Below are 72,089 nucleotides of genomic sequence, written 5' to 3'. Positions count from 1 at the left end.
CAACAAAGAACCAGACTATGACACCTTTAAGCATCATTTTCTACAGGCTCAGTAATACTCTACAGGAGAGCTTTAAAAGTCAGTAAAACCTGAACAATATTCCAACTTTGGCACATTGTAATAGCAAAGAAGAGATCATTTAGGCACAAACATAAGAAATTGAAACTCTAGGTAGGATTTTGATAAGCAATATCTTTAAATATTTTATTCTTCCACCCTATGGCAATGCCCTTACTTGGGCTTTTACATCTTTTACAAGTCTGACTACAACAGAGGGGTATCCTTGCACATGTTTGTAATCTCAACACTAGAAAGGTGGAGGCAGGGGGATCAAAGCTTTAAGACCAGCCTGGGCTATATAGGACAATGTGATAAACAACCTCAAAGGAAAAAGGAAAAAAAAAAGAAAAGGAAGGATAAAATGAAAGGAGAAGAAAGGACTGTGGCTGTTTCAGTGAGTAACTGAGAAATGACTTCAGAATGACTAAATCACAAAATGTATTTAAACAGGATAAACAGAATGTGGAAATTTGGCTTATCAATATTGAAAGAGCTCAGAGTTCAAGCTGATGAGAAGATGTAGACACAGGAAGCATCAGAGAGTTGACACCTTCCTCAGACTTCAGGGACCTAGGGATTGATGTCAGTGTTGGAGTCTGGAATCTAGAACCATCCGGTAATGCAGATGCATTTTATAAGAGGAGGTTATGGGGAAGAAAGAAAGCAGGAAGGAGAGAGATTGGAAGGCACAGAGAGACAGAGAGACAGACACAGACAGAAAGAGAGGAGAAAAAAAGAGACAGAAAAACAAAGTGTGTATGTGTGTATGCGTGCATGTGCGTGCGTGTGTGTGTGTGAGAGAGAGAGAGAGAGAGAGAGAGAGAGAGAGAGACAGAGACAGAGACAGAGACAGAGACACAGAAACAGAGAGAGACAAAGAGGGGAGGGGGAATCCACATACCCCTGAAACTGGAGAACAAAGATCAAAGGAAACTCAACCTAGTTCCTAACCTGTTTCATGGCCCCTCTTTGTCCCTTGTGTTATCCAAAGTACAAGTCCAAGATTGTCATTTTCTCCTTTATAATCTCCTTTAATGCTCACTATAGTGCCGGGAAACACTCACTTCCAGTACAACATACAAATTTCATCTCTAGCTCCATGAATTTAAACCAGATCCAAGCTACTAATAAGATTCCGCCTCTGAAAAGGGCTATCTATTGACCTCATGGGGGAGGTGATGTGTTATCTAGCTGTACTAAGCTGGTCTGTGACCAAGAAGGCCTATCCTTAGTGAATAGAGGCCCTCCGGCTCAAGGAAAGCAGAAAGGAGAACACATATGTGGGGCTCAGAGAAAGCTAGAGGTGACCATTAGGCTACAGCTGCCCTGGTTCCAAAGATCACCAGTGATTGAAGTGGGTAAGTTGCATTTCAAGAGGAAAAAATATATAATACCTCCCATGTGAATATACCAAGATTCCATTCCAGGCAAATGACAGAGATGGTATGAGACCCTAATTGAAATTAGAGCAGAAGCAAAGGATCTTGGGTACCATATGAAGCACCATGGTACTGCTTCCAACGGTATTTAACTCCACCAAGGTAACTTAAGCCCAACTGCAGAAAGAGAGACTGCTCTCATCCCATTGTAAACAGTATCTGAGAGAGAAGGAGCTGGAAAAAAATAAGACATTGTGGTATCTGCTACTGTTCCCTAGTCCCCAGCCTTGTGGCACAGGCCACTCCAGGCTCTAACCCAGCTGTGCCTACACTATATCACCCCCAACACCAACACCTGTACTTTATCCTTTTTGGAGGCAGAAAAGTCAATAAACTCATTTTCTCACAGAAAGACTCTGTCCTCTGCAAGGCCCTGGGGAGTTTGGCAGCAAAGTTTAATTTTCTGTTGAAGGATCCTGAGTAGGCAAAGAATCTGCGAGGAAAGGGAACATGAGGAAAAATTGAAGGCACTGACATCTGTTTATGGAGAATTTATGCCACAGCAGGAATTTCAAGGCTGTGATTCCAGCCAATTCTTGCAGCCTGTTCCCAAAGAAAGGGTACGAGTAAGAAGTAGAAGGGACCAGAGATGTCCATTCATCTCTTTATTGAATGGACACTTCAATACTTTATTCATTCAATAAATAATCATCAAGGAGTTGGAGAAATAGCTCAATCCATGAAGTCCTTGCCATTTCTAGAATAAGGACCTGAGTTTGATCCTCAGAACCCTTATTTTAAAAAAGAAAGAAAGAAAAGCCAGAAAGGGGGTGAATATTGAGGAAGCTACCCTCCCAGAGGTGAACAGAATGGGGATGGGGGGAAGGATCTCTGTGAAAGGAGATCAGAGGGGAACAGTATCCAAAATGTAAATGAATGAATGAATGAATGAATGAGTAAATAAATAAATAAGTAAAAAAATATTTTTTTAAAAAGGCAGACATAATTCTGTGCTGGGAGGCAAAGACACATAGATTCCTGATCCCTGGGGCTAATTAGCTACCCAGTCTAGTGACTCAGCAAGCTCCAATCTGATGGAGATTCTGTCGCAGCAAAACAAGGTAGACTCTTGGGATGCAGCCTAGTGAACAAGAACGCTTGCTGAGTGCTTAAGTACCTGAGTTTGACTCTCTAGTACAAAAGTGAAATAGTGAGTATGAATGTGAGCACTTGAAACTCCAGTATTGGAAGATCAAGTGCCAGGCCAATCCAGGGAACCAACCAGGCTAACTGAAATAGTCAGCTTTTGGTTCAATTCAGTGACAAACAATGTGTCCGGGGAATAAAGCAGAAAGTGACAGAGAAAGACACCCAAATGCAACACAGACACAGACACACAGACACACAGACACACACACACACACACACACACACACACACACACACACACACACATGAAAAGAAAGGAAAAAGAACTGTAACAATGGCTCGGTGGCTAAGAACACTGGTTGCTCTTCCAAAAGTCATGAGTTGGATTTTCACAACCCACATGGCAGCTCACAACTGCCTTGGACTCCAGTTCCAGGGGATCACATGCCCTCTTCTGGACTCTTCAGGCACCAGACACTTAGTGCAGACAGACATGCAGCCAAAACACAAATACACATAAAATAGATAAAAATAGAAACATTTTAAAGGAAAAAAGACAGACAGTACTGAGGAACATCTTGTCCTGTGGCCGCCCGGTGATTACATTTGCACGCATGCCCACACACATGTGCCCACAGAGACACACCTGCATATAGGTAAACAGGCTATAATAATTATAATAGTTACCATCTCCTAGTAATTATCATTAACAAAGTCCAGGTGCTAGGTATGGAGATAAGACTGGAGTCCCAACACAAACCCAGCACCATCCCTTTCTCTATGATGTCTGGGTCTTGTATGTTGGAAGTGGTAATGCAGGTAAGCCCTAAAGCCTCTTCCCAGAGCACTGACCTCCATTATGAGCTCCACCTAATCTCATCCAGGAACAAAGTGCTGGATTTGTACCCTGCCTGGGGCTTGCCAAGTATTTTTCACACACAGCAAACTTTTCTTTTTCAAGTCCATGATGTGTTGAAATTCTGGGTGCATCTCACAATTGATGCAGATGTCATGTTTCATTTGTTCTGTTTCTGATTTTTGTTTGTTTGTCCTCTTAACAACCAAGTAAGAGATAGCAAAACAGCTAAATCTCTGGTGTCAATCAATCAATCAATCAGTGGTATGGATTGATAGAGTCTTAAATTTGAGAAGTACGGACATTGTTTATAATCAAGATATTACTACCTCCCATTGCAGACTATTTGGGGAAGGATCTTGGGGATAAAGCTTGTACCCCATCTCTCACAGGATGCATTAGTATTTGGCTGGTTTGTAACTCTGGCCTTCTTCTTTACCACATACTTACCATTCTATGTAAGTCAATCAATGTCTCTATGAAAAACAAACAGAAAGAAAGAAAAACTCTGCTGCATCTTATTTAATATGACACTAATTAATATAAAATAATTCATATAATATAATATAAAATGCAACAATCTTTTCATGTTGTTGAAGGTAGGAACCATGAGAATTAATCTCAACTAGAGTCTATCCTATGGCTCCATCAGAGTAGGGACACAGATGTATGTGCGTGAGGGAAAGGGATCAATTAGGATCATTGAAGACAGTGCGTCTTCTGCTGTGTTAAACCAAGACATGCTCTAAAACATTTCAACTGCTGAACCCAAACTACATCATACATGAATTCAGCAAATCCCCTAGGGCCTGGGGATTGAAAAGAACATGTAGGTTTTTAAATACAGTACCCAGTGTGCTAAAGCTAGTCTTGGAAGTTTTTCCATGTTAAGAACATCAAAAGGAACTCTCTATGATGGATCTAATGTACGTCTCTAAAAGACCACTCGAGTGTGGGGAGCAGACAAGGCCACTTTAGAAACACAGGGGTTCACCATAAAGTGGAGGCACCCAGGCTACTGAGCTGGGGCCTGGGGGTGAGTCTCCAGGGCTAACTTTCCTCTCTTCTCTTAAATGAAATAGGAGAGAAGTTTTTCTAATCACTCCATCATCAAGGTTCTCTGGGGTATGTTTGTTTTGATGAGATTTCAGGCCTGATTTCCAAGAATAAGGAGGGGCCAACTGTTTGTAAAGCTCCTAAGACAGCACGTTTTCTGGCCCTGAGGAGATTTATCTTTTATTTATACAGAACATTTTTAAAAGCCTGTTACTGAGACAAAGAAGAGATGGAGTGATTTCACATAAAAGGCAGCTCCGTGTGTGGAAAGTCCGCACGTAAAGGACAACTGTGCAGGCAGTTAAAGAACAGGGAACGGAGACATTGATTTTAGTCAGCCACTTAAATGCGAACTTAGCTCAGCACTGTTAGGCTTCCTCAGGTTCACCTGCACACAGACACTGTTATCAGGGAACCCACAGAAGGAAGCTAACTTGCAGCAAACACAGGCTTGAGTTTTGAGTGGCAGGTGGTGCAGCAAAGGAACCAGGGTGTCTGAGGAAAGACTGTGAACTTTCTGCTGCGTGAGGGCTTTCCAGAAGAGGTGGCCTGAGTTTGATATATTAAAAACACATCATCTCACATCATCTCGAGACTTCCATGCTACCTTATAAACAAGGAGGAGACTTCGTGGCATGAAATAAAAATGGGCATTTATTCTCTTATCGTGGTCTAACTCAGGGATCCTACAGTTGTGTTCAAGAACGGGCTGAGGCTGCACCTCTCTAAGGATTGATTGGGCAGGGGCAAGGGGTGTTATGCTTCCAAAACAGCTTGTTCATGTGGTTGGCAAGTTACTATGGCAAATTCACTGAGGCCTGGAATCTTCACTCTGTAGAACTCTCCACATAGGGCTGTTGAAAGCACAGCACCTACCCTCCCCACAGAAAATGACCCAAGGTGGGAAAATGCACTGTCTTATGAGACTTAGCCTCTTCCACCATATCCTCTATATCATCCTTCTTGAGAGTGGCAGGGAGTTGCCTGACTAGAGATAGGAGACAATTTTCATCAGGAGCCATCTTGGACTATGGCTACCATAAGTCATAATGGTAAAAAAGACAAGAGAAAGTCATATGTCCTTCTGTTGGGAGTTGGAGCGATGGGGCAGGTCAGTTCAATGGTTAGTGACCATCACATTTGAGATTTGCCTAAACTTTTTTTTAAATCCTAGCTTGATTATTTAGTAGATCGTTCACTGCTCTGGGAAGTGGGTCATGCTATAATTTAGAAATTCCACAGTGTATATAAAGATGGAAGCAGGGCCACCTATACCAAGATGTCCCCAATAACCTTCCCCTAGACAAATATGTGAGAAAGTTAGAGTCATTATATTTGGGGATCTTCTTGTTAGAAGGTTCTCCCTTGTACTCTAATACATTAGTTGATACAGAAAGTTAAATCTGAATCTAATTCTTCATATCTGTAGAGCTAGAAATAGCAACTTCACAGGAGTCTAGTGCAGAATGAAATAATGCATGAAAATGTTTTTCCAGTGTCTGGCCTCAGAGTTCACACACTTGTCATTGTCACGAGTGTCCTGCTTTGAATTTATGAGCAGTATTGCCACAATGTTTGAAATAGAAACAGTCAGTAGACTCAGCAAATGGTGGTCATCTACCAATGGTGTCACTACGGGGAAAGATTTTAAACAACTTTTTTTGGAGAGCTCTTTCATAAGACCCTTGGGGATTTTAATAAATATAGTAATGTTTTGCATGAAGATTGTATACTGGGCTGCTCCAGGGCCAGGTTCTATCATGAATATCTTGGCCTTGCTAGTTCTCACTTTCCAATTTTGGAAAATAAAAGGGAAAAAGAAGGAAGAATGAAGAGAAAAATAAGAAGGGGGAAAGAAGGGTGGAAGAAGGTAGGCAGACCAGTGTTTCTTGCTTCCCTAGGGCTACACAAAACAGCCACAGTAATCCTGCTGTTTATCCACATTGCATATTTTGATCTGCATAACATTTTGTAGTGGAAGGTATTTTATTGCTTCAAACAAGTCTGCAAACTCTGAGATGAACAAATGATCTACAAGTCACTGTCTAGCTCCATGAATCTTCCCTAACCCAGTTGCAGACATTCCATGCCCAGCAATAACTCCTGTTGCAGAGTTCTCTCCCTCCTTATATTTTTAGAGATCTGCGTTTGTCCCGTATGAATTAACAAAGACAGCTGGTACTTGACAGGAGTCAGAGAAGACTTTCTCAGCCCAGTGAGTCTTCATATCTGTCTGGCCTTGTACCCAGTGAAGGAAGCAGGCAGTGAAGCATCCCGCAGCTCACATGTGGTCAGCAATGGGCAAAGAGTCCTCCTCCTGAGTGCAATGAGAATGTTTGCCGAGAGGATCAAAATGATGAAATGAGTTAGAACCTAAAATTCCATCACTGTCCAATGCCCTGACCCCAAGATGGCTGAAATAATTAAAACTGCTGGTTTATTTTCTCCTCTCTTAAAATGACTAATTTTTTATTTAATTTTCCTCTTTAAGTTTCCCCAGCTAAGCCATAGAACTTTTCTTCTTGTGTAGTCACAGACATCTGGCCCACAGGACTGTGGGATGGATGGAGGGTCACATTGCATGTCACTACGTAGGACCCACGTCTGGGGAGAGCTACTTCTTTGAAGCTGTTCATTTTCACCACATAAGGAAAGTCATCTTTTAAAAATCATGTGCCATTTAGCATTTTCTACTAAAGAAAGGAAGGAAAGGTGGAAGGAAGGAAGAAAGGAGGGAGAGAGAGGGAAAGAAAGGAGGGAAGGAAAAAGGAAGGAAAGGAAGGAAAGGAAGAAGGGAGAGAAGAAAGAAAGGAAGTAGGGAGGAAGGAAGGACAGAAGGGAGGGAAGGAGGGAAGGAAGGGCAGAAGAGAGAGAGAGAGAGAGGGGGAGAGAGAGAGAGAGAGAGAGAGAGAGAGAGAGAGAGAGAGAGAGAGGAAAGAAAGCCAACCCAGGGTTTAACTTACTTTGCCACTGCCCAGCTTCACTCCAGTTGGTTCTCATTTGTGGCAATGTGTACTTTGGAAGCAGAGCACTCTGCCTTCCCGTTAACTCCCACCACCTGGGATATGTTATTTTGATGGGGGCAGGAATGCTGATTCTCCCACTCTGCACTGGGAAAACAGACTGTAAAAGAGGTGATCGTTTTGGGGGTGTGTGGGAGTGGGGGTTTGTCTTGCTTGAACCCTTCCTGTCAGACTGTGCTAGGGAGCCAAGGCCTTGGGGTCCCGATCCACATACTCATCCAAGAATTGCAAACCCCAGACTCACTCGGGTGGGGTGATGGCTCTCTGAAGCTGTCTCCTCTGTTTGCATCACTTAGGGGGTGAGTCTAATCAAGATGGGCTGTGTGAGTTCAAAACAGCTGGAAAGCATTACAGGTCAAAAGTTGAAATCAAGTTAAGAACAATTGGAATGTGCAAGCCTGTTGTTTCTAATCTGTGCTTCTTCCTCTTAAACTGTTCAGTTCTCCTGGAATGGAATGTTTTGGTGAAGGCTGGTGGTGTTGACTTGTGGGCCAGTGAAGGTATAATCATGAAGCCAGTATTGAAGAAATTCAGAGGACACCTTATATTCTTTAGGAAAACAAAGAAGGGGCAGACTCCAGGTGAAACTAGAAAGAAGGAACATGAGAGAGAAAGAGAGAGGAGAGAGAGAAGAGAGAGAGAGAGAGAGAGAGAGAGAGAGAGAGAGAGAGAGAGAGAGAGAGAGATTGATTGATGCTGGAAAGATTACTGCAAACTGTCCAAACCCCTTCCCTACCTACAACTATGAGAAATAGAACCAGAGACATCCATGACCAAAATCACACAGCATTTAATGGCTAAACCACTTGAGAGCTTAGCATAGGTAGGATGCACCATGACTTAGTACCAAGAGATGAAATTTCCTAGTCTATTGACCTTTGGCTGATAGAGCTTCCACTGCTCTTTAGTCATTGGTCCACATCTCCTCTTTGCCACACCCTCTTGGTGCAATCTCCTTTCCCGCTTCTGAGTCAGGAAACTTGCTCTCCTTGTGCTATTCTTTATTTTTTTTTAAACTTTTTAATGACTCTGTGAATTTCACATCATGTACCACAATCTCATCATCTCCCCATCCCTTCATACCCACCAAATAAGATAGAAAGAAAATCTCATCGTGGAAGCTTTAGTGTGTCACAGTGTGCCCCACACTACACCCTTTTGTCCACACATCTTTTACTTGCAAATGCTAATTGCAGTAAATTTGAAGCCTCTAGATTCTGTTACACTATCAATACTGGATCTCATGGGGACTCCTCTCAGATACTCTGCTGTTGTCCTGTGTCACAAAGATCTTGCAGCTCTGGATCTGCAGGGCCAGCCCTTTTACCCACGCCAGCAGATCATAGATAGGTAGATTTTAGGGTGTATCAACTGGAAGCCCTGGATCTGGGGCCTGGGAGGTAGCTGAATTTGTCAGGAGCTTTCCACTTCCAGGACAAGCTCTCTAGCACTACCCAGGCTAGCTCACCCAATGCCACAGCAGGCAAGAGGCAGACTGAGCTCTCCTGCTCTCTCATGTCCTCAGGGACTATGTTCCTGAACTCCACCATCAAGATCAGCTCTATTGTGATGCTTAGGTGAGCGTTCAGGGCCTGTTTTCACTCATCTGAGTGCTGCAACCCATGAGGAACACAGCCAGCTTTGACACTCTCATGACCTTGGAGCCAGCTCACCTGCATGGCACAGGCCGAGCAAGGGTCACAGGAAGGAGGGCATCGCTCTCCCTTGTCCAAGCTACCTCACTGGCAGATGGCAGACTCTGGACAGGGCCAGCTCTCCTGTGCTCACAATCTCAGACTAGCTCCCTTGTTCCCCTGCCGTCAGGGGCAGCTTTATTATACTACCAGGCAAGGGGTAGAGCCAACTCAGCACAGTCACAGGTCCTCAGTTCAGACCAGGGACATCTACATGACTTTTGGTGGTAACACATGCCTGGGACATCAACATAGATCACAGCTGCCATAGAATCACAGACCCAGACATGGCCCCCAGCAGCAGCATGAGCCCAGATCTCCCTATGGCCTAGGGTGGCAGCACAGGGCACTCAGATCAGCAATTTTCACCAGGGTAGCACCACCCTAAGATATTCACATGGTCTTCAGTGGCATTTGCTTGGCCTTTGGTGGTAACTCAGATCAAAGATATCAACACAAACCGTACCTGCAGCATAATCACCAGTGGCCAAGTCATGGCCCTTAGTGGCAAGCCAGGATCTCACCATGGCCTTCTCCTCATAGCTGCCTATTTCTCTGGCTGCTACTGGCCACTGAGGGAAGGGAGGTGTTGGATCTTCCTTATGCTATTCTTATATTGGATAAATGTCTTCTTCCTCATAGTGTTTTCATACATGAAACTATCCAGAATAGCCTCATCATTGGGTTTCTCTCTCATCCCCCTGCCCAAGAACCCAGCATCCAGTGATCTCCCCACTCCCTACCCCTATTTACTCTTCCACTACCACCCCTTCTTAATACACAGATCCTTGGAAACCTCTAGATTATAAGTGTTTTTTTAAATATACACATACACATATGCATACACATATACATATACCTATACATGCACTAAAGAGTCAACTGGTGGCTAGAATGCCTGTTCATCAGAAAAGTCAAAATACATTTAAGAGTAGGGATCTGTTGGCCAATCTGCCATGAATTCATGGATTTGCTTGCCTGCAACAATCATAAACCTTCAAACACAACTTGGGTCTTAAACCACAGCCCTGTGTTCCCTGTTTGGAGCATTCCATTTTGGTATCTGTCTCTCCTCCTGTATTACACTTCTTCAAACCCCAACCAGAGCTCTTTTGAGCATTCAGAGATTGATTAACAGTGATAGTGGCATTACGCAATGATTAAGAGGCCTTTGATGACTGTTGCTGTTCTAGACTGTATCCTGTCGATGAAGCCTAGTTCCTCTCTCATGTGAGTGATGAGGGAAAAGAAAAAGAAGAGTCTGAAGATTGGAACTGCCCCACTCGCTGACCTTCAGATTCATTCATATACCCTAATCAGCAGAGGGAAAATACCAGCTCAGGGAAAATTCCCTTGTCCCTGCTTATGTTGGGCCTATTATCCCCCACCCTCCTTTCCCTCAGATCCTGTTCTCAGCCTTGCATGCCCACCCACAGTCACGCACACTCCCAAAAAAATGACAGGAAGGAAATGGATGAATATTCCCACTGTGACTATTTCTGGGGAGGCAAGATCATTGCGTATCTGCTTCCTCCTTGTGAATTGCTTTTGTACTTTCCAGATCTTCTTCAGCAAGTGCTTTAGCCTCACAAAATGTAGAAAAAAAAATAACAATCAATACATGCGAGAGTGCAAATTTCTTCTACGTGAAAACTAACACATTATTTCCTTTGTTATTCTCATTAGGCTGTACCTGAACGTCTCTGGTGTTCTAGGTAAGTGAATGAGCGGTGCTCGTTCCGAGTGTGTGAACAGACAGCCTCCGTTTATCTGCTGACTGTGTCAGTAAAAAATAGTTTTGACATTCTGCTTCTGCTTTGCTTTCACATTATGTTTTACGTTTTGTTTCTTTGTTTGTTTAAAGATCTTTGTGCTGAACTCTCCCCCCTCCCCTTTTTTTTAAAGTAAAGAAATTCTTTTCAGCGTGAATAACTGTCCTGTTGCTTGTCTTTTTTACGGTCCAAATGCCAGCGTGTTTAAAAGGAGTTTCTCCTTCTGCATCTATGCTTATAAACTAATGGCAGCCACTTAAACATTCATTTAGCAACTGAAAATTTCCAAGGCAGTGTGTTACACTCTGGTTAGAATTCAGTTTAACGGAGTGCACATGAATTGTTCATATACAAGAGAGATGAAGTCTCCAGGAACATGAATTATCACGTGCAGATTTGTAACCACAAACATTTCTTCTGTTAGGGGCAGCAAGGGAGTGTATGGGTGTCATGGCCCCTTGCTACTCTGCAGGGCACAGTGAGCAAGCACCTTTTTTTCCACAGAAGTCTCTCTCTCTGCCTCTGTCTTCCTTTCCCTGGCTGGCTTGCCAGACTCTAGGGCCTGATGCTTTCACAACTTTTCTAAATAGGTTACTAGTTCATGTGTCTGATTTTTTTCTGTACTCTTGTCGATTTGCCAGCTCACTGTAACCCAAATCAGTTCAGCTTGTGTGAGATGAATTCAATGAGCGTGGAAAATGGGCCTCCAAGTCCTCCATGGCTCCTCTGTAGTATACAGCCCCACCTCCACCCCAGAGCTCCTGTTTTGGATTCTTTCTGCATTAGCAGTTTGAAGTGAGCCTCTCTAACAGGCTAGAGCCCCTTATCTCTGGAGATTTTCAGCCCCCTAAGCTGTCCCAACAGGCTTCTTGGTCATTTCTCATCACTTAGATCTATAAATATTAATTGCAAGCCTCATATTTTAAAACCCCTTTGAGCATATTAAGTATTTAGCCACATAAATCAATCCTAAACTAATCTTAGTGGTTTGGTCATAGTTTCACAAGTTCCAGAACTTTTCACTTTAAGCTACCACTGCTCATTAGCTTTTCAGGGAAAGGGGTGGGGGAAAGCGGGCCAGTATTTACTGGCTGTTTGATCAGCTGGTTCTTCCTTTAAAATGAAGCAGGATGAAAAAGGGGTAGAAAAGAGGAAGAACAGCAGGGAGAAGGTGACTGAAGAAAAGGAAAAGCTGGGGTAAGGAGGTAGAAACAGGAGAAGAAGGCTGAACTCCTCTGGGACCTGAGATCAGAGACCTACTTTGATTCTCTAGTTCTCCCCGGGGGTTCTGAGCTAGTCACTTGACCTCTCTGGGGTTGGCCAAGTTGAGGGGGTTTCCCCAGCATCTTCCTTATGAGTTCTTTTTTCTATAGTGTTTCTTTACTAGAACATGCTTGTAAAGGAATTCCAGGTAGCACAGGAAGCTTTGGCTTCTTGTCTAAGAGAGTCATCAAAGCAGATGGAGGGACCTCAGCATTAATAGCCAAGGTGGGAGCTCCAATACTGGGTTCAAACTTACTAGAGAAGACCAGCTAGACAGCAGTGTTTCTCAACCTGTGGTCTCAAAACTGACCCCCACAGGGGTAGTATGTCAGATATCCTGCATATCAGATATTAACATTACGATTCTCAACAGTAGCAAAATTAGAGTTATAACATAACAACAAAACGATTTTATGGTTGGGGGTCACCACAACGTGAGGAACTGTATTAGAGGGTTGCAGCATTAGGAAGCTTGAGAGCCTCTGTTCTACAGCTATTGCTGTGTGTCCATCTCTAGCAGCACTAGATCTTGGATTATATCTATTAGGTGTAATCCAAAGTAAAAGCCAAGGATTATGCCTCCTTTTTATCATGGGCCTTGCTGATGAAATCCTGACATCATTGAGTGTTTTTTTCCAGACTACCTTATAGGGCACCAAGGCATGGAGGACTAGGTAGCAGAGTAGCCCGAAGAGAATCATTCAGACCAGGGTAGAAATATTGACTCCTCCAATTTTGTAACAATAAACCAGGCACCTCACCTCCCTGAGACGCATCTCCCTCAGCTATAAAGGAATGATGCTCCTATGTGTTTCTTGAGTTTGTTATTCAGAATAAAAGAGATCGCGCTGCAATGCCAACTGCTCAGGGCCTGACTCATAGTTAGTGTTCAATAAATGTGAGCTTTTATTATTTCCATATTTCCTGCATCCAGAGACACCATCGATCGGAAGTCAAAGCATTAATTTAATAACTTCTCTGGGGGAAAAACAATATATTAAGCACACATTCCCATCTTAACACATCACAATTTCAGCAATATTAAAAGGCAAAAAGAAATGTGTCTTGAAAAATCAATGATATATGGTCTTATTGTCACATTCTGGAAGCTTTTAAGTCATTTGCTGGTTACCTTGCCTTCCCCTGCTTATCCTGGCATTCCCCAGGAGACAAATATGAACCTGGAAAATAGAGAAATCATTAGTTCACCAATGCACCCTGGGTGACTAGCCCAGGTGCCAAGTGAGTTATCAGATACAATGTTTGAATGCTATATTAATTCAAGGGGCTATTTACAAAATCACCACCACTTCATATCATGACACTTCCTCTTGTGTCTTTATAAATTCTCATGGCTTGGTTTCACACCTGCCTTGACTGGGGGGTTTGCTTATATATTTGAGTACACATGTGCTAAGGATTCAATTTTCCTTGATCCATGCACAGGGGATATGGGGATTAATTGGAAAAGACATGCAGAACACATACCACAATGTTTACACAAAATTATGATAAATTACACTTAAAATGGAATAAAAACATGGTAGTGTTTTGAACATGACAATCTTAAAAAGCACTGTCAGTTTAAACATCCTTTACTGGTACAGATATGCACTAGACAGGCATAAATACCTGCTCATAAAATCAACTTAAATTCCTCCTTTCTGTTTGTACACCAAAAACATCAACACACAAGTCATGTCCAAGTTCAAAATAATTTTAGGCACCCATTCAGCAACCAAAAGAGTTGCTTAGTCACTCAGTAGGCATTTGTTATGAACCACTCTGTGGTTGGTGTATGCAGATGCTGCACATAAAAAGCCATGTGGAATAGCCTGCAGGATAGGACTTGCACATGAAAGAAAATTCCCTCATAAATAGATAGTGCCCCACGTTAGTTAGTAAGCAACATTGATTCAGGGAAGATAGCGCATCAGTCCTGTTGCTGCTAGTCCTATTGACTGTCTACCACCAAGAGGGAGAGGGATTCTCTGGGTTTACATTGTCTCAGCCATTATAGAAAATAAACCAAACCCTAGACCAGGGGACCTGGCAGAAGCCAAATGAGGTTTCAGAGATGTGTTAAACAATTAAATGGCTTCTTGTGGAAAGAGAAATAAATTTTTTACATTCAACTGTCTGGAGGACAAGTATAATTACATGAATAAAAGTTGTTTTTCAATTTTAACTTATTACCAAGCTTCACTTTTCAAATAACTAGCACGAATAATAAATGAGGTCCATTTACTCTAATTGGGAGAAATGTTCTTGACAAGAGACACTTCTGATATGTGCTCTTTGTTGATGAGGATGAAGACAGTTTACCATAGCGCCTTAGAGGCTGCCTTATTATCAGAACCAAACCAAGTAGCACAGAGCAATGCAGAAAGCACTCATCTCAGTTCTCAGATGTAGAATGGGGAAGAATGAGACAGAAAACACGAGTCCAGAACTACTGGACTGGGCTGCACAGAGACTAGAGATGGAGCTATTCTTGAGCTACGTCAGGATTCAACCATAAGAAGACATTCACTGATGGCCATGCAAGACAGAGAAAGCACTGAAGCAGAAGCAGGACTTCCAGTGTGGTACTAATACCTAAAGAAGGTCAATGACAAATCATGGTCAATTAACAGCAACTCATTCAGTGATGCTGATTGGAAGAGGAACTCAGAGCTGTGCTGTTCGGATTGTTCTAGAGATTTAGATCTTGAGTGTCCTTGATGGGCTCATTTGTTAAAGGTCTTAATCTCCACTATATTAGAAAGAGATGGAACCTTTAAGTGATTGGGCTTGAAGGGAGGAAGTTAGAGCATTGGATATTAGAATAGGGATATTAGAACTTCATCCCATCTTCTTGCTTGCTTTCACTTGTAACTACAAAGTGATTGCTCTACCACAGGCTTCTGTCATGATGTTCTGGGTTTCCACAAGTCCACAAGCAATAGAGCCAACAGGCCATGGGTAAAATACCCAACATGATGAGCCAAAGCAAACTTTTCCTCTTTTTTTTTTTTTTTTTTTTTTTTTTTTACTTAATCACTTCAAATACTGTTACAGATGATGATTGCCTCAAGGACTTATTACAATACTGGAAAGGTGACACACAGTTTGTCAGCACTAAAGACCAGGAAGCTTTGGGCAGGGAAATGCTACAAATATGTGGTTGAGTTCCAGTAGTACTGCGATATAACTGCAATATTGAGAAACCTGGAAATAATTATTGTGATTGTTCAACCAATGACTGAAAACATCAAAGGTCAGGTAAGCAGCTGGAAGGACCTTGGAGATGAATCAGATAAGAAGAGAGAAGGAAAGTAGGGGGAGACAATCCTGTCTTTCTACACTGTGAAAATTAAGGTTGCTATGCTGTGCAACAGAAGGTTCTGGAACACTTACAGCAGTAGTCTTCATATAGGTCCCCTGCATTGTACCCAGTGACCATGACACAAAAGAATACCACTTGTCTGTGTAAAGAAGTGTATCCTAAGCAGAAGGCATTGGCAGAAGTGAGTTTTCAAACACAACCCAGAGTGAAAAATAAATAAATAAATAAATAAATAAATAAATAAATAAATAAATAAATAAACCTTACATTCACCTGAATAAAAGTATTTCACATTGTATCTTTCCATTATATTAAGCCACACAAGTAGCCCAGGGCACTTCTAGGATGCATTTTAATATGCTGATTGCACATTCTAGCTATCCCAGTGTGAATGTTCACTTCATAAAAGCTGTATACATATGTGAAAGGTTGTATACAAATGCATTCAAATTTTAACTACAGAAATATACTCTTATCAGTACAGGGAATGGATTGCCCTGCCTAATGTGGGCAGGCCTTATCCAATCAATTCAAGCCTGAATGGTACAAAAGGGCAGAGTAAGAGGTAGCATCTGCTGGATTCCAGGGGCTGCACCATCAGTCTGCTCTCTCCTCTGACAGGAAATTACTTCATTGCACGTCCAGCTCTCTAGCATTCTAACTCAGATCAGAATCACATAATCAGCGCTCTTGGGACTCCAACTTGCTAGTTGCAGATCTCAGGACTTCTTGCCTCTGTAATCAGTTGGCACCCTGTATCTTTGCTTTGGGCTCTGCATGTCAGGAATCAGCCAATGACAAACAGAAGACAAAACAGTGTTAGTGTTGAACTGATGCAGACTTTCCCTCTTGTCGTTATTCTCTGCATAGCATGGTTATTTATATAGTGTTTACATTTTTGTTTTAGATATTACAAGTAATTTGAATTGATTTAGCATATATGGGAGGATTTGTGTAAGTTGAATGCAAATACCACTTTATGTAATGAAATTGAGCATCCACAGATTTTGTTATATAAGGGAGGTCCTGGAACCAATTTTCCATGTGTACTTAGGAAGGACTGCAGTATCAATTGTCAACATCGTGAGAATTTTAATAAAAGTAACAACATCAATAATGCTTTCCATTTTGGTAAGCTAATGCCATGTGCTCCATAGAAGCTGACAACAACCTTGTGAGGTAGAATATAAGGATAAGGAGAGATAGAAAGCATCATATTTGTCTGGAATAGAATAGGACCAGAATCCTAGACAACACCATTCTCAAACTTGGCAGAGCCTAGAGTAATGTGACGGAGTCTCAAATGGTGGATTTCCTATGTCAGATCAGCAAGTGGGAATGTCTGTGGGGAATTTCCTTTATTGCTAATTGACATAAGAGGGTTCCCACCACTGTGCGAGGTACCATCTGTAGGCAGGAGATCCTGAACTGTGTAAACAAGCTAGCTAAGCAAGCCACTAAACAGTGTTCCGCTGTGGTTTCTGCTACAGTTCTAAGCTGCTGCTATATCTTCCCTTGATGATGGGTTATGACCTGAAAGTATAGGCTAAATAAATCCTTTCCTCAGTATAACAGAACTGAGGAAGCTAGGAAGCCATATTCTGCCATGATTATGCTTCAAGTTACTACCTTGAGTTCCTCCCTCAGTTCTCCAATGATAGGCTCTAGCCTGTAAGAGAAAATAAAGCCTTTCCTCTCCATCTTGCTTATAATCAAGCTGTTCCTCAGAGCAACAGGAGCTCAACCAGGCCATGCTTCATTAGGTGGCTTTCTAATTTCATAGGAATATGGGCATGCTATTTTCTGCTTTAGGCATTAAATCTGAGAGATCATTATGGTCTTACTTTTCAGGAATAGGCCTGAATAATAGGAACAATATACTCTTGCTTCCAAACATTTGGGTTATTGACAGGCTCAGAATTCTGCTTGTTTCCAGAATCCCAGCCCTCTAGAACACACACCTTCCTTATAAGATTTCCAATCATCACATGAATTCAACCCAGAAAAGCAAACACATTTTGGATAGAATAGTCATTCTTTTTAATCAGTTTGTGTGTTTCCTGTATAAACCAGCAGCCCAGAGGTACTATTTCTGAGGCCATTTTGTAATGAAAAAATTTCTCTGAGTGCTATTTAGCATGATCATTATTATCTTGTTATTAATAATAACAATTTACAGGGTGGTCACAATAGACTCTGCCATTCAAAGACTAAGAGCCCAAGCCTGCTTTGATACTTTAGTCGGCAAATGGAACAGGAAGAGGAGTCTCCAGCCGGAGAAATTAAAACAGATGACTTTATTTCGGACAGACATCTACCTTCAGGGACCAAGAAACAGGTAATATGACAAAAAGATTCAGCCAAAATGGAAGCCAAGGACAAACATTTCCTCCACTCTGTCACAGCAAGTGACTTGGTCTGTTGAAGGTCACTGAGCCTTGCCAGAGTTGCAGCAGCTTGACGGATTAACTTCTTCCAACAGGTGGATGTCCCAAGCCAGTTCTTACAAATAAGATTGCTCGTGACAATAAGAAAACCAGGAGCTCCGGAGGGGTGTCTTTCCTTTACATTCCATGCCATTCTTCTGCTGAAGGGATTGAAACCTAGATGAGCATAGGTCCGCGTGACAGTTTTACTAACGGGGACACTACACCACATTAAGACGGACTAAATAAAAAATACCCAGATCCCTGTTTTAGCTAGCATCATCTATGGGACAGTGTCGACTAACAGTACATTCAGAGATGGTGGAAGAATATCGAGATTCTGCCCTAGATGAAGATGGGGCCTGGGGATTTATGTTTTAGAAATAAAACTCCGGTTGTTGCAGAATGACAGATTCACTCCAAGTGTCATAGAGGATGAACAACGCTCAATGACATCTGGCAACAGTCCAAAATAGCACAGCCTGTGAGGAAATCCTCAAAGCTTAGGGAGACAGAAAGGTGTTATCTTCAATGGGCCAATAATCAGATTCACATCAATTTCTACTTTTTGATGGAAAGCATATTTCAATTATACACCTTACCAGCATACATATAAGAACATCGTGTTTCAGCCGAGAGTGCTTTCTGCAAAACAATAATAAAACGGAAAATATACTTGAGCCAAATGAAAAAGAAATCCAAGGAAAATAGAAAAGGAGTTCAGCAAAGTGAAGGGAAAATGGAAGGTAAACCCAGAAGGGCAATCAAGTAAGATCTCAGGGTGACAAGCATGTGCCAGGGAAGCAATCAGTCCAAATGGGGACAGGAAGTCGAGAGGTGTCAGAAATAACCTCTTCGACAGGAGAAGAACTTCTGTCATCGGATCTGTGTAAAGAAGGCACTGCAACTTCTTAATGGGAAGACAGAGGCATGGTTTCATTTTCTCTATGAATGAGAAATATTAAAGGGGCCCCTGGTAAAACACAATGCCTGAAAAGGCCTGAGTTGGATAGACACATGGAAGGAGTACTGGTTGGCTATAAACAAAGGGAGCACTTCTTTGCGTTAATGATTTTTTGCTGTTGTTCTTTTGGGTGGCATGTATTCAGAGACACCAAATCTGTGACTCAGTAGATATACAGAGTCTATGTGCCTTTAGTCACATGCAACGAGATTCTGTGTAGAGAGCAAGTACAGTCTTGAGTGAATATATGATGTTGACACAGGCAGCAATGTCAAGACCCCCAATACCTCAATGGTATAGGACTGGCAAAGCCTTCTCTGGCTGAGGCTCAGAGAGGTAACAATGCTTCCTCTGGTCTAAGTGTGAAAGCTGGCAGTATGGGCAGAAAATGTCTACCATAGTTTTCTCTCTCCTCTTCCCCTGCTCAGATATTTATGCCTGAAGACTTCTCCCTACAGAAACCTCTCCTACGGTGATTAGCTAAACCTTCCTTCTCTATGCTCTGTACACCATAAATTCTGCCTCCTTGTTCAGCTTTGCCCAAAAACCCCAATTCTATGGTATATAATAAACCCACAGAACTTCGGAGGTGCTGTTGTTTTGGGGAATCCACCAGAGAGTACCACACAGTTTATAGCCAGTAGAAAGTCTTTATTCCAGCACCTCCTAGGTATTCTGGTCTCAAGGATAGTACTAGGTGTTTAGGGTAAGGGGTTTTTAAAGACAAAAACCACATCCAGAATTCTCACTCTGCAACTTCAGGGCAATGTTTTGCTCAAGCAAGCAGTTTAACAGACATTAAGATAAGCAGTTAGCTAGAGAGGGAGGTTTGCACAGGCAGGCAATTTAACAGAAAATAGCAGGGCATTGTGACCTTGGACTCCTAGAATAGAGTTGAGTAATTTTCCATGGGGCTTCCCATCAAGGAGATCAAACTGGAGTTAAGATGACCTCAGCAAGAATACAAGAGGGAGAGATCTCTGCACTGTCTCGCCCTGTCATATTGTGGCTTCTTCATCGGAGAGACCCCAGTCCCCAATCCTAGTTATTCTGTGTCTGTACTCATGTGACTGTCCTTCCTTCATTCCCTCCATGCCCCAGCTATGTCAATCACTGGATCCATGTAGAGTATGGCAATCTGCCTTGAGTTTATGGACACTAAGAAGCCACAGAATGAACTGGCTCTAACAAGAAATTCTGATGCCAGAAACTTCTCAAACACCACATGTGCCATGGAGAAGCTCTGCGGCCTTGCACAAATTACTTTGGCACTCTGTACCTCCTGTTATCTCATCAGTGAAATGTCATACATGTCACGGAGATTAAATGAACTGATGCACGCCACGTGTCAATAATACAATCCTGCTGAGGATAAGAACTCAAATATGAAATGGTAACATGAGTGTTGTGATAATAAAGTGCACAGATAATAGGTGATTTCCCATGCAAATACTGTGCTTAAAGTTAGTCACTCAACAAAATAAAGATGACTAAGTCACATAAAGTAAATACAGAGACCAAGGAGGAAAAGAGAAATAGCACAGCTGAAACACCTAGAGATAGATAAGCAAAAGTATATGAAGTTACTTATTTATTCATAGAAGAAAGAATTATTCAAACACTATATAAGTATATTAAGCAATAAAGACTTCTCACATACCTCTATGCTCTAAATCATTTAACACATAATTGCAATCAATTTTAATTTGTTATTTAATTATCATAAACTATAAATATATGAATGTATCCCATTATAGACATTTGTTTCTGTTTTACCTTCATAATTGGTTGTGAGTATAGTCAAAATTATTAATCAATGACTTTAAGTATAATTTGAAAAACAAGCACTAAACACAACATTTACTAATAATATTTACTAATAACTAATAAGCTAGTTGGGGGGGGGGAATAAAAGGAGAGCTGGATTATGACTCTTTGGAGTGTTTTCTATGGACCAGAAATTGTTCTTATAATTCTGCATACTACATATGTCACTTAGTCCTCTAACAATACCAAATGCTAAGTAACATCATCATTATTATTAACATTTTATAGATGAGGAACTTGCAGCAAAAGGACACCAAATATCAGCCCTGGTTCTTTGACTACTGAAGGTGCTGATTCTGGACCACTTCCCTGGCTGCCTTTTAAGAAGCTTTATCATTCACAGTGGGGAGTTAAAAAGTGTGGTTTGCATGTTTCATTTAGAGTAAGGTAGCAAAGGCCAAAGGGAAAAGTCACAGCAATAGTGGGATGAACAGTGTCCACAAATATGCCACGTCTATCCCAAATTCTCTATGTGGAAACACTCTTTGCCGATGTAGTCATTTTAAAATGAGACCATATGGGATTAGGTGGATCCCAAACTTGATGATTTATGTCTATATAAGGAGAAGGGTAAACATAGACAAAAGCAAGGGAAATTCTGCTTGGCATTTGCAGCAGAGGCTGCAGTGACAGCCTCAAGTTAAGGGTTAGGAGAGTCAAGAAAACCAGGAAGAGGCAAAGAAGAGCCCTTCTCTCCAGCCCCAGAGAAGACATGGCCCCGGAGATGCCTTGATTCAGTGTTCTTTGCCTCAGAAACAAGGAAGGAAAGAATTGCCATGCGTCATGCTACCTGCATGGCAATGACTCACACCCATGAAATGGATTAACCAACCAAGACTTCAAAAGAAACTGAGCGTGAACTGAAGGGAGAGTTTCATGGTAGTTGATGGCTTGTACTACTTTTGGCTGAAACAAAAAGAAAAAACAACAAATAAACAATTCCCGAACCAGTGTGTTTCCCTCTCAACATTCTCTCTCTTTCTTTTACCTGCCTTAATGAACACATTGGTTAAAGCAAGAAGGTCCACATCCCACAGAACTGAAGCAGTCTCTGCCCAGAAACTGTGTAGGAACTAACAATGCCTCCCACTCAGCCAGAACATAAAATCCTCAGATAAGCAAACTACAGGGAATGAAATTCTGCCAGTTACCAGAGAAGCTTGGAAGCTTGGGTGCATATCCTTCCCTGGTCCCACCTCAGATGAGACATAATCCCATTGAATACCTTGATTTATCCCTCTGTGTCCCTGAAAGAGAGGATTCAGTTGCTATGTTTACACAGATTTTTTTTTATCATAGAAACTTCTATTACAAAGGCAAGTTGTTTGAAACCACACTTGTGATTTTATTACTTACCAACTGCTAGCTAATATTCTCCCATAATTAAATGTAACTGAGACAGGCAAGCAAAAGAAACATTTTAACAAACTGAGACTCCACTTGCCTTAAGCTTTTCACCGTTCCCTCTGAACCAAGTCTTAGCTAATCTAAGACTCCCACCTGCACCAAGCCACACAATGAGATACATTTCTGTGAAGTACATTTCTTCTCTGGTTAACAACTAGCAAACTTAGAATCTGCCCAATCATACACTGCTTGTGCCTTGTAGGGAAGATAGGAAACCAATGCATTCTGAATCCTTTTGGGGTTCATAATCAATTAGGTAAAACTGTGTCTTGAAGTGAGCTTTTAAGGAGACTTCCCTATTTACCTCCTACTGCCTATACAGAATTGGGCATAATATGATACAATATGCATTACAGAAAGGGATATGCAAAGTATAAAAATGATTATGTGACCCAAAATAAATTCCCTTGGTAACCAACCCCTTCTTCCTTTAGACATTATAGCAAGAAGCCTGAGGCGAAGCCTGAGAGCTCTTGAGTAGCTTCGCTCTGGTGCCCCACTGCTCCCTGGCAGTGTCTTCTGATCTTTTCTATTGCTTAACTTTAAATAAAATTTCCTCAGACAGACTGCTTTACAATCTGGGTGAGCTTCCGCTTCACTCTTGAATAAGAGGCCAAGAACCTGGTAACACTGGGTTCAGCCACCTAACCCTGTACCATAATGATAAAGGTAATAAGATGGTAAGTAGTCAGTCGGAGGGGGGACAGACTGGGAAATCAAGGCATGGATTATTATAGTAACATGAGCGGCTTCATGGAGATGATGAATAGCACAGCTCCAGTGATGCCCACAGATTCCCCAGTGGCCCTCCATTTTCTGACTTTCCTCTGCCTGCATAATGACAACTGGAATTTATTTTAAAGCAAGATAATTACTCAAATCAAGGGCAAAAAATGCAGTTTTATCTCAGATTATATTCCTAGTAATCAGTGCATCCAACACCCTCAACTCAGTTCCTGGAAGGGGCTATGTGTTAAACATCAACTTAGTAGACAACTTTATTTTTTTTAACCATAACTGAATTTGCCATTATTGGAGCATTTTAATTTTTCTTAATTCCTCCAGGATTTTTTTTTCTGGTCTTATATGAGGTGGAAAACTGAGAAATAGCAGATTCGACAATAATCAACAATTGATTTTATGAGGGATACATATGTATTGCACACTCGGATTATTAAAAACTCACTGCTTTTGTATTGGCCTTGCATACTGTACACTTCTGTTATGGTTCCCTAGTCCTCACTGCTCCTCCTACTTAATTTTTCCCATAAGCTGTATATTCTTCATTCCCTGTCAGGCAGAGGAAATAAATAGTTAAAAAATCTAAGTGCTCATCAGACACAAGGCAGAGTCCATAAATGAAAGTGGGCAGCCTTGGGTAATTTAAGATATTGCTGTGAGCTGGTGTTGCCAAAATGATGCACTTATTGAACATAAACAAAAGCAATTAAGATGAGATGTTGATTACTGTGAAGAAAAGCTCCTCAGTGGTATAGTGATTCAGAGTCACAAGGGAGTCTCATTTGCATACGCATCACTTAACTCCTTGCATGTCCAGGAAGGTTTGCAGGTATCCTTTGCAAAAGGATTCTTAGGAGTCCTGGGAGAAATCTTGAGAAGCCTCAAAGATGGCCTTCTTTTGCACAAAGCATCACAAAGTAAGTGGCAAGGCTGACTAGGTCTTTGTTTGCCATGAAGACAGCAAAACCCCTTTGAGATTGATAGACACGTGGCTAAAACCGTAGCCAGAAAGCAGTCCTGGCTTTAAAAAAAAATCACAGCCTCAGTCTACTATTGAGAGGTTAATTCGGAGGATGTGAAGGAGATATCCTGGGAGTGACCTTTAATGGCAGTTCACTTCCTCCAGGATTGGCCAAAAGGTAGCTGTGATTTTAAGGGCCAGGCAACAGAAGCGTGGATCACCATCTGGTAGCGCATAGCCTGGATGCAGGCACCGCATGCATCACGGAGACGTGCATGTGCTAGAGTTCCTACAAGAGAAAAGGGGTGCAAGGCTTATTATAAACCTAGAAACCAAAACTAAAGTGACCACTCTAAGCAAAGAAACAAAAATGTCATAAAATAAACAATCTCCCACTTCATCCAGCCCGGACCCCTTTCCAACAACTAATGACTCCTGTGGAAAGCTCTCGGCAATGCTTTTAAAACCTTTTGGATAAAAAAAAAGCCACCCTGATTGTTGAGAACTGTACCCAGAAAGATCTAAAAATGAGGCACACAGTGGGTCCTAGTCAACTGTTTACAGGGAGGAGAGGAGAGAGGCTGGGAGAAAGTGGTGCCAGATGGAGAAGGAGTGCATGTACTGCTGTGACTGAAGTTAAGGTCGGGACTGACATTTATAAGTGCCTTGAGGAGACTGAGAGAGTAGAAAGATCACGCTGGGGCAACGTGCCCTGAGACACATCTGAAGCAATGGGCAGGAACAAGAAAGTCAGGAGAAGAAAAATGAACATCCAGCCAGACAGATGATGTTGGGTCAACTCAATCTTTCCTCGTCTGTCTAGAGAGACTGAAGGCACATGTTACAGCATGCCGATCAGCCCCGGGGAGTCGTGATTGGCATCTGCAATCCTAGTATCTAGGAAGAGATAGACAGGGAGACAGGTCCAAATGTCACCAGCCGAAGGCCAGAGCACATCTCAGTCTGACTAGGGCCACTCAGACAGGTGAGTGACCGTAAGACCAATGCAATCACCCTGAAAAGTGCTTTGAATTTCATTTTGAGTGGCCAAGTCATATCTATAACTGGGAGCTCTGTCTGTGTTAGTACAGATGTGGATTAAACAGGTGGAACCTGGAGAAAGGAAACTGACTTGTTAGGAATAGATACTTTATTCCAGACTCCACTAGGAATGTAGCATCATTATGTTGAATAGTTAGAAAACTATTAAGTGAGGTTCAATTTAACTGCTCAAGAAATGGGTTCAGATAAATTAGGCTTTAAATTTTTACATATGGGCTGAGAAGGTAGTTGATATTGGACTTGCCATGCTGAATTCAATCCATAAAATCCATGTTTTTGTTAAATAATAAAAAAAAAACAGCCAGGTGATTCTGCACATCCTTATTATCCAAAACTAGGAGAAAGTGGGCAAGCAGAGGCAGGGAGATTACTACTGAGTGCTTGCTAGATAGCTAGTGTAGTTGAGTTGGTGAGCCCAGGCCAAAGAGACAGTCTGTCTCATAAACAAACAAACAAACAAATAAGAGTAGAGGATTCCTGAGGAATGACAGAAAAATTTGTCCTCTGTTTTCTACATACACATGTACATACATGCATAGCAACATATACACACAAGCACATGCACACTCATACATGTGACTAGAGTTGAAAACAGGATCAACTCGATTTTTTCAGCTATGGAAATCTTTGTGTTTCTAATATTTTTCACTTTAAATATTGACACCTAGATACTCCAAGGTATTCAAAGTGAGATGACCCCCCCCAAATAGAGACATGAATTTTAATGTATATTGGACTACTGTTATTGCTCTTCTACTGATGAAAGAGAAATAATTTATGGGGTATATAGAGAAATCTGTTGAGATAAAGGGGTAGCAAGAAGAGAAAGAAACCATATCTTTTCTCTAGTGCTGTGTTGGTCTGCTCCATTGTTCAGCATTTCGCAATAGCAGATTAAGTTGGAAATCACAAGGAGGAAGGTCTAAAGGTTGAATCATTGTTTCTCCATAGCCCAGAATTCATTCAACAAACAACAAATGTCTATCATTGGATACTCTGGTTCCCACGAATATACATACATAAAGAGGATGTCCTGCCAACATGGTCAGGTTCAAGAGTATATGGAAAGATGACGATAAGGTCTTGGAATGATCAAGTTTGTACGATTACATGATTTAATCTACTTATTGACTAACATTTGTCAAATGACAGCACCAGGATGGACCACTACAGATTCTAAGGATGAGTCAGTGAACAGGAGGGTCATAAGATCTCTGGTCTCCTTGGGCTTATATGAAAGTGTCACAGATCCTCTCCACAACATCCGACGTGCTTTTTCTTCACATGTCTTTGAAAAGCACACTGGCCATAAGAACTGAGGGTATACATGAAGCTGCAGGTTTAAGTCTGGGATTTCTCTCATCCTAAGGACTCGCCAAATGAGTTGGAAAAAATGTGTCTCCAATTCTAACATTTGGGAAAACGATATTTTCACTGCAAGACCTTAGAAGAGCTAACCAGAGATGGCTAAGCTGTGCAGCCTAACTGAAATACTGAAAGCAGGAAAGCACAAGTTTGCCTACATTAGATCTGACTGGCTTAGTCAAGTCTTTTGTTGCTATCACAGAATACCTGAGACTGAAAACTTATAAAGAAAAACTATGGCTGGGGCTGGAGGGAGAAGAGTGCTCACTGGACAAGTGCGAGAACCTGATTTTTGAATTCTCACTTCCACAAAAGGCCAAGTATAGAACTCAGGCACCTTTAACATCAGCACTGCGGGATGTGGAGACAGGAAGATTACCAGGCTTTTGGCTACCAGCCAACCTGAAAAACAGCAAGCTCTAGGTTTAGTAAAAGATCATGTTTTAAGGGAATAACAGAGACAGTGATAGAACAAGACCTTAGACATCCTCCATGTATGGCCTCCATACATATTCACAGGTGTATATACATATACATACTTGTGCACACATATACGTAAGAGAAGGAAAAATGGGGCAGGGGGCTTTAACTCATAGTTCTAGCAGCTGAGAAGCTCAAGATGAAATGGTCACCTCTGGAAGGATCCTCCTGCTGCATCAACTCATAACAGAATAAAAGACAAGTGAGGACATCTGAAAGAGTGTGAAAGTCAGTCTGATTTTATGACAAACCTTCTCCTTTTCTGATAACCAATTCAATCCCATAAGAGGAAGAAATCACTCAAAAAGGCATAAATACATTCATGAGGGCTCTACCCCCAACCTTGACTAGCTCCTACCTCCTAACACTTCTGCAAAGCAATCACATTTCAGCGTGATTTTCAGAGGGGGCAAAACCTATTGAAATTATGCACTGCGTATGTCAGCTCATAAGCTTTGAATTTCTGCTTCTCAGTGCGATCCTGTCACCACAGTGGATCTTGGATCCTGGGATTCTGGAGATGTATTTATGGTTTTAAAATGTTACTTTCATTATATAATCAGAAAATAGACAAGTCCAAATCGCTAACGGCAGAAAAGGAAGGAGGAAAAGGTAGAGGCAGGGAGACTACAGTAAAGTATTTCTCTTCTCAGTAAGAATGTGAAGGATGCCTTAGATGTTCTTGCCTACATGTCATGCCTATTGATGGGATGCTATGGTGAGAGAAAGGGAAATGCTGAGCATTGCTGCGGTCCACTGTAGTTTGTTAGGCAGAAAATAGAGGAAGCATTAAAGACTCAGTAGGAGCCAGGCAGATTCGTGCACTGCGGGTACATTCAATGTGGTACCCCTAGTAGCCATTCTGGAGGTAACAGCACTTGGAGTTGGTTATGACATTCTGTACTTTATACAATGTAGAACAAGAAATCAAGAAGAGGCATCACCAGAATTTAGGTGGCATTTTTCACTGAGAGTAAAGGAGTTGACTGGGAAGAGTTAGCAGAATATGAGGATCACTTTTTGCTGTCAGCTTGACTGGATTTAGAAATCAGTAGTGAGAATACTTCTGTATTTGTCTGTATTCTGGATTAGTTAAGCACAAGAAGACCCACCTTGAATATGGGTAGCATTATCCGATAAATTGGAGCTTAGGGTTGAAAGAAAAATGAAATAGGATAAAGGGAGCTGAACACTGGCATTTTAGCATTTCCTTCCTTCTCTTAAGTTGCTTCTGTTGGGTACTTAGTCTCAGTGATAGAAGTAACTAAAGCAAGGGGGATGGCGAGAAGGAGCAATCCACCATCTGAGATAGGGCATCTGATTCAACACCAAGGGCAAAGGAATCCTGCAAAGTCCTATTCCTCTCACACCATTGTCAAGATGAACATGTCAATAGTTCTGTGAGACATATCTTCCTTCAGTGAATACAGAGAGAGTCTCTAAAGCTATAAGAAACTGTATTAGTTTTGCATAAGGAAATGTCACATTTTAGGGAACCAGCCTGGAAACACAGGGTGTTTGGTCAATGACTGAAATCACATCTGAAACAAGAAGCTGCAAAGATAAAGTTTGCCTATTTAGTTTTCAATAACTTTCTGAATGAGTCATCATTCCCCCTCTTCTGTGAGCTGGAAGTGATCAGGAAGAAGCCCCACTATGACCCCATCAAAAATTTCTTAGGTTCTTCTTAACTAGACAGGCAAGAATAACGAGTTTAGCTCACTGAAACAGAAGCAACTTGGACCATCAATATTTGCCAGCATTTATCTACTTTCATGTTAATGGTTTTGTTCTTGGTCAGAGCAATCATAAAACTCAGGAAACATTTATTGCACTCTAAGTTTGTCTGTGATGAATTATATCAGAGTCACAGACTAACCAGGGCATATAATGTGCAGAAAAAATTTCCTTTATTTATATGGTTTTCTTTTTTCTTTTTTGCTTTTGATCCCAATACCACAGGTTTCCTGCATACTTGGGACCAAAGTAAGTCAAATTTTCATATTCTGCTTTGTCATCTGATTGATTTAATGCTCTTTGTGGTTAGACTTTGCAAAGGAAACTCTCTCTCTCTTTCTCTCTCTCTCTCTCTCTCTCTCTCTCTCTCTCTGTGTGTGTGTGCGTGTGTGTGTGTGTGTGTGTGTGTGTGTGTGTGTGTGTGTGTGTGTGTACATTACCCTTCCCAAAGGGCAATTTCTTAAAATTTAGAGGGCTTGGAGTGGGGCCTAGTAAACATTGTTCCTAGCTTGTCATGATACACAATGAGTAGGACAAAGGAGAGTTTTGTAAGGCACTTTCAGAAGTCATGCTGTCTGTACACTTCAAACACATTGTCCTATTTAATATCCATGAAACTGTTATACTCATGTTGAATCTGCTATGGTGGCCATGTACTTACTACCTGTGGCCACAGCTGAACTTGGTTTTTATTTGCTGTTAACTTAAGTATGCTTAGAAGACAACTATTCTTGTTCCCTAATATTCCATTCATGACTACACCCAAGGCACAATAATGGTTGAATGGCTACAACTAAGATCATCAGGTTCATAAAGCCTAGAGTTTTGACTAGTCTTTAAAAGAAAATAGTCTGCTGATTCTTTTTTTTTTTTTATTAACTTGAGTATTTCTTATATACATTTCAAGTGTTATTCCCTTTCCTGGTTTCCGAACAAACATCCCCCTCCCCCCTCCCCTTCCTTATGGGTGTTCCCCTCCCAACCCTCCCCCCATTGCCGCCCTCCCCCCATAGTCTAGTTCACTGGGGGTTCAGTCTTAGCAGGACCCAGGGCTTCCCCTTCCACTGGTGCTCTTACTAGGATATTCATTGCTACCTATGGGGTCAGAGTCCAGGGTCAGTCCATGTATAGTCTTTAGGTAGTGGCTTAGTCCCTGGAAGCTCTGGTTGCTTGACATTGTTGTACTTTTGGGGTGTCGAGCACCTTCAAATTCTTCCAGTTCTTTCTCTGATTCCTTCAACGGGGGACCTATTCTCAGTTCAGTGGTTTGCTGCTGGCATTCACCTCTGTATTTGCTGTATTCTGGCTGTGTCTCTCAGGAGCGATCTACATCCGACTCCTGTCGGTCTGCACTTCTTTGCTTCATCTATCTTGTCTAATTGGGTGGCTGTATATGTATGGGCCACATGTGGGGCAGGCTCTGAATGGGTGTTCCTTCAGTCTCTGTTTTAATCTTTGCCTCTCTCTTCCCTGCCAAGGGTATTCTTTTTCCTCATTTAAAGAAGGAGTGAAGCATTCACATTTTGATCATCCGTCTTGAGTTTCGTTTGTTCTAGGGATCTAGGGTAATTCAAGCATTTGGGCTAATAGCCACTTATCAATGAGTGCATACCATGTATGTCTTTCTGTGATTGGGTTAGCTCACTCAGGATGATATTTTCCAGTTCCAACCATTTGCCTACGAATTTCATAAACTCGTTTTTGATAGCTGAGTAATATTCCATTGTGTAGATATACCACATTTTCTGTATCCATTCCTCTGTTGAAGGGGATCTGGGTTCTTTCCAGTTTCTGGCTATTATAAATAAGGCTGCGATGAACATAGTGGAGCATGTGTCTCTTTTATATGTTGAGGCATCTTTTGGGTATATGCCCAAGAGAGGTATAGCTGGATCCTCAGGCAGTTCAATGTCCAATTTTCTGAGGAAACTCCAGACTGATTTCCAGAATGGTTTTACCAGTCTGCAATCCCACCAACAATGGAGGAGTGTTCCTCTTTCTCCACATCCTCGCCAGCATCTACTGTCACCTGAGTTTTTGATCTTAGCCATTCTCACTGGTGTGAGGTGAAATCTCAGGGTTGTTTTGATTTGCATTTCCCTTATGACTAAAGATGTTGAACATTTCTTTAGGTGTTTCTCAGCTATTCGGCATTCCTCAGCTGTGAATTCTTTGTTTAGCTCTGAACCCCATTTTTTAATAGGGTTATTTGTTTCCCTGCAGTCTAACTTCTTGAGTTCTTTGTATATTTTGGATATAAGGCCTCTATCTGTTGTAGGATTGGTAAAGATCTTTTCCCAATCTGTTGGTTGCCGTTTTGTCCTAACCACAGTGTCCTTTGCCTTACAGAAGCTTTGCAGTTTTATGAGATCCCATTTGTCGATTCTTGATCTTAGAGCATAAGCCATTGGTGTTTTGTTCAGGAAATTTTTTCCAGTGCCCATGTGTTCCAGATGCTTCCCTAGTTTTTCTTCTATTAGTTTGAGTGTGTCTGGTTTGATGTGGAGGTCCTTGATCCACTTGGACTTAAGCTTTGTACAGGGTGATAAGGATGGATCGATCTGCATTCTTCTACATGTTGCCCTCCAGTTGAACCAGCACCATTTGCTGAAAATGCTATCTTTTTTCCATTGGATGGTTTTGGCTCCTTTGTCAAAAATCAAGTGACCATAGGTGTGTGGGTTCATTTCTGGGTCTTCAATCTATTCCATTGGTCTATCTGTCTGTCTCTGTACCAATACCATGCAGTTTTTATCACTATTGCTCTGTAATACTGCTTGAGTTCAGGGATAGTGATTCCCCCTGAAGTCCTTTTATTGTTGAGGATAGCTTTAGCTATCCTGGGTTTTTTGTTATTCCAGATGAATTTGCAAATTGTTCTGTCTAACTCTTTGAAGAATTGGATTGGTATTTTGATGGGGATTGCATTGAATCTGTAGATTGCTTTTGGTAAAATGGCCATTTTTACTATATTAATCCTGCCAAGCCATGAGCATGGGAGATCTTTCCATCTTCTGAGGTCTTCTTCAATTTCTTTCCTCAGTGTCTTGAAGTTCTTATTGTACAGATCTTTTACTTGCTTGGTTAAAGTCACACCGAGGTACTTTATATTATTTGGGTCTATTATGAAGGGTGTCGTTTCCCTAATTTCTTTCTCGGCTTGTTTCTCTTTTGTATAGAGGAAGGCAACTGATTTATTTGAGTTAATTTTATACCCAGCCACTTTGCTGAAGTTGTTTATCAGCTTTAGTAGTTCTCTGGTGGAACTTTTGGGATCACTTAAATATACTATCATGTCATCTGCAAATAGTGATATTTTGACCTCTTCTTTTCCGATCTGTATCCCCTTGATCTCCTTTTGTTGTCTGATTGCTCTGGCTAGAACTTCAAGAACTATATTGAATAAGTAGGGAGAGAGTGGGCAGCCTTGTCTAGTCCCTGATTTTAGTGGGATTGCTTCAAGTTTCTCTCCATTTAGTTTAATGTTAGCAACTGGTTTGCTGTATATGGCTTTTACTATGTTTAGGTATGGGCCTTGAATTCCTATTCTTTCCAGGACTTTTATCATGAAGGGGTGTTGAATTTTGTCAAATGCTTTCTCAGCATCTAATGAAATGATCATGTGGTTCTGTTCTTTCAGTTTGTTTATATGATGGATCACGTCGATGGTTTTCCGTATATTAAACCATCCCTGCAAGCCTGGGATGAAGCCTACTTGATCATGGTGGATGATTGTTTTGATGTGCTCTTGAATTCGGTTTGCCAGAATTTTATTGAGTATTTTTGCGTCGATATTCATAAGGGAAATTGGTCTGAAGTTCTCTTTCTTTGTTGGGTCTTTGTGTGGTTTAGGTATAAGAGTAATTGTGGCTTCGTAGAAGGAATTCGGTAGGGCTCCATCTGTTTCAATTTTGTGGAATAGTTTGGATAATATTGGTATGAGGTCTTCTATGAAGGTTTGATAGAATTCTGCACTAAACCCGTCTGGACCTGGGCTCTTTTTGGTTGGGAGAACTTTAATGACTGCTTCTATTTCCTTAGGAGTTATGGGGTTGTTTAACTGGTTTATCTGTTCCTGATTTAACTTCGATACCTGGTATCTGTCTAGGAAATTGTCCATTTCCTGAAGATTTTCAAGTTTTGTTGAATATAGGTTTTTATGGTAAGATCTGATGATTTTTTGAATTTCCTCTGAATCTGTAGTTATGTCTCCCTTTTCATTTCTGATTTTGTTAATTTGGACGCACTCTCTGTGTCCTCTAGTTAGTCTGGCTAAGGGTTTATCTATCTTGTTGATTTTCTCAAAGAACCAACTTTTGGTTCTGTTGATTCTTTCTATGGTCCTTTTTGTTTCTACTTGGTTGATTTCAGCTCTGAGTTTGATTATTTCCTGCCTTCTACTCCTCCTGGGTGTATTTGCTTCTTTTTGTTCTAGAGCTTTTAGGTGTGCTGTCAAGCTGCTGACATATGCTCTTTCCTGTTTCTTTCTGCAGGCACAAAGCGCTATGAGTTTTCCTCTTAGCACAGCTTTCATTGTGTCCCATAAGTTTGGGTATTTTGTACCTTCATTTTCATTAAATTCTAAAAAGTTTTTAATTTCTTTCTTTCTTTCTTCCTTGACCAGGTTATCATTGAGTAGAGCATTGTTCAATTTCCAAGTATATGTGGGCATTCTTCCCTTATTGTTATTGAAGACCAGTTTTAGGCCGTGGTGGTCCGATAGCACGCATGGGATTATTTCTATCTTTCTGTACCTGTTGAGGCCCGTTTTTTGACCAATTATATGGTCAATTTTGGAGAAAGTACCATGAGGAGCTGAGAAGAAGGTATATCCTTTTGCTTTAGGATAGAATGTTCTATAAATATCCGTTAAGTCCATTTGGCTCATGACTTCTCTTAGTCTGTCTACATCTCTGTTTATTTTCTGTTTCCATGATCTGTCCAGTGATGAGAGTGGTGTGTTGAAATCTCCCACTATTATTGTGTGAGGTGCAATGTGTGTTTTGAGCTTTAGTAAGGTTTCTTTTACATATGTAGGTGCCCTTGTATTTGGGGCATAGATATTTAGGATTGAGACTTCATCTTGGTGGATTTTTCCTTTGATGAATATGAAGTGTCCTTCCTTATCTTTTTTGATGACTTTTAGTTGAAAATTGATTTTATTTGATATTAGAATGGCTACTCCAGCTTGCTTCTTCTGACCATTTGCTTGGAAAGTTGTTTTCCAGCCTTTCACTCTGAGGTAGTGTCTGTCTTTGTCTCTGAGGTGTGTTTCCTGTAGGCAGCAGAATGCAGGGTCCTCGTTGCATATCCAGTTTGTTAATCTATGTCTTTTTATTGGGGAGTTGAGGCCATTGATGTTGAGAGATATTAAGGAATAGTGATTATTGCTTCCCGTTATATTCATATTTGGAAGTGAGGTTATGTTTGTGTGCTTTCATTCTCTTTGTTTTGTTGCCAAGACAATTAGTTTCTTGCTTCTTCTAGGGTATAGCTTGCCTCCTTATGTTGGGCTTTACCATTTATTATCCTTTGTAGTGCTGGATTTGTAGAAAGATATTGTATAAATTTGGTTTTGTCATGGAATATCTTGGTTTCTCCATCAATGTTAATTTAGAGTTTTGCTGGATACAGTAACCTGGGCTGGCATTTGTGTTCTCTTAGGGTCTGTATGACATCACTCCAGGATCTTCTGGCCTTCATAGTTTCTGGCGAGAAGTCTGGTGTGATTCTTATAGGTCTGCCTTTATATGTTACTTGACCTTTTTCCCTTACTGCTTTTAATATTCTTTCTTTATTTTGTGCGTTTGGTGTTTTGACAATTATGTGACGGGAGGTGTTTCTTTTCTGGTCCAATCTATTTGGAGTTCTGTAGGCTTCTTGTATGTCTATGGGTATCTCTTTTTTTAGGTTAGGGAAGTTTTCTTCTATGATTTTGTTGAAGATATTTACTGGTCCTTTGAGCTGGGAGTCTTCACTCTCTTCTATACCTATTATCCTTAGGTTTGATCTTCTCATTGAGTCCTGGATTTCCTGTATGTTTTGGACCAGTAGCTTTTTCCGCTTTACATTATCTTTGACAGTTGAGTCAATGATTTCTATGGAATCTTCTGCTCCTGAGATTCTCTCTTCCATCTCTTGTATTCTGTTGGTGAAGCTTGTATCTACAGCTCCTTGTCTCTTCTTTTGGTTTTCTATATCCACGGTTGTTTCCATGTGTTCTTTCTTGATTGCTTCTATTTCCATTTTTAATTCCTTCAACTGTTTGATTGTGTTTTCCTGGAATTCTTTCAGGGATTTTTGTGTCTCCTCTCTATGGGCTTCTACTTGTTTATTTATGTTTTCCTGGAATTCTTTCAGGGATTTTTGTGTCTCCTCTCTATGGGCTTCTACTTGTTTATTTATGTTTTCCTGGAATTCTTTCAGGGATTTTTGTGTCTCCTCTCTATGGGCTTCTACTTGTTTATTCATGTTTTCCTGGAATTCTTTCAGGCATTTTTTGATTCCTCTCTGTAGGCTTCTACTTGTTCTCTAAGGGAGTTCTTCACGTCTTTCTTGAAGTCCTCCAGCATCATGATCAAAAATGATTTTGAAACTAGATCTTGCTTTTCTGGTGTGTTTGGATATTCCATGTTTGTTTTGATGGGATAATTGGGCTCCGATGGTGCCATGTAGTCTTGGTTTCTGTTGCTTGGGTTCCTGCGCTTGCCTCTCGCCATCAGATTATCTCTAGTGTTACTTTGTTCTGCTATTTCTGACAGTGGCTAGACTGTCCTATAAGCCTGTGTGTCAGGAGTGCTGTAGACCTGTTTTCCTCTCTTTCAGTCAGTTATGGGGACAGAGTGTTCTGCTTTCGGGTGTGTAGTTTTTCCTCTCTACAGGTCTTCAGCTGTTCCTGTGGGCCTGTGTCTTGAGTTCACCAGGCAGCTTTCTTGCAGCAGAAATGTTGGTCTTACCTGTGGTCCCGAGGCTCAAGTTTGCTCGTGGGGTGCTGCCCACGGGCTCTCTGCAGTGGCAGCAACCAGGAAGACCTGTGCCGCCCCTTCCGGGAGCTTCAGTGCACCAGGGTTCCAGATGGTCTTTGGCTTTTTCCTCTGGCGTCCGAGATGTGTGTGCAGAGAGCAGTCTCTTCTGGTTTCCCAGGCTTGTCTGCCTCTCTGAAGTTTTAGCTCTCCCTCCCATGGGATTTGGGTGCAGAGAACTGTTTATCCGGTCTGTTTCCTTCAGGTTCCGGCGGTGTCTCAGGCAGGGGTCCTGCCGCTCCTGGGCCCTCCCCCACGGTAGCCCTGAGGCCTTATACAGTTTCCTCTTGGGCCAGGGATGTGGGCTGGGGTGAGCAGTGTTGGTGGTCTCTTCCGCTCTGCATCCTCAGGAGTGCCCACCTGACCAGGTGGTTGGGTCTCTCTCTCTTACGGGGTCTGGGAGCAGAGAGCTGCTGCGGGCCGGGATCAGTCTGCTGATTCTTGATGTAGAAATTATAATGTCTACAGACAACACATTTTCTATGATAACAAAACACCTGAATTAAATAATGTATATAAAAATAGTTATAGTCATATTTTAGTTTTGGAAGTTCAAGCATTATGTTGACTTCTACTGGGCTTTGCTAAGGGTCTGATACAAACGGAATAAAAATGGCACCTGTTTTTTCAGGAAAGATGATGTGGTAAACAGGAGATGGGTTTTGAATATCAAGTTGCTCGAGTAAGAGTTAAGTCTCTGAAAGTAACAATCCTTTCTGAGGGTGAAAACCTATTTGACCTAACCACTTTCTGCTAGGTCCCACCTCTCAAAGGTTCTATCACTATTTAACACTATCACAATGGAGACCCTTATAATGGCTAGTATCCGATTGACAAAAATCATTAATTAACTAAAATACAAGTGTCTGGGTATACCTGTGAAGGATTCTTTTTTTTTTATTTATTTAAATCATTTGAAATGTGAAGACCCACTTTTAATCTGGACCTTTTGAGGTGGAAAGATTCACCTTTAATCTGCCCCACCTTCTTCTGGAAGCCTATAGAAAGGATATGGAAGAGGGAAGCTTGTTCTCTCTTTGCCTGCTTGCTCTTGCTCTCACTAACAAGACCATTTCTTCACTGGCATTAGAGCTGACTTCTTTGGCTTTCTGGTGTATACTGAAGATCAGTTTGACACATCAACCCTTGCATACTGAATGACTGCACTTTCTGGACCTTCTGCTGGTAGATATCCATTGTTGGACTAGTTGGACCACAGCCTACAAGCCACTCAAATAAATCTCCATACATTCATTCTCAGAGCTTCTCCCCTAGAGAACCCTGACTAACATGCCATGCCTACAGCACAATAAGGCCTCTGGGCCAAACCACATCTAGACCACTGCATTGGACAACTGTGATGGCTGTTTTCTAACTCAGTCTAAATTCTCTGTTCTATTACATAAAGAATGGATTAACCAAGGCAGACTGTCTGTTCATTCTTACCCACAAAGTGACCCAACCACATTCTTATAAACCAACAAGTTTTTCTGCAACAGTTACTGGCAACAGCAAGAATATTAGTGTGTAGCAGGCACTGAGAAACAGATGGCTCTCTACAGTTCACACCACAATGGGCTGCCTTTTCTGCCTTTTTAATCTTCTTTTCTGAAGAGCAGCATCAATATTAATTTGAGTAGAACCCTACTTTGTCTATTACAGAAGAGTGCCTAGCAAAGGTAGATTTTGGTATAAACTTCTCATGGTATGGATCATATAATATGTTCAAAATGCTTTTGAAGCACATGTGGGAGATCAAATTTTGGGGTTCAGACTTCATCTTAGAGAATCTGACCTAAGTTTGAATTCAAGGTGGTACCTAGCATTAGTTTCCAAGTTATCCCTCCCCCAACAAAACCTGAGCCTAGTTCCAGTTTCTAGGCTAACCCCAACAAATCCAGCATCTCCAGGTTAACTTACCCTAGCAATTCTGTATTTCCAGGTTAACTCCCAACAAGCCCACCCTCTACCTAACAACCACCATTTAGTAAGAAATCAGAAGTTAAGTTTATGGTTTGGCTGCCGACACCAACCAGTCATGTTAAAGGCCACAGTAGCACATCGATTAGATGCTTGCCAGGCTAGAACACCTACCCCTTGCTTGCTGCTTTCTACAAAACCTTATCTTGATGAATGCTCAGGGCTTTTCCTCCACCAGAACCATCCTGCGAGGTGGTGGTAAGATAAGTCTGAGCTGGCTTGAATAAAGTCCCTGCTGTGATTACATCCAATCAGCTCCTGAGTGGTCTTTTGGGGTTCATGAACACTTCCTTGGTACTACACATACAAGAAGTTGAGAGGTGGGTTTAAAGGCACAACCACTCTAATGTTGATTCTAGTACAAGTGAGCAGGAGAGAATGCTAGAAGCAACCATTTACTGAGTGTTCAGTAATGCACCTAGATGCATATGAAAACATTTAATGTTATACTATTTACAAGGGGTTTTAAAGGACAGGTTATTTTGTTACATAGTGAGATAGATACTGAGAAACCCAATGAGATTTATCTATAATACCATAGTTAGCACATGATACAGACTCTGCAGGCTGGTCTGGCTTCTAAATAAAGCTAGTAGAGCAAGAATTAAATCTGCAATTTAGCTTCTACGATATTTTTTGCTATTTGAAGAAGTGAAGTAAGTTGAGTGAATCAATCAATCAAGTCAGTGAATCAATCAGGCATTAATCAAAGGCAGAGATCTATAATCTTAGAAGACCAGGAAGTCTAAAGACAAGAGGAAAGGAGAGGGTATACATGGAAGAAGGGAGGGACGATGAATGGGGCCCAGACTATAGAGAGTAGACCGGGAGGAAAAAGTTTAGGTCAAGGTTAACTGGCTTTGGAGATCTTTGGAGATCACTTGGACCAAATGAGCAAGAAGTAAAAATGTAGAGAAATCCTTTGGAGGAGACAAAGTCCAGAGGACACCAGAGGATAGATATTTTACCTGAGGTTTTGATTTGAGATGAGATCTCTACAATAGAGGGTCTAATATCATGAAGAACTGTAGAGGAACTTGGGAGTCATTTGGTCTTATCATCTATGTAACACTGGCATCCTACAACACCTCAAACCAGGAAGTGCTCAGCCCTTCTTGATCACCTCTCAGGACAGGAAGTCTACTTCCCCCAATACCAAATCCAATCAAGATAGGTGGTAACTCTGTGCCTTATTCCAAAGCATCTTAACTCCAGCTCAAGGAAAACAGTTATGACAAACTCAAATATTCCTCCCCATAAATTTTCTTGGAATACACAAATGCTTAGCATCTGGGAACCATATTCTCCAAGCAAACCCCCAAATCACCCCTTAGAGCTTCCTCTGTGCACATTCCACCCACTGGCAGCTGTATGTCATGTTATATTCCTTCAAGCTTTTCATTCCCAGTTCCTGTAGACAAGAGAGAAGACAGAGAACATGAGTGGCATCATAGTAACTTAGCCAGAGGGAAAGAGACAAGCAGATCATGCTTTGAGCCTGAGGATTATGACCTTTTGTAGAAGTATGATAATACTATTCTTGACAGGATCAAAGCACAAAATAAAATAATGAGCATGTTTCATGTGATGTTTGAATGCATTGACAATGGGGAGTAACAGTAAATGATGAGGGAAAACGGGCATAATTTAATAGTTGAACATGAAATTAGCGTCTATGAGGACTTTGCTTCAATACCCAGCATCAAGAAACATTCTGTGTTCATTTGTTCATTTGTTTGTTTAAGCTGCAAGTAGAGTTGAGTGAGAGCTATAATTAAAATGCCATCATATAAAATACCTTTTTGTGCCAGGAGAGGTAGCTGATGCCCATATTCCCAATACTTGGGAAGTGGAGGCAAGAAGATTAGAAATTCAAGGCCAAGGTCATCCTGAGAACAGGAGGTTCTAAAATAAGAGAAAAACAAACCTTCTTTGTTGTTCTAGAAGTTAAATGGAAATAGTGATGACTATCTATAAGTCAAGGTGACAACTTCCCCCAGTTTTTGGAGAATAAAACCCGATTTCCTTTCATTTATCAAGGAGCAAGAATATATAGTGGATAATTAGATAAACTTCTCCTCTGTCATTTTATAATCAATAACATCTTTAAAATCTACTTTCATGATAATGTCTTCTAATAAAATGCATCAGGAGAGGCTGTTTCATGGGCTATAACTTTATAGACAATGAGGTTAATCAGAGTGGGTACATTTTCAAAACTGATTATGACTTCTCCAGTCTCCAAGGTCAAAAGACAAAAATCAAACATAAAATTTTGGTTTTAAATGACATCATAAAGACAATTTCTAGCCTTCTCTCTTTCCATTATTATATCCAACCTTTTCAAATCAAGAACTAGCCTTCTAGTTCTTGTGAGTGCATTAATGAAGTTGTAACTCCTGCGGAAGAACTTCAGCCCATTGCTGATGAAACCACCCACAGCCACATGAGCTGAAAGTTTGACTTCTAAAGGCCCAGGGCACCTACTGTCTGACACACTCTTAGTTTTTTGAATATTTTAAAGACAAGGGGAATAGACACTTCAAAAATAACAGATTCTGCTTTGCATGAAAATATAATATGTTTCCATCTTAATGATGTAAAAGAATAGCTTGTTATCACAGTGCATCTGAAGGAAAAAAACAAATTACACATGCAAATGTTTTTGGGCTAATTAATTCAATTCTGAAGATAAAATTGGGACAGTGCATAATTGTGAGCAGATTCCTAATAAGATCTGGATTCTAGCAATTTTTAACCAAGGTACAGAGCATATATTTCCAGGAGGGGCAGCTTCTTACAAAACCCTATTCCCTAATTCATTCCAGGTTTGCAGAAAAGCCTCAAAATGCTCATGAGATATGTGTCTCATCATGCCTATTCTGTAGGAAACTTGGGGTCAAAATTTAGACTGAATAAGTAGAAATTCTAGTTACATTATGCAAGTTACAATGCCACCCAGGAAACTGCAATTCATCAGCAATGGTGATTCATCAACAATGGTTATCCTGTGTCAGTTCTACAAACTGGTCTGATTCTGACTGTGAAAACTCCAACCGACTTTAACTTACTGGGGAGAAAGAACATGGGTCTATTGCCACACCGACATACATTGGAATAATTAATCTTTCGGTAATTTGCTTGTGAGAAAAGAAAGCACTAACACCCTTAATATAACCTCAAGTTTTTATCTATAAAGTGAGATTGAAAATATCCATGCTCCAGTTTGTGTGGTCAGTTCTGATGAGAATGATAACCCACCCCCAAAATGTTTGTGTTTGGGGAAAAGGAAAAAGAAAAAGAAAGAAAAAAGTCTTCACAACCCCAGCTGCCTTTTATGTGCATTCAGTCCTAAAAAGAAGAATTCTTTTGTCCTGTCATGAGACCAAAACTCTGCTAAAAAATCACAAAAGCCTTGAGAAATTCTTTTGGCTTCCGCTAGACAAGTTGATTAAGCTTTCACATTCTGGATCCAGGAATTTAGAAGCACCCTGGATTGCATTGTAAATAAACTATCTCAGAGCTGGTTATAAGAGGACTGCCCCAAAACATTTGTGTTTGTCCCTTCTAGAGACTCTGATTCTATGCTACAACATCCTGGATTTTAAAAAGTAGCAAGAATGTCCCGCTCATGGGACACTGAATCCTTTCAACCCAGCAGAGAAGAAGAAAGAGGAAGAGGAGGAGGAGGAGGAGGAGGAAGAGGAAGAAGAAGAGGAGGAGAAAGAGGAGGAGGAGGAGGAAAACATCTGTTTCTTTCTGCCCCAGTTAATGAATGAGTAGCCTAGAATGGGGCAAAGAGTAATAGAAAAGAGCTGTAATACACAGGTGTGCCTGGGCTGGCACTATAGCATAGGAATCTTCACCAGAGGACATAAAGCTGTGTGTCCTTCCCTACGGTGTAGTAACATTAAGGGAGAACTCTAAGGGAAATTTTTAATATCCCATCCTGTCAATTCCCTACCTGTCCAAACAGATGAATATTTATAATTATCATTATAGCAGTGATAGCATTTATGCATAGACTTACCAGATATAGCATAGCATAGTACATGGATTACCCTCATACAGTGGCCCTACGAAATGAGTGAAATTGAGGCACAATGTTAAAATAACTTTCCTGAGGACAACCAGCCATTAAAACAGAGCCAATATTGGAACTCGGCCTGGTAGCCACAGAGCCCAGAATGCAATCCTCTGTCATTGCTGTGTTCTTAGTTAGAGAAGGTGAAAGATTTTTAAAGGACTCTTTTAGTACAATGGGAGGCTGATTTCTGGTACAGAGAGCTGGCGATGTCCTCCATGATGCAGAGCTCCGAATACAATGACCAATATATCATGAATTAACAGAAAGGACTTGCTTGTAAGCCACACCTGTTCTTACTTGTATCACATGACTTCAGCCCTAATGGGAAGTTAGAAGAAGACATGGGAGAAGAGACGTCAAGAGCGCAACCAGCCCCGGTTCTAGGTCTCCATGTGTACAGGCAAGGCTGGGATTGCTGAGTTCCAGGTGTCTCCTTTTCTCCAAATGCTGATATCCACAGCCCCACCCATGTAGAAGTGTAGAGAGGAAGCAAAGCACGTCATCTTTGTGGGCTTTTTTTTTTTACCCTTTTAATTCCTTTTTTCATCTTTTATCACAAGTTCCTTGGTAATTTTCCGATTTCAAAGGAAATATTTGGAAGGATATCTGAGGACTGAATGTGTTCATGTTTTACACCAAATGCTTTCAACATGAGAATCCGCCCAGTCGTATCTAATAAAAATATCCTTCCTGAGCTGGTACCAGGAGGTTTCATTAAAATAGCAGTCGATAAGCAGAGCTGACTTGGCACCAAGGAAAAAAATCACAGGCGTATCAGGCCTTTGGAATTCAAGAGAAGCTGAATCCAGGCCTTTTTTAGATGTTTCAGGACCACATTCTGGGTGTTGCCTGATCAGATGCTGAGGAACATGCTGAAGGGGAGGGGAAAAAATATCTTTGCATCCCATTTCAGGTTCATGGCTGAGGCTTCTGTAACAAAAGACAGATTAAGAGGAGAAAAGCATACAGGTTTGTTTAACATGTTATATGACAAAGGAGACTTAGAAATGAAGCAGCAAAGCCCCCGAGAAGCCTGTGTGTTTTGATGCTTGTTGGATGAAGAGGTAGATTGAATGGCAACACAATAGGAGGCATTTGGCAAAGCCTCTGTGTTCCTAATCATCTCTGTAATCCTGTGTCTTCAGAGGTGAAGATGCTGTTAGCCTCAAGATCCAGGACAAGGGGAAGCTAAGCATGATCTTCCTGATTCTGGTGTGTTCCTTAATGCCATCCATATTTGAAGGTAGCATGTCATGAACCCTAACTATTCGTAAGATCCAAAGTGTATTTAATTGTTGCTTTGAGAGAAGTGTTGGAGATTAGTATTTAAACTCTCCATCATGCCCAAATAGGGAAACCTGAAATGGACCACTGCCAACATCCCAGAACTAAAGATTTCTTCCTCTGCTGAGCTGAAGCCTAGATGAGCTCTCCAAGGACTTTCTTCCCAATTCTTCATTGTCTTAACACAATTGCCCACTCACCAAAAAGGCTGAACTGCTACTACTGGCTTGACATCCCAGTCAGTTGAAAGGTCGATGAAGGACTACCAGTTTGAGATTAACCTGGATAACTCAGGAAGGCTCTCTGGAAATACTTTTAAATGTGTGTGTGTGTGTGTGTGTGTGTGTGTGAGAGAGAGAGAGAGAGAGAGAGAGAGAGAGAGAGAGAGAGAGAGAGAGAGGGGAGTGTGTGTGCATGGAAGCACATGGTACAGCATGCAGGCAGAGGTCAAAAGACAACTTTGTGGAGATGGTTTTGTCCTTCTGCCTTTACATGGGTTCCAGAGATAGAATTCAGTTCTTGAGGCTTGTACAAGTGCTTTCACTTACTCACCAGCCCTTAAAAAACATTTTTTTAGTAGCGGCAGGTATAACTCACTGGTAGAATACTTGCTTAGTGTGTATAAAGCCCTAGGATCAATCCCTAACACCACACACACATACCCTAGATCAGAAGCCTGAACAAACGATTCCTAATATGTTATTATAACTTTCAGCTACATAGTGCTTTTCCACAACTGGGTCCTATACAAGGTGCTAGAGATATTCAATATGGAGGTAGGACCTATATGCAATGTGAGGCAGGAAGCCATTACTGCCAGAAGAGTTTGAGAAGAAGTAATCGTTACCAGCTGGAGAAGCACGAAGGGCTTCCTGGAGGAAGTGGAAACCAGGCTCGAAAGCAGGTGTAATGCGGGCATGACAAACGGGAGTGTCATACTTGGACAGGTAAGGAGCATGAGGTATGAAAGCCAAGGGTCATGAGGGCATTCCAAAAAATTCAATCTTCCAGGGTTAAAGCTGTGTAGAAGAAATGAGCAGCAAACGGAGACCCCTAGTGACTGGTCTGCTTTCTGTGGGTGATGTTGCACATAACCCAGGATCTGAGCTGAGATCCTTCATAGGACTGTTTACTTCTCATTCTACCTCCGTCGTCTGGCACAGCAAATACTTCAGGCTTCTGTAAAGGCAGTAGTTATTGAAAGCCCAGAATTGAAACCCTAGAAATCAAAAGCATCCTTGAACCCCCATTCCCATTCATCCCATTCACATTCTGATGTCTGCACAAGGCACACTTCTCAACCTGATCCGCTTTTCTCTCTTCTCTACCTTTGGTACTTCCAAACACTGAACTCAAGTATCACCTTATCTGTGAAGAAAGGCTGCTTCTGCCTGGCCATCTGGCAGCTCAGACTGCGGCGTCTCTCCTTGGAATACCTATACACTGCCATGCCAGCCAGCCAGCCCTTGTCACACTGTGTTCAGTTTATCTTAAGTAAAAGTAACAATGATAAAGACAGTGTCCTGAGCACTCAGAAAACATTGGCTTTCCCTATACCACTCCACTATTACCTCAAATAGTCTAGGACAGTTATAGACTGGGACATTTTCTATAATAAAGGGCATGTACCAGGAGCCATGACAACTGGGTTTGCCTTCCATGTCGGACACTTAATTATGTGACTTAGATAATTTACTAGCCTCTCTGGGCCTTGATATTTCTCATCTGAAATATGGGGTATCAACAAGAACCATATCATGGGTATTATTATCATCACTGTGAATCCTGTGGGGAAATAGAGGCCCTAGAATAACACAGATTTCTTGTAATGCAACATGCATATGCTGTAAGTGTTCTGTGTGTAGAAATGTTTATTCTAACTTTCTCATTGCATTTATTCTGCGTGTGTGTGTGCGCGCGCGCACGCACGTGCTCAGGCATGTGCATGTTGTGAATGAGTGTGAATGTACCACAGTGAATACCTGAAGGCCAGAGAATAATTCTCAGGGGTCAGTTTTCTTCTTCCTGTCATTCCAGTGATGGGGAGCCAACTCAGTTCATCAGGCTTTTAGTAAGCATCTTTACCCGCAGAGCCATCTTCCAGGCCCTGGGAGTGTTTATTTTATTATGTTTATTTTTAAACTTATAGTTTTCTGTGCCTAGCAGCTATCTTGAACACACGTGGGCAAGTTCCCCAAGGTCCCTTCTAGCCTCCAGCATTTTTTCAGTCCCAGCTGCCATTCTGTGTCCTCAGAATCCCTGGGGAACTTTGAATGTCATGTGCTGTCCCAGTATACAGGCCACCCGCTATCAAGGCTTCTCCAATTCAGGAGCAGAATTTGCTAGGGAACACCCAGTCTTCACACACCTCAAATAACACCTGAAACTGAGGGGTAGGAGAACTTGATCTTTCAAAACATTCAACTCTTTTTGTTACTGTTATTTCCAGAATATGAATTGGATCTTTAAGAAAAGAGAGAGAGAGAGAGAGAGAGAGAGAGAGAGAGAGAGAGAGAGAGAGAGAGAGAAGTAACCAATCTGTTTTGTGCCAGAGCTGTCTGGTCTCTTGGTCTCTCCAAACACTTAATCCAGCAGCTCTCATTGTCTGGGAACAGGCTGAAAGCAGAGCTCCTCTAGGCTTCTGGGCCCCCTCCCTTTTCCTGAACTTTGAGAGAACAAAGAGATTTACCAGGCAAGGATCTCAACTACAAGGTGCTAATGATTGGAATCACATGTTTGGGGGCTTGGACAAGTGTTCGCTAAGTCAGAAGGCATTCAGAAGGGGGAGGGGAACAGCCAGAAAAGAGAAAAGCAGTGGAGGTCCAGGAGCTAGGATCTGCCAGCCAGGAACTCTGTACCAAGAAGAGCCAGGACAGAACCTGGAGCCAGAAATTCTCCCAGGCATCTCAAGGCACATAGAGCACTCCTTGACAAGTGTATCTTTCAGGAAGGATGACCTCCTTTTGTCTGCCATTGCTGACAGGTTCTCACTTCTCAACATACCAGGAGGCTCCACAGAGTCCCGCACCTTTCTGTGCTGTGTCTCAGTGTGCTGAAGATGTTTTAGGGATTGCTGAGAATGGCAGAGCACAAACTAGCAGGACACTGTTTAGAGTGAACACCACCTGCCCTTAGAGCTTTTTAATATTTAGGTGATTCAGCCGGGAGTACCCACTGCTGGTGTAGCAGACTTACAAAGGGTTACGAGATTGGCAGTTCCATTGAGTTCCAGAATGCTGCTAGATCAGGGGCTGTCCTTTGAGAACCTCTGTTCTGTACATCAAAGTCTCGAGATGACTATACAATTAATCAACCAGATCCTGTAATGGTATCAAGTCTCAGACCCCAAGAAAGAGGAAACCACATAAGCAATGAATAGATGATTTGTGGCCCCAAGAAAGGCTGCATCCTCAAATGTATATCTCAGCATGTTTGCGTCAGAACAGAAACATGCAGGTCTTACTTTTAAATCTCTATAAAGCCTAGTTGGAAGAGGAGGTGAGAGGTACAGGGGGATAAACCAGCTGGTAACGTGCTAGCCCCACAAGCATGAGGGCCTAGACGAAGATCCCAGCCAGGTGCAGTGCAGAGCTGTAATCTCAATACTGCGGAGGCAGAGACTAGAAGAGACAAAAAGATCCCTGGGACTTGCTAGCCATTATAGCCCAAACTGAGTCACAGGTTCAGAGAGAGACCTTGTTTCAAAACAAAGGTAGGGAGGGATTGACAAAGACATAGGATGTCTACCTCTGGCCTCAGCTTGTATACACACACAAACATAAGTTCATGCATGCTCATGCATACACACTTGTATGTACGCCACACATACACAAAGAGGGAGAGGGAGAGGGAGAGGAAACAGCACTGTGAAAAAGTGTAATGACAAGCGGGTAAAGAGGAGGTTTTTAAGGCATGGTGCATGCATGTTGCAAACTCACCTCCTGGTAAAAGTTTCCTAAACCCTGTTAGCCTCTGTCTCTTCACTTAAAAAATACGGAGCAAGCCTACTAAAAGCCACGTACTCAGAATCTCATATCAAGCTTTGTCACCGGAGCTACTTTTAAAAAGCCCTGTGAACATACCTAACCCAACTGTTTTGCCCTAGCCTCCATGTCTTGCTGTGGTGCTGCTATTGCTTACAAGCTACGACAAGGGATTGGATGCTTTCAAGTTCACTGAACTAAATAAATGGCATCTACAGCATTAATAGATTTCCTATGGAGCAGAAAGAGATCACCAAGATTTCATCTGTGTACCCAACTGCCCACACCCCAGCCAGCAAGGGCACATGTGTGACAGTTTAACTAAGCTATGCCTAGTCTCTGGCATTCTCACTGACGTAGCTGCCTGCACTGCCAGAAAGACACCTGTTTCAGTGGACCCTTACTGTGGGAAGTGTCTTGTCACTTTATAGATAAGAACTGGAGCAGGGGGTACTTCTGGCGAATTTCAAAACATAACCTTTGGAAAGGGGAGTTCACCTCAAGTTGTCAGAACAAATAGATCCCCAAACAGTTCTACCTGGAAGAAATATAAAGAAGGTTTTGTTCAATCGTGGTGATTTTTCTTTCTCTTCTGCAGGTTGATAGTGGATGTCTCAGGACTGAGTCCCTCAGGACTCTGCTCGGGGAAGTGTTAAAAAGAGAGGAGCATTTGCAGAGTGGAATCTGGAGCACGTTCTGTCCACTAACTGTCTGAAATTCTCAGTGAGGAAGTTAAAGCCCCCTGTGTGGTCTTGAAATAATCAAATCAATGGCCAGATACTTCCAAAGTCACCTAGGAGCAGCATCTGTAAAAGAGTAAGACTGCTCCCACAGGCAGCCAGCTGGGCTCTAAGTCATCCCATTATCCCAAGCAAGAGATCAAAGGCACATTGTGGTCTCCAACTGCTCAGAAACACCAACAAGGGGCTGCTATGTCCAGATCCAAACTGCAGAGGTCAATAGAGGTGTTAGAGCAGCCAATGCCTAGTATCACATCATCACCAACAGTAGTTGAGCATGCTGAGAAGAACTGAGGAGGTCCAGAACATGTTTTCAACCATCAGGAAAAGAAACATCCTTTCCAAAAACATATGTGACCAAGTTAAGGTGCTTACAATTAAACCAGGTGTATCTACCCTTCGTGGAAGGTTCTGTTCTGCGGTCTTAAATGTGGAGGTTCTCAAAATGGTAGTGTTGTCAACATCTGGTAGGGGTTATCTCTGAACCAAACAGCCACACTCAGACCACAAGGCCGTTAGTCCAATGTTGCTCCATTCCTTTTTCTCCTCCTCAAACAAATCACAAGGCAATCTAGAACTTATCTCTTTGTCCTTATCCAATATAAGCTAGATTTTGAATTTTTCCAGGTAGTCTCTGACCGCAGCAAAACTTGCACTGAGAATCTGCTGTAGTGGTCTGTGTATACTTATGGGTCAGAGGTCATTAGCTTTTAGCAGGAGTGTCTTGCCTGGTGTGATAGGCTGAGTAATGGTCCCCACATTATCTACATCCTCATCACAAGGACTTATAAATCTCTCCTTAAATGGCAAAAGGAATTTTATAGGTGTGATTACATTAAAGCTTTTGTAATGGGGAATTATTTTTACTCTCAAGGTGTTCAAGAAAGTGATGTATCTTAATAAAACAAAGGCAGAAGAAATGGAACTGCAGACACAAAAGAAAGCAAGTGGTATGACAGCCACAGCCAGATGCTGTGCCTTGCAGATCAAGGAATAGCCAGAACTAGGGCAGGCATGTGGCCAGCTCTGGATGCTGGAGAAGGAAGGGAACTGATTTGCCACTATAGCCTTCATAAAGAACCAGGTCTTTGATTTTAGCTTGGCAAACCTAGTTTTAGACTTCTACTTTCTAACTGGAAAAGCATAAATGTGCATTGTTTTCAGACACCAAATTTAGAGATACTTGTTATAGCAGCAGCATGAAACTAATACAATTAGACAGTACCCTGTTGCTCATGTATTTCTCTATTTCCTTTTGATGTTGTTTCCACTGAAGCCCCAAGACCCTACTGGTCTCCTATACTGATTGATTTAGCCCACAAGTGACAGCCCCCAGTTGACATCAACAGAGGCTCACACCAGGCAGGAAAGGGCTACAATGTCTATATCCAAGCTTTTAAAGTGTAGGAAATATGCACTACATGACATTGACTGAGGAATTCAATAACTCAGAGCACAGGAAATGCCATCTCAGTGAGCTTTGACTTTACACCCATGTTTTTTTTTTGTTTTTTTTTTTTTTGGTTTGGTTTTTTGGTTTGTTTGTTTGTTTGTTTGTTTTTCATCTTTATTAACTTGAGTATTTCTTATTTATATTTAGATTGTTATTCCCCTTCCCGATTTCCGGGCCAACATCCCCCTCCCCCCTCCCATTCTAGATGGGTGTTCCCCTCCCCATCCTCCCTCCATTACAACCCTACTCCCAACAATCACGTTCACTGGGGGTTCAGTCTTGGCAGAACCAAGGGCTTCCCCTTCCACTGGTGCCCTTACTAGGCTATTCATAGCTACCTATGAGGTTGGAGCCCAGGGTCAGTCCATGTATAGTCTTTAGGTAGTGGCTTAGTCCCTGGAAGCTCTGGTTGGTTGGCATTGTTGTTCATATGGGGTCTCAAGCCCTTTGAGCTCTTTCAGTCCTTTCTCTAATTCCTTCAACGGGGGTCCCGTTCTCAGTTCAGTGGTTTTATGATGACATTCACCTATGTATTTGTTATATTCTGGCTGTGTCTCTCAGGAGAGATCTACATCCAGTTCCTGTTGGCCTGCACTTCTTTGCTTCATCCATCTTATCTAGTTTTACACCCATGTTTTTAACAGCAGGAATTTTCATATATTCTAAATGAAGACAACAAAAACTTTGGAAGACTTAGGTGACAATCAAATCAAATGAATTGTATTAGTAGCTAGCCTGATTAACTTCTATTCATAGACTATGACATATATGAGTTGCTACAAGGCAGAACACAAAGCATCCCTTTGCCACAGGTCATGTTTATGATACCCACTGTACAGATAATGAAAACTGAGTTCTAGAAATATTTGAAAATTTAGGCAAGGTGACATGGCTAATCTAGGTCTTACAGGTGATTGAGATGTAAGTAAAAACTTCACAGCTCGATTTCAGAGACTCTCTCCTTTACTATCTCATGTCACTTCCCTAGGTACAGTGGTATACAATGATCAGAGACATTGCAGGTCCATTGGATCCAGAGATGGTGTCATCTCTTTTGCCTGTTGTTGCTCTAGCTGGTGCTATGTCATTCCCCAGGCTTTAACCACTGAGAATCATATTCTCTCAGTTTAGAACGCATTAACAAGAACCAAAACTGGGAATAGATGTGAGTCACCTCCAAGTCCTGTGTTCTAAAATACAATCACCCAACCAGCCATGGTTTAACTGGAGTTTTCTTCTTTTTATACCATTTCTTTGGTAGACATCTATTAAATCCTTGCTACTATATGCTAACCTATGGATCTGGAGTCATAAAGAAGGTAGCTCTCTCACATTTCAAAGTACCCAAGATTCAACTAAGTGTGGTAGCTCACACATTTAGTCTCAATTCTCCATGTTAAATTAGAAGGATCTAGAGTTCAAGGCCACTCTCAACTAAAAAGCAGAGTTAAGATTAGTCTGGGCTACATATGCTCCTGAAAAAAAATGTAAAATAAAACAAAACACACATGTAACTTGGAGAACATGGAGCACAAGTTCAGTGCATAAGTGATCATCTGGCACCAGGACCAGAGAAGAAATGGCTATGTGTGCCTGGAAAAATTGAGCAAAGATTGAGAGACATTATGATTCTGCTAAATTGCTAAGATTTGCCAGAGAGGAGAGAAGGTCCTTTTGACTTGAGGGAAACATTTCTACACACAATGTACTAATGAAAAAAATCTAAACCATGTTGCTAAAATGCAGGTTTCTGTTTATTGGGGAGAGTGGGATAAAGAGAAGGTTGGATTTCTACCCTAAAGGCAAAAGATGGCACTTCTATTCCTAATGAAGACTGGAATTATCACCAGACTGCTGCAGTTAAATCTCAAATGGACTGAGCCTCCAGTTTTTCTTCCCTCTCTCCCCTCAAACTCTTGAACCTGAACTCTTAAGCATGTCACAGCAAAGCTCCCATGTTAATGAGGGAACGTCAAGGCAAGGCATCTCATTCATATGCAAACACTCTGACACAGACGCTATATGAAATGAATTCAGATAGAATATGCCAGCATGCTTTTTCCCCCTTAAATCCTTCCAGAGAGTTATGATGTTGCTACATAAGTTAATGAGAGGAATGGAAGAGCAAACGCTGCTCTCAAAACCTGTCAACAGTATAACTATTTAGATGGGTATTAAAGCCAGGCACTGTCATATAATTTGAGAATATGGTTGAAGACATCTTAAGAATATTTTGTTTCTGACAATTGAATCATAATTCTAATAGACATCTCCAAAAAGAGTAGCAGGGATAGCAGCCATGTTACGTTTATTTAGAAGCTGCTGAAGATCTTTGATTCAAAGTGCTGGCTGAAGTGACAGGACCCGGCTCTTAGAATGTCAGACCTGCCAAAGGGCTTAAATTTTATTACAACACTAAGTGCTCGAGAAATATCATCTCCATACGTGATGCTATGCAGGGTGCTATACATATATTCTTTGTTTAATCTTCACAGCACTTTTTTGAGGTATTGACCTGCAATATCCTCAATCTATAGACATGTAAGTGGAGGCATAGAGAAAATCCATGACTTACCCAAAGCTACATAGCTGAAGAGAAATAGAATGGATTTTTCAAACTTACAACTTGTCTTAATTCTCATTCACTGCCCTATAGCCCCCATAAGTAATGAAATCTCATGGAGGCGACCTAGCTAAACCTTTCTTCATGGGTACTTTGGAATAAAACTATTTGCTTCTAACCACCTGTGAAAGTGAGGAGTTTTCATAAAATCTTGCAAACAGGTAGTGTCTTTGGGAAAGCTGAACTCTGGCCTAGAGTCTAGATTTGGGGATATTCACTAGATATGCTGCCACAGACAAATGTCTAAACTTATGTCTACCGTGGATTGGTCATGTGCATCTACTATATAAAGTTGTCACCAGGAGAATACAGGCTCCTAAATCAAACTTTATGCAAAGAAATATCTCTTTCCCTTCAGTTGTTCTCAAGTCCCTGCCCTCCCCTCTGTCTCTCTCTGTCTCTGTCTCTCCCTCTCTTTGTCTATCTGGCTCCTATTTGCAGATGAGAATTCAAGATCTTAACTAGTGCCCCAGCACAATGCCATACTGACCTGCTGCCACATTTCCCATCATGATGGTCATGATGCTCTGAAACTATAAGCCCCCAATTCACAATAAACTCTTCTGTAAGTTGCCTTGGTCATTGAGTCTCAACAGAGCAATGTAGAGAATCTAAGGCAAATAAGGAGAGCCCTGAATAAAGAAAACTAAAGGCAAGCTAGAGATGAGAACAGCACCTCAATGCCAGCTACTCCTGCTAAAAGACTCTCCTTGTGAATAAACCCATGACCTGTTGACCATAGTCTAGGTTGTATGGCACTTTATGCTCCCAGCAGGCTTCTGCCATGGGTTGGATTATATTTCCTTACACATGGTAGGAAATTTGGCTTTAGCATCTAAATACCTCACCTACACACTGCCAGTAAACAGTGGATCTGGGATTTGAATAAATCTATCCAGATGCAAAGATTCCTCCTTTGGCCAAGACTCTGTTCTTCTTTTCCATGGAGGGAACATTTTATCTACTTCTTAATCCTGGGCAAAAGCTGATGGATTATGTTGCTGTGTGAGAGAAAGTGTATCAAAGTACCTGGATCTCAGCATGTTGATTTTTAATCAGTCAATATCTTCTTAGAACTTACTGGTATCTACAAACCAAAAGAAACACTAGGATGACAAGTCCCCAGCATGTGCTCTGACAACAAGGTGTTGGAAGGCCTGACCCTGGATGAATGAATAAATGAATGGAGGCCAAGGAGTACTTCTCTAGGAAAGCATGACCATTTTGATGCATTTCATTCTCACAATAAACTAAGAGGCAAGTTTTTAATCACCATTATCCAGAAGAAAAAGTGAGGGTTGGAGAGCTCAAAGTGACTGAAAAGGATGCTTAAAGTATTGTTTAAGTACCAGACGTTACCAGGTCTATTAATACACACAGAGAAACTTCCGCCAGGATAGCAACACCCAAGCCCACTACTAAGACAGCAAATCCTCAAAATCATGTCAAGAAGAAGCCTCTCTTTACTTAATAAAGCCAGATGAGCCTTTAAAAATAGTGCTGCAGTTGATTGTACTCCTGGCGCACAGGGCGGCTGAACAGAATATTTTAATGCTATGTTCTGAGGAAGGCTTTCACCAGCAACACAATAGGCAAAGCCTTGTGGACAAGCTAGCCTTGGAATGTTTGGACATACACATTCTGCATTCTGTTTTGAAATCTTTCAGTGCTCTGTCCCTCCTTCTCTGAGACCAGGGACAGGATATGTAGGGTTTTGCTGCTCACTTTGTGGAATATGCATATCATGATTGAAAGGATTCACCAGTTGCTGAAATCAGCAGAGGGTTTAAGGGTCTAAGTGATGCTCAGTCATTCCATCTATTAATCCTGACCCAGTGGGAAGCTCTTCTGCTGACTGCATCTTCCTCTAAAGTCCTTATGAGCATGACACCACCAGCACCTCACTGTGTGCCATGGGGAAAAGATAAAATGAAAAGAATACCACTAACACCACTCCCACCACCACCGCCGCCGCCGCCGCTGCCGCCGCCGCCGCCACCGCCACCACCACCAACCTGCCTTTTCTCTTATAGTCTTGTTGGCAAAGATATCTCCCAGGACCAGAGCAGAAATAACAAAGGAACGTGTGTCAGCTTAAAGAGATCCACAAAGGACTCAATGGCTACAACTTGATGTGGATCTTTTGTCTTTCCCAAGACTCCAATTTCAAACAAATTCACCATCCGCCCCTCCAAACTGAGCCACAAATCTGATTGCAATAAGAGGAACAAAGTCATTTTGGACCACTTCCCATTGTCATTACTCTGTTAATTGGTTTGTCCCAGCTTTGCTTCCCTTTTATGATCTTTGGACAATAAAAAAAAATGTCACCGTTGAGTTTTAATTTTAACAGTATGGCATGCCTCTTGGTTCCAGAGGTGACTCTTAGGATAGAACTGCTCTCTGTCAAGTCCATGACATGCTCTGCCCCTCTCTGGTGCTTGCTGACATTCTTAAAGCCCCTCGTCAGCATCTCTACCTGCTCACACATTCCAGCAAAGGTCTCAAGGCTGAACACCTGTAATCCCAGCACTCCAGAGATAGGAGAATCTCAAATTGAAGGCCAGCCATGGTGAGATCAAGAGGTACTGAGAAGGGGTCATATTCACTTCCCCCAAAGAACTCAACCCCTACCTCTTTCCCCCAAAGCAAAAACTGCAAGGCTCAGGGATCCACCTTCATTAATTAGGATCAAATCTCAATCCCTGGTAACCCAAAGAAAAGAAAAGGCAGCCAGTCATGCTAAGAGGCTGTAAAAGAACTTCCTCTAATCCTCCCAAAGCACTCAAGAAAAGGCTTTCAGCCAAGTCAGGGTCATTTAATGTAGTCTGCTTTGGAAAAGATATTAAAACAGATTAAGTTCATTAAAAAAGAAAGAAAAGGAACCTCGTCTAAAGCAATGACCTCTGCCCAGAAGCCTTGTTAAAACAAGTACCTTTTCTCAGGATCTGAAATGTGTTGGAAATTTCAACAAAACTATGCAGAGAGGCAGGGCACACCCTCACCAGGGAGCAGATCTGTCTGCCTAGCAAACCAGCAGAAACCAGAAGCAAACATGACTGTAGGTCCAGCACTGAAGGAATGGGAAGGAGTAATGCAGTCTTTTTTCTCAAATATTGCAGCCCGGACAGAGATGACATTTAGACAGAAAATAAAGCTGCCTGACATCACACAGGGAATACAGCAAGAGGATCCCCGAGAGAAAGGTCTCCTGTTCTGAACTTTCAGCAAGGAGTCAAGTCTGAAAGAGTATGGAGAAAGATCCTCTAGGCAGGGAGTGTCTGGAGCCAACACAAGCAATTGACAATGAGGACAGTACACAGTTAGCTCAATGAGAGGGTTGGAAAAGCAGATTGTATCCTGCAGAGCTTAGACACAAACCAATGAACTGTGAGCTTATCCTAAACCTCACTAGGTTGGTTGTAGTATGGTTACTTTAGCTCTCCCCTGGGACAAAACACTTGACAGAACAGCTTATAGACTGGATTTATTTTGGCTCCTGATTTCTGGGGATCCAGGCCATGGTTGTTTGCCTTTATAAGCTTAGGTAGATCACAGCCACAGAAGCTCATTATAAATGACTTTCATTATAGTAGAAGGAAAGCAGAGAGAGGAGAAGATAGGAAGAATACAAGAAAAATATGGAAAAGGAAACAATAACATTCCCTTTGTTTCTAGAATACAACCTCTGGAACCACTCCCTCTAAGCCCCGCCTCTTTATTTTTTTTTAATCACCTCTATAATTAACTACCTCTCAAGAAAGCCAAACCATGCTGAATGAATGAAGGATTAATCCACTCATGGGTCAAAGCCCTTATGATTTAATTTCCTCTGGACACAACCTCACCTATATCCCTCAGAGGCATGCCTCATTCTTCTCTTAGCTCCCCCGAATGATCTTGGTCTTGTTATGTTATGTCCTGTCTTCTGTTATGTGATTTCTTTTATTTTTCTCTGTGTATTATCTCAAGAAGTTATCAGCTAGGGCTGCTCTCCCATCAACAGAACACTGGGAGTCATGCATACAATAGGGAAATAAAAATGGCCTTTATGGGTAGAGGATAAGGGCATAAAATGAACTCATTGTTCAAGGAAGAAATGCCCTAGGTCAGTATGGACATGCTCATGCTCTCTGTGATAATAATTACAACAGTAATAATAACAATAAAATAAGATAACAACTCTATAGAATAACCTATACACTTTTGTTGACAGCATAGTAACAGTGTGTCTAGGGGTTTGTTGAGTACCTGGATTCCTATCATGACTGAAGAGATCTCAACCATGCCCAGCATCTTCTTGTCACTCTAGTAGGTGTATTACCCATCAATATAAGAGGCCTTTTAAAAAGTAGGAAATAGAAACAAAGGGAATGTTATTGTTTCCTCTTCAAGGAGTTCCCAAAATAATGGAATCCCATGTAATCCCCCAAGAAATGAATCATGGTTTTCAGTCCTGGTCCAACAAAGAGCAAATATGCGTCTTATAAGTATGGATGCTGAGGACTGAGGATATAGCTCAGAAACAGAGCAATTGTGTATCACGAAATCTACATTGGGTTCACTTGCCAGCCCTGAAAAACCAGTGGATGCCAACATCAAAGATAGAAAATATTTAAGGCATTCTATTGCTACATTGACCATTATATCTCTCAGAACTACATATGGCTTCTGGCACAGTGTAGCTGAATTTTCCAAAGGGAAAACAAAAAGAAATCTCCCTCTGTTGTATGTTGTGCAAAAATGTGATAGGCTGAGTTATTTCTAAAAGAATCTCAAGAAAACTGCAGATACCTCATGCAGCTACTAACATGAGAAAAAGATAATGCTACAGGATGCATTTAGATGGAGTAAGACCCTGAAATCGGTTAGGTTTTGTAAGAGGTTAGGAAAACTACTTAGATTTAAGGGATCCCTTTAGGCTCTAGTCAAGAAAATTTAAATTTGCAGCAATATCCCAAGCATATACTCACTCAGCAAATATTTCTGAGCATCCTCTATATGCTGGAAGGCCAGGCATTGTTTACATGTGCTTCAAAAACACAACTAGAGGCTGGGAAAATGGCTCAGTTGGTAACATTTTTGCCATAGAATTTTCAACACCTGAGTTTGATTCCCAGAACTTTCACAAAACCCTCAGGCACGGTGACGCTCATGCCTGTACTCCCATTGCTGAAGAAGGAGAGATGGGAGGAGCCCTGTAGATTGCTGACCAGTTACTGTAGCCAAATTAGTGAGACTTGGCTTTTGTAAGAGCCTTTATCTCATAAAATAAGGTAGAGGGAAATTGAGAATGACATAACACAACACACACACACACACACACACACAAACACACACACCATGTGCACACATACACAAAAAGAGAACTAGGTCATAGTTCTTACATTCTCAGCAGGAACTACTAAGGAATCTATTGAATTAAATCTACAACTGAAGCTTCTTTAGATACCCTCAAAGATTATGATAAGGGCATGAGACAGCTAAAATTGAGAGTGCCCTAAAAGAATCACTGTACAGTCTTTTCATTATCCTAGTACTGAGGTACCTGCAGAGTGAGTGGGAGTATGGAAGCCTATTGTTTTGCTTTGCAGGAACTGAAGGGTCTCTGGGAATGTGGGGGATGTTCCAGGTAAGGTAGCTGCTGTAGGTGGGGAACACCATCCTTTGAAGGTGGGTAGGGCTCAAATGCACAGAAGTACAATCAAGGTCTGAGCCAGGCCTTGTGTTTTTGCTCCATTCCAACTTGCATCTCTTCCTGCTTGATTCTGACATCTCTAGGTTTCTCTCCCTTTATTCTGGGTTCTAGTCTTTTAGTTCTAAAGGGTCACCTATAATTTGTTCTCTGAATTTTTAAGGAGAGAGAGACAGAGAGACAGAGTCAGAAAGACAGAGTCAGAGAGACAGAGGCAGAAACAGAGAGAGAGGTTTGAGATGAGCACACATGAACACATATGCTATGCTACATGCCTATGTGGAGATCAGAGGGCAGCTTTGTGGAACTAGTTCTTTCCTTTTGCCTTTAAATGATTTCAGAGACTGAACTCAGGTAACCAGACTGGTTTCTGTGGCAAGAACCTCTACCACCTAGGGCCTATGAGTCTTAGACATCCATGACTATAATCTCTATGTACCCATACCCAGTACTACCACTGACACTATTCCATTGATGAAATTCTCATGGTAGAGATTAGAAACTGAGACTTGGGAGATTCAGGTTCCATGAGAACAATTATTGGTCCATTGTTAACATAAGACTTTGGATACCTGAAGCACCTTCCCCTGAATCATATTCTAGTTCTAATTTAAAAAAAAATCAAAGCAACACTAAATTGGAGGACTTTCTTGTTGACCTAGAGTCTCCTTAGAAGCCAAACAAGACAAGTGACCATATATTGAAACAGTCCAACCTATTAGACAATGGAGTCTAATCACTTCTAGTAGATTTCTGTGAATGTAGCAACACTTACCCAGAATGTTGAACCTTTGAGAGAAGAAGAAGAAGAAGAAGAAGAAGAAGAAGAAGAAGAAGAAGAAGAAGAAGAAGAAGAAGAAGAAGAAGAGGAGGAGGAGGAGGAGGAGGAGGAGGAGGAGGAGGAGGAGGAGGAGGAGGAGGAGGAGGAGGAGGAGGAGGAGGAGGAGGAGGAGGAGGAGGAGGAGGAGATGAATGAAGGCCCATACCTGTCATTCCAGTCTTAGCAATGACAACCTACAAGTCTGGAAATGGTTGACAGAGAAAAATCTTCTGGCAAAGATCCCAAGCTAATAAATAGAGTAAGAAGCTGCTGTGTTGGCATTCGCCTCTCTGATCAAAGATCATTCTTCTGTCTTTCCTCTTAACAATTCTGCTTATGGAAGTCTGGAAGATGAAAGAAAAGAAAATCAGGGAGTATCTTCCAAAATTCTCAGGTCTGGGCTTTGCTAAGGTCCTTTTCTGAAAGGCCACCAAGATCTACACTCACTTCACATCAGGCAAATGTGGACTTTTAAAAACTTCAATCAGGTGTCTGGTAAGGCTGCTTACACTGGCATGAGACCATCCAGCCTCCCAGGCATTGAGATTCATGACTGGACTCCACAGATGAATATCTCAGAGGTCTGTGAATCCCCTGAGAGACATCAAGCATTCTATGCCCAGTCATGAGCATTTTTCTAGGAGAGAGTCCATGATTTTTTATTAGGTTCTCCAGATAGTTTCTAACTCCAAACAAATTTGGGGCTACCTCTTTGCAGAAAATGTGTTCCTTATAAAGCAAGAATGTGAATTCCATCCTTCCCAGCCTCAACAGGCTCTGGACACATGTAGTTTTAAGTCATTATTCAGACGGCTCACTAAGCTTGCGTTTAAGAGAATGATGTTTCCCCAACTTAATGTAATATTGCTATTGGCAAATAGATCACTTTTAGAGTTATCGAACCTGCCAACTTTTATATTCACCAAGGTAAAAACACTCACTGGATTTTGTCTTTTCATTCTCTCAACGGTCTTTAATAGATTCCTGTCTAGGATCAAAAGGTTGGATGAATACCAGCCATGCATAAAGTCTTGTGGGTTAATTAAGATGATCATTAGCCACTCAGGTTGATGCTTAGCTCCGTGATTTGTAGGTAGCAAGTTTGCATCCATCAGACATAGTTGCTCCACCAGGACCTGCATGTGCACAGAGAATGTTGAAGCAGATAGAAAACCCTCGCAGCACACCCAGCTTTCTGAGTGACTGATATCTGAACCCCTTTTCCTTGATTTGACCCTTCAAACCACTATAGTAGGAATTTTCATTTGAACATTTGTGAGCAATGCTTTTGCTATTTGAATTGAGTCCTTGTATTCTCCGTTGGTATGTGTCTGTGTTATACACTAGAAGTTGAAGTGGCATGTCCATTTTGTCTCCTCCTTCTGTAACTTTTATTTATCATTCAACTAGCCCTGGAGCACATAGTTTGCTCTATTCAGACTGCTGGATGAAGAATAAAATAAGATGAAGTATGCAGTTTGTGTCCTCATAGCACAGTGCAAGGGAAATGGAGAACTGGGACAATATGGCAACCAATTAAGTGGAGGTAAATAGCCTGCTCCAGATAATTGTTGTTGTACCTTGAAGGACCAGAAAAACTGAGATGGGTGAATGGGGAATGATTGGTGAAAGAGGCTATCCCAGGGACAAGGAATGGATCCTGTGAGAGAGAGCAGGAAGGTGACAGGAGTAGGATGCATTCATAGCAGCTAAAGTTGTTTTGAAACTCTGTGGGGACAAGCATTTCTCTTCCACAGATGTGATTGGTCTCATCAAGGTTAGTTGGTTTCTTGTTGTTCCCATCAGTTAAATGGGATAGTCACATGCTGAAATCCTAATTATGTGTGTGTCATAATTAGATTTAGATAGCATCATAAGGATAGTACCCCTGTGATAGGATTAACACCTTCATAAGAAGAAAAAGATACAGAGAAATTTAGCCTGTACCCTATAACGGCCCTGGGATCACTACAAACCAGGAAGTCTTGCTTCACTAGGAGTCAAATCTAAGGAACCTTGATGTTTGACTTTCCAATATGTGGAACTGTAAGAACAAAACAAATGCTGTCAAAGCCACCCAAACCCTGCTGCTTCACTATTTCGGGCATGCTACCTGAGAGCTGCTGCCTCAGGAAGCCTGACAAATGGTGCCTGAGCTCCCAAAGCCCATAAGCCTGGGAGAACTGTCATACCTGGAAGGATCCATTTGGAAGGATCCACAGCCAGGAGGAAGAGAAGGAAAGGAGGAGGAGGCTTCCCACATCTGGTGACCATGACAGATAGTCTCCTTGTGCCCTCTTATCTTGGCAATGAAAACACAAAGGGTTAAGAGAATGAGACCCTTATCCAGTCTTGCATGAAGATTTCCTGGTAAACACTGAAGTCTCTATCCTTTGAAGATGTTATAAGTTTAACGATTTGCTAGCCAAACCAAATGCCAATTCATAGCCATTGCCTATTGTAGAAACCCAAGAACTTTGTGCTAAATAGCATACGCTAGAGATCATCACCATGGATGAACAGGACCAGAGTCTTAAGAATATTAGTAATGTGAATCTGGGGTATTACCATTACAAGCAAAGTAGACCCCGTACAAGAATGTGAGAGTTCAGAAACAGTACTGTTCACTTGGTTGTGTTACTTTACAAGAGGCACTTTTTAATGCAAATGCATCACCTGATAAATAACAACTATCCTCAAGTGCTTTCTGCGTGTCAGATGCTCTGCTGGGCACTTCACGCACGGTGTGTCTAATTATGGCAGTTATCCAGCCAAATACCTGTCACTTTTTGGTCAGACAGAATAGTTCAGGGACTACTCCAAACCTGCAAAATCACACAGTGTGAAAATCTTCAAGGGGAAGTTGATGTAGGAAAAAACTTATTTTCTTCAAATTAAAACAAAACCAAAACCACGACAAAAGAGTTTAGATAGTGTTATCAACAACCCAATATTCAAAACACTTTAAACAAGTCAAAACAGTGAACTCAGAATAACTAGCTGGTTGTAGCGAAGAGTCTAAGTTCAGGTTTGTTGTTGTTGCTGCTGCTGCTGCTGCTTTACCAAACTACACCAAAAGGGAATGTTGAAATGTCCAAAGGCCTTTGAGGGACCTCAAGCTCAATGTTAGCCAGAAGTATGTCTTGGTTGCCAAAATAAATTTAGCCTTTACTGAGAGAAACAGAATCTCACTAAGAAAGGGTGTTTTCTTTGGGGACTGTGGAGATCCCATTTGATGAATGAATATGGTAGAGTATATGAGCCCTCAAATTCTCTAGAGCTGAGAAAACTATCAGAAGTTGCTATACCTTCTGCCTGTGAAGTGGAAGCTATCACAGGTACAATCATCTGAATGTAAAGAAAGAACGAGATCACAGTCAGAGTGCTCAGCCCAGCATTGATTGATGAAATTACCTCTTGAAACTAGATCCTTAATCTGAAGGGCCATGAGAGTGCTAGAGGTAATTGAGCCTCAGCAAAATCAAATCTGAAATGTTCATGGAGAATGCTATAGGTAAAGTTTCGATAGATATGTAGCCTTTGCCCTCTGCAGAAACCCAGAGGATCTCTGGGATGAGCCCAGGCAATGTGTTAAGAACATTGTTAGTGTGGATCTTCAGTTGATGAACAGGTCATAGCTTTCATCCATAGCTTATAGCAGTCAAGATAAGGAGTTTTGCAAATGCCCCAAGGTGTTTTTATATTAGGTAAAAGTTTCACCATGGAAAAAAGAATCCTTTTGAACATGCCTAAAGGAGATTTACAGTCACATCTAATCATTCATTCCCAGACCTTGGAATATTTTCCCTTCCTGTAGGACTTCCATAGAACTTGGTTCATTACAACTTCTTAAGCAGATGCTATGAACACTGCAATCTAACAAGACCACTGTCTCAAAATTTAAAACAAGTAAAGGACGAGGGATACCATTTGCTAGTAAAGACCTTCTCTAGTATGTACATGGGGTTATATTCTATTATGGCTAACACAATAGAAAACACAGAGAAACATGGAACGAAGGGGTAAGGAAGAGAAAAAAGGAGGAAGGATGGAGAAAAACAGCCTACTACCACATCCATTTGTTGGCAGATGCTCATAACAGAGACCTAAGAGAAACCAACCCTGTTCTCAAGGAGGCTACCATCTGGACAGGGAGCAGAATACACACTTCCCTACTCATGAGAAACCATAGGTCAAAGCCATAGAGCATGTGAGGATGTCTCTTGAATTTTGAGGGAATAGGGGTAAAAGAACCATTTCTTGCTCAGTTATTGGCTTTTTAACAAAATAACATCTCAATTTTGAAAATCTAAAATGAACAACTGAAAGCTATAATAGCAGATTTACACCATGCACTGTTTTATATACATGGTAAATTCCTTTCAACTCTCTTAGCTTTTCTTCTAGCAGTTTCCCCTTCAAAGTCTTGGGGCAAAAATGGGGGAGAACAACAGGCATGGAATACTTTGTATAGGAGCTGTCTTTTCAATTTTCTCTTGCTGTCACTGCATATAGCAGATTGAGTTATTCATGAAAGATAAAATTTAGTTTGACACCATGACTATTGCCTCAACTCTGCAATCCCAAGTACTCCACAGGCTGAAGCAGGAGGACCACAAGTTCAAAACCAACCTTGGTTACAAAGAAAGTTCAAGTTCAAATATAGAACTTAGCAGACATTATCTTAAAGATAAAAGTAAAGGTTTAGGGATGCAATTCAGTCATGGAGTACTTGTCTAGCACATTAAAAGACTGTAAATCTAATCTCTGGTATACTCAACCCAGAATTTGTTTATCCTATGTTTTTGAAGGCTAGGAGGCCCAAGGTCACATCTGATGTGTTAGTTGTCCTGGTGCTGTAACAAAACACCTGGCAAAAGCAGCTTAAGGAAGAAAACATTTATTTTGACTCACAATGTAAGGGTAAAATCCATAAGGAGAAGTCATGATGACAGGATCTTGAAACATCTGATCACATCACATCCACGGTCAGAAGACAGAGGAGGCAGGTGTGGTATTTAACTCAGTTTCTCCTTTTTTTTTCAGTCTGGGACCCCATCCCATTGAATCTCCCAAATCAGATTTAGGATGTGCTTTTCCATGTCAATGAACCAAATCTAGACAACTTCTCACAGAAATACCCAGAGATTTATTCAATGGCATTTCCAAATTCTACCAAGTTGTCAATCCATATCAACTCTCACACTTTCACCCCATGTTGGTATCAAAATACATTATTTTGATCATGACATCATGGCCATGTCATATTATAAAATGCATGACATCTAAAACTTAAAGTTCCCATAGTCTTTAATAATTCAGATATTGTTTAAGTTTCATCTGAGATGCATAGCTGTATCTTAAGAGTAATGTCAAAATTATAAAGAAAAAAGAAAAGAAAAGGAGACCAAGTTACTTACTTACTTCCAACATAAAATAGCACAAAATAAACATTCCTGGCCTAAAATGAAAGAATGGAGGCATAACAAGGAATAGTTGCACAAAAGCAAGCCCAACATAAACAGAGAAAGTACCAAACCCAAAACTCTACATCCAGCATCTGAAGATCATGACAGAATCATCTGGGTTCCATATGGCTTAAGTAGACCCACCCTCTCAGCATATATATATATATATATATATATATATATATATATATATATATATATATATATATATTGCTTACAGCACTCATTGCCTTTCTCTTAGGCTGACTTTAGTCCACACCTAAAGCTTTCTTCACTGGAGACCCCATTATTTGGCAGTTCCAATATTCTGTACTCACTTAGGCTTCACCGTGACAACTTCAAACTGTGTCCTCTCTACAGGGTCTCTAACCCTCCCACACATTGTTAGGCTCTCTGGAATTATGATACAAGGCTCCATGACCTCCTCAATCTTCATCCTGTTTTAACTGTACGTTTTGCTTCTTTGTTCTGCTGTCAGCTTGGCTTGCAGCCTAACCCTCATAGACTACAATTTCACTAGCTTTTGGACAAACACTTCCTTGGACAATTACTTTTGAGGAACAAAGAACGCCTTCAGTGATACTCTGTTTAGTCTCTCTGCTTTCAAATGAATTCTCCTTCTCATTTATGGAGTCTTTGATGAGTAAGATGTTGCTTTCAAGATGGACGAGTCTGATCATGTTAGATTACTAGGCGAGAGGCAGAGAAGAGTGAGTACTTATGGTCAGCTCACTTTGTAGTTGGTCTTGGACACCTACTTGTCTCTTAGAGGTATTATCTTGACCTTTCTCTTAATTTCCCAAAATGGCGGTTAAACCTCAGCATGAGTTGTAGTGGGGGGGGGGCATTTGAACCATGAAACCATAATTGAAAACATTGAGGAACATCCCACTCAAAAACATTTGCTATAATGAGTACCCATGAGAGACTAAGTCCTCCAGTTGAATTTCTTCAACTTAGCTATGGTATTTTCTGTAGATTCTTACCTGGGATATATCTCATAACACACACTTTGTATTGCTGTTCTTTTTAGTTTTATTGCTATTGTTTTTGTTGCAAAAATAGATAACTTCACAAACAACAAAGTTAAGAAAACAGCAACAGTTGAGCGCCAAGAGCTAGATATCCATAGTCACACATTCATTGGCCCAAAATTCCGGGAATATGACTGTAAACAGCTATTATCTTTATGGAATGCATTTCCTCTTTATTTTCATTTCTATATGTTTTTGAATTTCTAATGTGCCCAAATAGAATATTTTACTTTCCTAATCCAGAAGAAATTATTTCTTGATTTACAACCAAATAAAGAACTATTTATGGTACCCGAGGACATTCTTTACCCACTACTCTGCCAGTTGTAGAAATTTAAATCATTTTTTACAAACACTTGGGAGCATTTTTGAATAATCTGAAGATGCTGAGATATGAGAATGGACAATTTTTTCACAGACTATTTTTACCCAGTAGCTTCACCAGTAGCATTCCTAGGTCAGTAGCATCAAGCAAAACCAGAAATACATATGCTTCTTTACACACACACACACACACACACACACACACACACACACACACACACACGAAGACACACACATTCACAAAACCCCTATTTTGAGTCTGAGATGCCACAGCCAGGGAGTTTTAACAAAACCATACTGAGAGACAGAAAACCACTTGCCCAAAACTTAAAGACTTGTAGGCAGGTTCTTAATGTTAATGTTAGGTGGGCCATCTTGATTTCTTCCTTCTATCTTTTACCCTGTCTGCTTGTTTCCTCTCTGGCTCAGTAGAGAGTGTGGATGCAGCCATACTGCCTAAGTATGTTCTTCCAGGTGTCTGTGAAGAGTAACAAGTTGCCTTTTCTTAATCAGCCCTCAGCTGTTGATGTTTTCCTTAGTCAAACTGCATCAATCAGCAAGTGGTTCCTCCAGCTGGATTGCACCATGCACCAGAGCAATAATGAGGAACCTCCCTACTCCCCTTCACTGGGGTTACCCTGCTTCCCTTCATCCCTCATCCAGAAGCCTGGGCCTGCAGGTGCCTCACTAGGGAAACAGGTGTTCCCTTGCCCAGTTCCACTGTGTCCTGTGTTCTGTACCTGTGATACCCACAGAAAGCTGATTGACTTAACTAAGCTGGAAACCAGACATCTCACTTCCTGACCTCTGGAAACATGTGACTGCCAGAGAAGAGAAGAATGAGACATAGTCCACATTGTAATTCTGTGTTTCTGCTCTCTGTTCACACCCTTTGTACCCTAATGGAAACAGAATATTTCTTTATGAAATAAATACATATAGCAAGGAATCAATCACCATCTTGTTATTGCAACAGATATAATGGACACTAGTCGATATCTGTCCTCTGTCTGTCGCTATTTAAAATGAGCCTACCAGGGAGGACAGATTGCAAATGACACAAAATGGCCCTGGATGATATTCTTTTTTAGAGCTGTTTGAAGAATTCCAATCTGCCCTTTCTCAAATCATCACAATCAGCAACCATTTGCTTCTGGTCTTTGCAGGCATTGCCAACGCCGTGATTGAGGCAGTGGGAGGTACTAGGGGAAAGTGACATGTTTCCAGCAGTCCCCAACCTGCCAGCTCAATCTCAGCCTGACCTTGAACACATTCCTTAAAATTTCAGGGCCTCAGGCTCCTTGTGTTTGAAACACGGGCACTCGTTAAGGAACTTTAAGGACCCTCCCATTGACATATATATGCAATATAAAATTCCAATATGTTGGCTTGAGGCAAACAAAAATGTCTCCTGACAGCCCTACTGACACAAGTCTGCCATATTTGTCCCCACATAGGCTCAGTCACCCCAGTGGCAGATCCATCCAGAGGTTCAATCTGGTTTGAAGTTCCTGGGAATGAGACATCTTAACTAATTTGTCTGACCCTACAGCCAGTGACAGTCTTGGCAGGCCTATTTGGCATTCTGGTGACATTTGGCTTAACTATGGCTCCAGCAGGACTTCTCCCAGCCGTAGTGCATGCCTGTCTTAGATATTCCGAAATTATAGATTAGAAGCCCACGTGTTAAAACATCACCACTCCCATCTAGTGAATCTTGAAGATCCTTCTGTCATTTACAACCCCCAAATGAGTTTGTCCCCACTCGGGCAGCAGGAGTCAGTCTTAAATTACCTGAAGAGCCCAAGTACTAGGTCTGGGCTCCATTTGTTTACAAAATAGGCACTTTCAAAGGCCCTTTACTAGGGACTGGCAATTCCCAGGTCCCCTGCTATAGGCTGATGCATAATGCATAAAGTGCTGGGAAATGTGTATTCATGAGGGCGGCTTGGCTTTTGTCAAAAAGAACTGTGAAATATTATGATGGAACAATTTTCATTTCTGCCACATTGTTTTTATAGTGCATTCATGACTGGGGATTGAGGGCTTTTTGAGTTTTGTCTGGTGCAGATGTTGTGGTGCGGAGAGCTGCTTCAGACGTCTGTATTTTCCAACTTTGTTGCTGACAATTACATGAAGCAGAGAGAGGGGGCCTCTCCCATGGAGACAAAGGATGCATGTCCTCAAGTGATCTGGGCCTGATTGACTCAGGAAGGTGGGCAAGAGGAGTAAAAGGTGGAAAAGGGAAAAGAGGGCAGAAAGGAAGGAAGAAGATGGGGAGGAAGGGAAGGAATAGAAGGAAGGAGAACGTAATTCTGATGCCACATAAGTGATGGCTGTGACCTCCTTCTTATCCTTGACTCTTACACATTCCTAATGTTTCTGAGGAGGGAGTATTATCTTCACTTTACCTAGGAGGAAGGAGAACATAGAAGCCTGGCAGAAGTAAGCTGCATGAAATTAGAGAACCAATGACTGCATTTGAACTCACGTGTATAGAGGAGAGTGTGCTCATTCTACTGGCGAAGCAGGAGAGAGAAGCAAGCAGAATTGCTATCTACACCCATGTGAGAAGTAGGCCTAGACACAGGAGTGAGAGATGGCAAAGTTATCACTGAGTTCCCTGAGGCAAAGGAAATGTTTTAGAATGACAACTGGGCCCTAGTGTTCATTTGCAAACACTCAGGCAAAATCATCACTGCTGTATGCACATGTAAGAACACACACACACACACACCACACACATTACACACAGATAAAACATATTTCAGGAGACTCATAGACTTGCCTGAGGTTCAACAGCCTCTTTATTTAAAAAAGAGGTGTGTGTGTGTGTGTGTGTGTGTGTGTGTGTATACAGATGCACACAGAAGCCATAGTTTGATGTTGAATGTCTTCCTCGTTTATTATTATTATTATTATTATTATTATTATTATTATTATTGTTGTTGTTGTTGTTGCTAGTAATCATTTTAATATTTTTGAGATGGGGTCTCTCTAGTATGTAGCTTTGGCTGTCCAGAACTCACTATGTAGACCTGGATGGTCTCAAACTCAGAGACCCATTGGCCTCTGCCTCCCAAGTACTGGGATTAAAGATGTGCAGCACCATGGCTATCTCTGTTTGTTTGTTTGTTTGTTTATTTGTTTATTTCAGACAGTCTCTCATTAAATCTGGAGCTCAGGAACTGGGCTACCTTCAAACACCCTTCTGTCTTAGCCTCTTAAACACTGAGATTGTAAACCTAAGCCACCACACCTGGTTTTTGTATGGGTGCTGACACTCTAACTCAGTTCTACCTGCATGGCAAACAAGTACTTTGTCCGCTGGGCCATCTTCTACAGCCCTGTTCCTACAGTTTTGTAACAGATTTCTAGCTCAGTTAAAATATGTTCATATTAAAGAAATCTCTCATGACAGAATGGGTGGCATTCTATGTAACCTATAAGACAGAGAGACGAAGTCAGACAGAAAGAGAGCAACACAAAAGGGGGAGGTGGTATTAAGGCCTTGTTTCTGGAGGAAAGTTGCTGTGAGAGCATAAGAGGCCTCTATAGGCCAATGCATATCCACTGCATTGTATGACAAAGACAGCAATCAATATAAGAATGGAGACAGTGAGAGGAGTCTACTCATGAGTAGGTATAGCCAGTTACACTGGCAAAAACTAGAGCCAAAGTCTAAAAGCCCAAGCACTATGGGTAAAAGGAAATCCTTGAATGACACAGAACCTGGGAGGACAGAATCCTGGAGCCATGCATGAAGATGCTGCTACAACTCCAGATGCTCACACTACACATGGACTTAAAAGTTGTGAGTAGTATTATATATATGGCTTCAGAAAAGGCCCTAGGAATCTAGTATTTGTCTAGCACACATGAAGCCCTCAGGCCCATTGTCAGCACTGTATAAACCAAGCATGCTCATGCACACTCCAAATTCCAACACTTGGGAAGTAGAAGCAATGAAACGAAAAGTTCAAGATTTGACTACATATCAAGATGAAGATTATCATAAGATCCATGAGATGAGACAGAAAGGAAAGAAGGGAAGAAAAAGGAGAGGTGAAAGAAAAGGAGGAAGAAAAAGAAAAAGAACATTATGAAGTCATCCTCTGTCTTTCTCAGGCTGGAGGCATCAGAATACTGAAGACCTGCACAGGGCGTGAGTGTCTGCAACTTCTCATGATGGCCACTTAGATTACTGTGAAAAGGTCTCTACAAATGCAGCCCAAGACACCCTTCCCTTCCTCAAACAGACCCAAGCTCTCTCTCACCTGAGTCTCTTCATACTGGCTGTCCCCTCTGCCTGAAATATCTCTTCCTTTCACACTCCCACAGCCTACCTTGGTTCACCTGTCAGGTCTCAGTTTGTCCAGGAGTCTCTCTCATTCTGTGTCTCCAGTGTGCACAGCTGGCATCTGAGGCAGCTGTTGATGGCTGTGATCTTGTTGCTGTGCTTGTCTGCCTCATGCTACGAAATCAAATCCAGAGCTTCGGGAGTCAGGGTGTCATCTGTTCCCCCTTCTGTACCCAGCGCTGAGCACCATGGCCAGGACATAGATAGGGCTCAGCAAATGTTAGAGAATGAATGAATCTGCTCACAGTGTGATACACAAGAGCATTAATAGGGCGTGCCTAAAGGGATTTAAATCCAACACTTTGCTCGTGCTCTGCACAGGGCACTTCTGCCTGTCTGAATAAGCTGCACAGGCCAAGGGCAAGCAATAAAGCATGAGGGAAGAGATCAAAGCTCTCAGCAAACCAGTCCAAGAGCCTTCTCTAGCCTGCCAAGCCCTGGGCAATAGGGCAGACTCTTACATAGACTTGGAACAAATGTGATTTCTAAACTCCATATTCACAGCCACCAATGTTGTAACAGTTAGCCCAAGTTTCACCACCAACAGAGAGAACAGCAAAGCCCCACTGGCAACATTGCAGAGAATATTTATTGACTTAGAGGGCTAGCTTAAACAGAGGTGATTTTGCTCCTGGGGGATGTTTGGTAAAGACATTTGGGGGGGGGGTGTTGTGCTGTTATTGTTGTCCTTAGATTTAGGGTAGAAGATTGCTAAGCGTTCTGCAATACACAATGTATGACACAGCATTCACAATAAATGACCAAGCTCAGAGTGTCCACATGGTTGAGGTCCCAAAGCACTAGAAGTCTGGACCTATCCGAAGCATTGTGCCAGCAGCTGCCCTGTAAGCACTTGCAAGTGGCTTATTAACTTTCCCAGATTTCTGGAACTCTCATCTGCTTGAGTTTGATCCACCCACATGCAAACTAGTTGGATCTCCACCCCAGCTGGTCTGCCTGGGACAGGTGGCAGAGGTGAGTGGCATGAATAGTCCCTGGAGTCACTTTGTGAGACCCCAAGAATGTCCTGCCTCCTTGTTTAAACTTTCAGGGGCCCCAAAACTAACCAGCTTGGAACCCTTCCCAACCACCAATCCCAGGTAGATCTACCCACCACCCTAGCCAGTCTGCAGTAGCTGATTGAGCCAGATACAGATACCCACAGACAAATATTGGATGGAGGACGGGGGACACCTGTGGAAGAGTTAGGGGAAAGATTGAAGGTGCTCAAAGAGATGACAACCTTACAGGAAGACCAACAGTGTCAGCTCACCTGGACCCCTGGGAGCTCTCAGAGACAGAGTCACCAACCAAATAGCATACAATGACTGGTCTGAGGCCCTGGGCACATATGTATCAGAGGTCTGCCTTGTCTGGTATCAGTGGAAGAGAATGTACCTAATCCTGTAGAGATAGCCAGATTCCAACTTACAGAAGCAGAGACTTGCAGAACCAGCAGACAACACAGCTAAAAAATATTTCATTGCAGTCATTCAGAGTTTGGGCACTCTCAAAAGGCTAGTCACGGCTAACTCTGACCAGACTGTATAGGTGAAGCATGTCCCAAAAGGAAGTGAATACAAGCAGAAGTCATCTCCACAAGGCTGAGTGACATCAGAGATGTCAGTGTGCACCAGAAATAGGGCTCCACTTGACCTCTCTGTGCTTCATTGTCTGCAACTTTGACATGGGGTTAGTCACCTCTTCTCTACTTATCTGTTGAGAAGACCAGAGGATAAGAAACAAAAAGCTGTGAGACACTCAGACAGTGAGGAAAGTGAAGAGTTATCCTAGGCCAGTTAAAAAAATAAGAATGATTGTAAGTTACTCCAGCAGCTTCCTCAGTCACTAACCCAGTCAACTCACTATTCTTACCATCTTTTAGTACCAAGTCACTATTGTTTACTACCATGCTGCCACCTTAGATTTACTCAAGTGGTTGTTGAGTGTTTTCTCACACGTTAAACTAAAATCACTGCAAAGGTAGCAACCTTTGTTATGGTTATGGTTGTCAGTTTGTCTCCCATGTACTCCCAGAACATGTCTATATACTAAATGTGCTGTATACTACATATAAGATTTCAATCATATACGCATACATATATGGTTGAGGTCTCACATATAATCATGGAACAAGTGACTAAACACAGTCTTTGTGATGCTGCAAACAAACTGATGCAAACAACCCCCAACCAATCACTCCTGATATGTCACGATGAAGGTGTCCCTGGGCTGGATAACTAACAATTTACCTCTGGTAAAAGCCATAATCTCTCCCCAACATCTAGACAGTTAATAAAGGTGTCCGGTATTTATTCTATTCCTTAGGATGACAGAGTCTCCCTTATCTGTAAATGACTTTTAAACACAGCTCAGGCATTCTGAAGCATTTAGTGGTTTTATTAAGAGTTTCTCTTAAAGAGGGAAAAATAAAAGCTGGGTTTGCCATCCAGGTTCCAACAACCACACTGATATAAACAGAACCTGAAACAGGCACTGTCGGGGACATTTTAAAAGAAGTGCAAGCCCAGGAAGCTACATGCCACTTTGTGCTGGTGGCACAATGCATACCAATTATTAAAACTTAATGATGGAGAAATCTAAAGATCTGCAGACTTTTAATTAAGAGTCCACTGGTTTCCAGCATGCATGTGCCCTGCAGCTGT

The 72,089-nt window shown here is 41.6% G+C and overlaps 1 long non-coding RNA gene across 1 annotated transcript; it reads right to left on the bottom strand.

Moving 5' to 3' along the window:
• Positions 1-39,715: 39,715 nt before the first annotated feature.
• On the bottom strand, positions 39,716-69,793 carry LOC102556364 (uncharacterized). Its single transcript, XR_015643515.1, has 4 exons — positions 69,410-69,793; positions 59,179-59,373; positions 58,404-58,581; positions 39,716-42,569 (listed from the first exon to the last, which is right to left on the bottom strand). It is a non-coding gene; the product is annotated as an uncharacterized LOC102556364 (long non-coding RNA).
• Between the last annotated feature and the right edge of the window lie 2,296 nt (positions 69,794-72,089).

The sequence above is a fragment of the Rattus norvegicus genome, chromosome 19 (assembly GCF_021556685.1).
Source record: "Rattus norvegicus strain SHRSP/BbbUtx chromosome 19, alternate assembly SHRSP_T2T, whole genome shotgun sequence".
In the NCBI taxonomy this organism is placed as follows: domain Eukaryota; kingdom Metazoa; phylum Chordata; class Mammalia; order Rodentia; family Muridae; genus Rattus; species Rattus norvegicus.
The sequence above is the reverse complement of the archived record's forward strand: the minus strand, read 5'-3'. Positions and strand labels throughout refer to the sequence as shown.